This window comes from Antedon mediterranea, chromosome 9 (assembly GCF_964355755.1).
Source record: "Antedon mediterranea chromosome 9, ecAntMedi1.1, whole genome shotgun sequence".
Classification (NCBI taxonomy): domain Eukaryota; kingdom Metazoa; phylum Echinodermata; class Crinoidea; order Comatulida; family Antedonidae; genus Antedon; species Antedon mediterranea.
Window position 1 is genome coordinate 8,745,452 of NC_092678.1, and position 65,570 is coordinate 8,811,021.

General features: G+C 33.2%; 1 protein-coding gene across 4 annotated transcripts; it reads left to right on the forward strand.

Moving 5' to 3' along the window:
• Nucleotides 1-4,608: 4,608 nt before the first annotated feature.
• On the forward strand, nt 4,609-45,332 carry LOC140059096 (uncharacterized). Of its 4 annotated transcripts, none has more exons than XM_072104937.1 (12): nt 4,609-4,736; nt 13,077-13,310; nt 13,991-14,116; nt 23,485-23,571; nt 25,445-25,648; nt 26,239-26,352; nt 30,628-30,741; nt 31,353-31,466; nt 31,794-31,907; nt 32,173-32,409; nt 34,152-34,242; nt 45,032-45,332. In XM_072104937.1, exons 2-12 carry the CDS (start codon nt 13,109-13,111, stop codon nt 45,273-45,275), a joined length of 1,647 nt encoding a protein of 548 aa, XP_071961038.1. In that variant the 5' UTR covers nt 4,609-4,736; nt 13,077-13,108; the 3' UTR covers nt 45,276-45,332. The 4 variants fall into 4 exon arrangements, with proteins under 4 accessions (XP_071961038.1, XP_071961036.1, XP_071961039.1 ...); XM_072104935.1 differs by lacking the exon at nt 4,609-4,736 and adding an exon at nt 6,437-6,684; XM_072104938.1 differs by lacking the exons at nt 4,609-4,736; nt 34,152-34,242 and adding an exon at nt 6,437-6,684 and having other exon boundaries at nt 45,032-45,197.
• The last annotated feature ends 20,238 nt before the right edge of the window (nt 45,333-65,570 follow it).

Below are 65,570 nucleotides of genomic sequence, written 5' to 3' on the forward strand. Positions count from 1 at the left end.
GAAAATCTCAGGTTTGGCCTACTGGTGGCTGCAACTTACGTGGTTATTGATTGTTAATAATCACGTCTTTCCAAGATTCGTTTTGATAATGATTCTTTTTCCTCTTATAATTTTATTTGTTAATATTATTATATGTATTTATTGTTAGATATAACGAGATGTCGTAGTGACCCATGCCAAAATGGAGGAACATGTATTGATTTTGTGAATCGATTTGAATGTAACTGTACATCAGGATGGGATGGAGAAACATGTGGCATTGGTTAGTGAGCATGTCTCTCAATTTCCATCAGTCATTTTCACCTTAATACTTAACCCTCCTTTCTTGTATTGCATTTCTGTTCATGTTATGGCAGATAGATCAGAATGGGATGGAGACGTACGTACAAATATGGCATTATTCTAAATTTCACTCTTTTATGCCAATAAATAACAATTGCACTTCTCCAATATCTTTTTAGTGAAACATTATACTATGGCTGTGTGACGTGTACATTGTTTATATAAACATTAGACTATAAGAGAATTCCATGTATAGTAGCTTACAGTAAATAGAGGTATATTTTGGTTATAAATTACACTGAACATTATACTAACACTTTGTTAAACCATGCGTTCCGTTCGACATTTATACTCTACCATTAGGGATTTAGAAAAAAACAGGTATGGAATAAAAACAGGTATCTAGTCATTTATAATTCTCCATTCACTGTTATAAATATTAGACGCTGCAATATGTGGTAGTAACCCGTGCATGAATGCAGGTTCTTGTAGCAGTCAGCAGGATGAGTTCAATTGTACTTGCCTCTCTGGATTCTCTGGATCCTTTTGTGAAATAAGTAAGTACATTTTAAAGTAACACTAGTATTATCATCTTATATCCGATAAATGAATGAATGATGCTTGATGAACAATTGACGAGAACCAACGAAAGAAAGAAGGAAAATAGACAAAACAAACAGTACATCTTTCATTTACACAGTAACATATAACTTGCTTATTACCTCTTTTTTATTTAAATACATTTAGATATTGATGAATGTGCAAGTAATCCATGTTATAATAATGGTACCTGCATTGATGATGTCTATGATTATATATGTCAATGTTCAGGTGGCTGGACAGGTGTTAACTGTGACCAAGGTACCATACCATTATCATGTACTTATGTCTACAAGCTTAGATTAGATTCAATTTTGCCTAAAGTTTCTATCCTTTTAAAAGAACCGTTATACGTGGACTGTGTAGGTGATTCAAACAGAAACTAGATGCTAAAAAAACATGTTAATAACATAACTTGATAATATTCAAAAACCCAATAGAGCGTAGATTTTATGAGATGACCCTCTAGCTAGTAGAATACTGTAATACCAATCTAATACTTTTCTGAAGATTCTGAGAATCCAAATGTGATATGTCCTAGTGATATTGAACAAAGTTCAGATGTAGACCTGACAACAGTGACCTGGAGTGAACCCTCTGTCACTGACAATGTTGATACCGACCTGTCAGCCACTTGTAATCCACCTTCTGGTTCTCTGTTTGATATTGGTTCAACTGATGTATTTTGTTCTTCTATGGATACAGATGGTAATACCGGGATCTGTGCATTTACACTTACAATCAGTGGTAATGTTCTTTTTATTTAAATGGACTTGAACAAAAGATAATACAGATTTGGTTCTTGTCAATAAATGTGTTGTTTAACGGTAGATGAGTTTTGGATGCATCCTAAGATGAGAAGGTTGTCAGCTTGTTACTGTTATTGTTTTACTAATCTGTGTGGTAGACGGTAGACCTACATTTAAACGAATTTCATAATTCCACGCCTTCCAATGGTATAATAAGATAATGTACGATTTAGTAAAAAAAAAACACCTTATATTAATGTCTTTCCATTAAAACCCGTCATTTAATTTTTAAGGTTCATCTGTACCCGGTTACAAGATTGTCGTAATAATGGTTATTGTCATCATTTTGGTGATGTTTGCTGCTTTTGTTATTTATCGGTATTGATTTTGTAATTTTTCTATACTAATATTACTAATAACCATTGTATGGCACTATTTGCAAAGAGCAAAGTGCTTAAATTTGCTGTTGTCATTTTAAATTAGACAATAGCTCATTAAACAACGATTTAAACACAACGCAAACTTTCCTCTACAAATGAGAAGTTGTCAACGATTAAGAAATACAGGCCTACACTTTACTGTTGTTGTTTTCTTACACTTTATTAAATTGTTATGCAAACTAAATGCTGCAAAATATAGTCTGATTAAAATATTTTTCTTTCTGAATAAATAAATAAATGTTGGCCTAGTACATTTCAGAACATACTACTTTATTTTACAGGCTACGTTCTCCTCCAAAGAGCAAAATGAAGGATAGTACCAAAGTGGTAAATGCCGTTGATAGAGACTATGAAATTCGCCTGCCAACCTCTGACTTTGCTGATGTTGCAGGGCACGCCGTGTCTGTTGCGGGGTCTATAGTACCTACAAGACCTACTGTGACAAAGCAAACATATTCTACAATTGAGCCTGAGTACATTGAGTTGATCATGTAATTATTTATGCCATTCTGTATGATTAAATATCTTGTCAGGGGTTTTTTTTTCAAATGTATAATGTTCATGATGAGTAATATTGAAACACACTGGAAGAGCGCTGTGCTAATTTTTCATACAATGTAGACCGTAGAATTGTGGCTTTTTTAATTTGATTCATTTTGTAGTTCCCGCTTGTAACTATCATAGTGAGTCAAATGGCCGAACGGTTAATGCAGGGGCGCCGTTACCGTACCTAAAGAGCAAACAATACTCGACTCGCTCCTAGTTCTGATCTACAGTAAGGTGGAAAAAGTCTCCATGGATAAAAACAATAAACCGTGGGTCAAGTGTACACAGTTATAACCCGTGTGCACTTCAAAGAACACCGTTTATCATTCGAGACAAGTAGAGGGTTCACAAAATATCCTCTATCTGATAGGACTCCGCTGTGCACTTGTATTTTTCAAATGAGAAGATTAGTATTAGTGTAGTTTCAAAGATTACACTGTGTACTAATTGATTTATATACTGTACATTTAATAAATATGCAAAATTATGGTTTTACTGACATTGCTAAAAACAAGATTCGCTGCGTAGTTTAAAAATTGATGTAATTACAGAATTTAATAATTCGATCATCTTTCAGGGCAAATTCCTCTCCAAAGAGCACAAAGAAAGATGGTACAAATGTGGTGAATACGGTTGATAGAGAATATGAAATCCATCTGCCAACCTCTGGTTATGTTACAGAACCCACTATGCTAGAAGGGCCCATTGTGCCAGCAGGGCCAAGTGTTGCAGCAGAGCATATTGTACCGACAAGGCAAAGTATGGCAGCAGATTATATTGTGTATGCAAGATCAGGTGTGGCAGGAGGGCCTAATGTGCTTGCAAGGCCCAATGTAAGCGACCACATCTATTCAACAATTGAGCAGCCAGAGTACATTGACGTTATCATGTAGATATTTCTGGCTCTCGACAACATTAGAGTGTACTGTCTATTGTCGTTATATATATTATCTGCATGTATGTTTTTTATATCTGGCATGTTGATGGTTGATAATACGCGGAAACAAGAACGCTATGCTTAGTTCCTCCTTTTGTAGTTGTATATTGTTGTTGTTCATCCACAATTTTGTTCATCCACAATTTAATTTATGATTCCTTTGCAGATTACTTTCCTCAGCAACACTCTACTAACTAAGAAAAATGAGCTTTATATAACTCAATTAAGTCTATCAAGCGTTAATCTGCATTTTGTTCATTGACTTTACTTTATCGTTTTGATTTAGCTTTTCGTAATCAGATTTGAACATACCAAAACGTCATCGGCAAAATATAGGCCTATGCATATACATATACACGGTTATTATAGGCTTACATCTGATAGTAAACTAAACCAATAACCAAGTCTGTATGTGAACATTTAAATTCAAGCAGACAGTGCTTAACACACTCTTTCTTGTAGTTAATTGTTAATTTAAATATCAATGTCATCATTTACGTTAAACATTTTCATAACGTAATTATTTCTTTATAAAGGGTTCGGTTTTTTTCCAAGTGTATTGAAACGATAAAGGTATAATAATCATGTTTCAACAAACTGGTATAGTTGCATTACCATAGATAGTCTATATCATTTTATTTTGGCAATTGACTACTGAGGTATCTATATATAAATTTACGTAAGGGCAAAATTCGGTAAATTGCGCGTTATTTCTAGAATGTTTATTCGATGGTAAAAAAAGTTGGTTCTTACTTTCGCTACTGATTTTAACCACCTGATGTAACCCTGTTTACTAGTTAAATAGTTAGAGTTAGATAATTAGTTATTGACAATTAACACAAATTTAGCTTCAACGATTTGCCCCAAATAGGAGTGTTTTCCGATCGTGGTGTCGCGGTTCGATTTTGTCCGCTATATTAGAATCGGTTGGTGGCGTGCGATGGAATGTAAACTTAATTTGCATACCATGAGTCTCTTCCGTTATAAGGCCTTTTGCGTTGTCGTGAGAAGACATTTTATTTTCAAAAAGTTATTATGTATTAAGTATAAGAAGTATTAAGTTATATATATCGATGTTACGATGATTCTTTGAACGTGTTATGCCATTATAATCGTCGATTATAATGGTTGGAAGGTGCTTAATGATGTACATGTACAAGTTAACATAGTTATTCGATTCAGGTATATTTAACGTTGATTTTAGTGTTAACTGTTAATAATATTGTGTAATGAGATTGTGGTTTACCATAGTGTTGGTTAGTGTTAAGGTTCATCACAAGTATCAAATAACTATACGTTATAGCAATGTTCTAATATTTATTAATTATACTTCCAGGGTTTTTTGTTCTTGTAAAAATAACGTGTATATATGCACATACGGAAGGAGATCAATACAGTTTTCTGTATTGTATTGTATTGTATTGATCAACACAGTGTTTCTGAATAGTTTCTGCGCCAGTTATCCCTTCATAAAGGCGGGCCTCACACGATCAAATCTGCTTGGTTGAAGCTAGCCTCAATAGCGGATCATCCTCAAATCGAATCACGACGGTGGTATACCGTACACTGTCTAATGTCTGTCTAATGTATGTCTATCTTGAAAAATACCCGCACACAATAATACGAGGGTGCTTCGCATTTACGTATTTCCTTCTACGATAATGGTGTTTGATAGCTGAAAACCGATTAAACAGCTCAAGTACTGAAGAAGACAGACCAATTTTCTTTTAAAAACAAACTATATTGATACGGTAGATTTAATATACGTTTATAAAAATAAATTGATTTGCGGTGAAGGGAACTTTCCAATCCTCGGTCTCAGTATAATTATTTGGTTTAACACAAGTAGGTAAATCTATGGGTCCTTAGAGATAAACTTAAAACTTTTAGACATTATACTGACAGTTGCTTCTCAACGTTTGTATAATTAATAATTACAAAAAATATAAATGTCATAGTGGTTCGACTATGACCGTGACAGTTTTAACAAAGTATTAAATCGCAAATGTTTTACTGTATTTAGTGGTATATTAGGCCTATTTATAGGCCTATAAAACACATTTCGTTACGGAGTGGATAAATAATATATTTTAAAATTGTTCCTCTTTGTACCCACCCTCTTCCCCATCCTCAATCATAATGTTTATACAAACACAAATTGGGACTCATTTTGTCACATGTTAATCCTTCGTAATGCTTGGTTCCCACAATAACGTAACGCAAGGACGTAAACGCAACGCAAGCGTTTTAACCAACGACAAGCGAAGTTATAGACAGTTAGCAATCACAAACGCATAAGCCATCGCTTGTGATTGATCAATTCACTTGCGTTGCGTTATGTCCTTGCGTTGCGTCGCTAGTGAGAACCACGCTTTAGTCATTCCCAGGGTGCTGAATCTAAATCTATTTATTTGTTTCTGTAAACGACAATGTATTATATAGTCCTGCGGTACCATACGTACATTAAAAAAAAAAGTTTTTTACGCTGACATTTTTGTATAGTCCAGAACCATTATGTAGGCACGACCTAGATGGTACCATCTAGTGGTTTATGAATACACTAAGAATACATTCTTGCAGAACGTCATTAGTTAGTACCGATTTTCTTTTTTACAGCAAAATATACATAATAATAATAATATCTTACTATTTTATTTATGTATTAAATAAAATCATTAAGCTCAAAAAGAAGTTTTAAAATTTAATTCTATCTTTTGCATGGTATTTGTCAGATTCACCCGATTATTATTACTGCATCTAGAATTCTCTGGTATTTTAGGGAATTTCCATAATACATCATCATATTATCGCCTATTGTCACCATCGTCATTACAGGAACCAGTGTGCTTCAATTGAGATGCTGTATTACCAAATATTCCTACATTGAATGCTAAACCGATAAACAAACAAATGCCTCTTCCGTCTATTATGAGTTACGAATATACTTTTCCAGTTCATTTTGTGTGCCAAAGTTCACGAGACCGTTGTGTTTGTTACCTATTCTCTTCCACGTCAAACGTCATACACAACTAATTAATTAACATTTATCCTGAAATGTTTACTAAAGGAGTTTCGCTGAGTTTATTACTTCTATTTCTACTTCTGTGCCACATTTGTTCATCTCAAAACGGTAGGTTTGATTCCGAGTTTTGGTGGAAAGAGCGCGCTTTGTGATTTTTGGCGCTAGTTGTTACAACGTAGAAATATTCGTATTATGTGTATATAGTACTACCATCTAAATTTGATAGATGATTGAACCCTAAATGTTGCTCAATAAAAGAGCTGTTTAAGTGGTCGTTTTTTACAAAAGCGAGCAAAATATGACATCGTTTACATGGTTTTTATCTGAAGGTCTAAACAGTGGCGTATATTTTCACACTCAAAAATCACATTCATTTAGACTAGACAAAAAGTAGTGAGCCCTCTAGCGGTCATTTGTGATTTCTGAGATTCATCGAAGCGCGACAACATCACCCGGAAATGAGAGCGGGGTTGGTGAAATCTGTCCATAATAGGTTACTTTTCTGTCCATAATAGGTTACTTTCTGTCCATAATAGGGACTAGAGGGCGCTGTTGTTTGTCCATAATAGGTGACTTTCATAATTGGCTGTCCAAAATAGGTGACTTTTTGTCCACAATAGGCGAGTTTATTGGAGTAGTGCGCCATCCATTGTGTTGTCCATAATAGGTGATTTTTTTGGCGTACTCGTACGTACGTAGTTTATTTCGCGAGTAGAAGTAATACTAATTTGCTTTCTGTTCAGACTTCGAGGCTACCTAGGCCTAATTAGTATAAATATTTAAGTCTTTCTAGCCTAGGCTAGTCCTGTTAGTTAGGCTACCTCTATATAGGCCTACTAGCCTAGGCCTAGTCCATTTGTTATTGTCCACTAATAATAATGAAATGTGAAATTTATTCAGCAACAAATAATTTAATTTGAACTTCATTTTAGGTTTGATAGTATGGACAGACATTACGCAACTTACCATACTATTGCAAGTTTAAATAAATCACCAAACGAACCCACACGTTCTTTTACAAAAAATAAAAAATACCCCATAATACTCTAATATTAATAATAATATTGATAAAGTTTTATTTTTTTAAGATAATGAAATGTAAACTGTTATTTTTATAAATGCATTGGTGTTTCAATGTATTGTTTCTTTGGACTTATTTTGTTTTGTTAACAGTAATAATAAAAATCAATTTAATATTGAAAAAGACATCACAGTTCAGCACTTCATTTCGTCATTTTAGGTCCTCCCCTATTTCAAAATTCTGGATCCACATAGCTCAATGACAAACCATCCCAGTCTAAAGTGGATCAACAGCAGCACATCTCATCCATTTATTATATTGTTTAATTAAATGAATCAATTTTAATGTTTAATACTAATAAGAAATACGACAAATCAAGTTTACATACACGCTGTGTACAATCAACACCTTTGTTCTGTATTCAGAACAGTTTATTCAAAATCTAAATCACATTTAAAAAATACTGAATTATATTATTTTTAAAAGTGTAAAAACATGGTTAAACTACAATTTAAAAAATAGCAAGGATAAATAAAATGCACCATAATGATTATGTTTATTACTATAATTATTGATCGATGATTATGATCAAAAATAATATGTTGAAGTGATGTACTTTTTCATTTCAGCAGCATACTGTATATGAGCAGAATATCAAACATCTGTATGCCTATAATAAAAAAAAGGTATTGTATAATGCAAGAAACTTCAATCTTAGTAATGCTGAGACAAATTTTCATGTTGTATGGTGGGAAACAGTTATGTTTAAATATTTTATTGCATTTAAAAAAAAGATATGTAGGATTGTTTTACTAAATTTAAGTTTATACCAGTTGTTAGAGTCAATTATTACCATACTCACTATATGAAAACTGATATTAAATGTTTTAAAGACAAATGCTTTATTGAATGAATGCTTTAATAATATAACATTCAATTAAATTTTGAAATATTGTCTGCATGAATTTGTTAGTGGATTTATCTATTCTTTGTACTGTGATTGTAATGTTTATAATGAATGGAAATAAAAAAAAAATATCTACTTTTAATTTCTTAGCAATTCAAATGAATAGAATATTTCAAATCAGAATGTTAAAAATTAATTTTCATGTATTGTCAGTTTTTCTACTACGGTACTGATAAAATTCAGTTTGTCTCTCTGAAAATGTTTGACTAAATTGTATCCTTCTTTTCCGAAGATTACTTTTGCAAACAAATACTTTTTCTAAATAGGCTTCTTCTTGGGATTTTACAGTATCTTGGTCATATTGAAAAATGTCCTAAAAGATGTAGGCCTAGTGGGTTGTATGTAAAGTATTTTTCTTCAATTGTAGGTTGGGCCTATCTGTTACTTACCCTAGTTAATAGAAATGTCCATGCTACTGTACTATAACATTGATCAGAAGATACACTGTACACAATCTTTGATACATGCAAAAAATATGGGAAAAATTGAGATTTAAATAGATGACATAATTAATAACATACAGTAACAATAGCTCTGGCTCTACTATACTGCCAACCTACTAACTGTCCGAACTGTCTGGATAAGACTCATTCATTCAAAAAATAATTTAAAAAAACAAAAAGGTCAATCTAGCAATCTAGATGTCTGTGATTTGAAGACAAACTACCAATAGGTCTAGTAGACTAGGCTAGTAGTAGCTGATTTCAGTCTTTAAAGTATAGTAGTGGGCGGTGGTGGCAGTGGTATTAGTAAAAGACTGTATAGTGACTAGTCCGCCAGACCTGACCTGCAGTTAGGCAGTATAGTTACGAGATGAGTCTGTATATTCATATTAAAATAATAAAAAAACAGATAATGAGGATAGGCCTAGTTGTTTGTAGTAGGAAACCTATCTACCTAATATGAGCCCATGTCATTTTTATTCCTACTGTAGCAGGGAGGTACCCCCTGCTGTAAGGTAGGCCTAGAAAAAAAAAGCTCACATTTCATTAGTAATAGTGGACAATAACAAATGGACTCCAGCTAGGCCTATAAGCTAGTAGTAGTACTATCTATGCCTGACTGAGGTAGCCTAACTCTAAAACAGGACTAGCCTAGGCCCTAGCGGCTAGAGAGACTTAAATAATTATACTAATTAGGCCTCCTACTAGCTAGGCCTACAGTAGGTAGCCTCGAAGTTTGAAGAGAAAGCAAATTAGTATTAACTAATAATACTACTTCTACTCGCGAAATAAACTACGTACGTACGATCGAGTACGCCAACAAAATCACCTATTATGGACAACACAATGAATGGCGCACTACTCCAATAAACTCGCCTATTGTGGACAAAAAGTCGCCTATTTTGGACAGCCAATTATGAAAGTTACCTATTATGGACAAACAACAGCGCCCTCTAGTCCCTATTATGGACAGAAAGTCCCCTATTATGGACAGAAAAGTAACCTATTATGGACAGATTTCACCAACCCTATTGGAGAATGATGTGAATTTAAAATTTTAATAGGGTTAAACTCTTTTAACCAATTGAAAGCCTTAAATTATAGTTCCTTATGAATAATTCATGAGAATAATTAAAGCAAGGGTTGAAGAAGCACGTGACTTGGTTTTTGGAACAGGATAGCAGTTATGATCGTGTCAGGTAATCATTGAATTTGCCCTTCTTTTTGTTAGATTTTATACGGTTTTTATCAATAATAATATTGTACATTTTTTCGAGACCATAAAAAAATTCCTCAATTTTTGAGTAAACGAGTGACTAAATAAAAAGTTACTATGTAATGTAAATATTCGTTTGACAAAAAATGGGCATGTTGATATTTTCAGGTATTTTTTAAATGGCGATTGAAATAGGTAAACAAATCACATGTATAACGGTGGTTTGTGGGAAGCTGGGCCTAGCCTTGATGGTCCAACGCGTACTGCGTGTTAATCAATGCGTATAAGATACACACGTAGTCATTTAGGCCAATTTTTTTACATGTTTATTTATTAATATTAGGCCCCATTCTCATTTATTTTAATTAATGTACTGAATGTACCACACTTTACAACTCTATATAAATTAGATTTTGTACTTGTATTAAATTCAAACGTTTTATGGGATTTAAAACATTAAGCTAGGCCTTGTAGTAGGCCTAGGACCACATGCTAGGTTTTTCAGCCTAATTTATCATGCAGTATACCTCTAGCCCATCTTTCAAATACATATTTAAATTAACATACTTTTTATATTTCTATATTTTTTATAGGATCTGACTCCAGAAAACATTTGCATCACTTGAAAGCGGCTATTTATGGACAGCATGTTGACATTCAAAAAAATTTGACCAGCTCTTATTAATTAAATGTCTTTTAAATTAAAGGTTTTCATTATAATGAAATGTACGGTGACAGAAATTTAAATGATTCTCATAATTGAGGTTTCTCATAGATTTAATATTGAAGGTAAATAAATAAAGCTGTTTGTTATTCTTGCCTTTAGAAATAAACTTGTTGTTAGTACTATATTATTAGGCCTAGGCCATTATACAAATTAAAACTAAAAAATACAGTAATCATATTTAAGGCCTACACAGCAGTACCTTGCTTGATTTGATTTTTTTCAAATATTTAATTGATGAAATAAATGAGTTTGACTTTTCAATTAGTTGCCATTTTATTAGTTTCTGTGTGTTTTTATTTATATTCTTAAAATAATTGTATTGTATACAACAACTTTAAAGTATTGCGCAGAAGTGATCAAATTATAGTAGGCCTATTTTTATGTTATTTTCGCTTAAAATTATGCAGTTAAAGTATTGATTTTAGGGTGACAGAAACGGTTAGGCAAGAAAAGAAATAAATTTGGGAATTTTGTTATGCGGTAAAAACAATTAAACATAATTTACCCCTAATGCATGTAAATGTAGAAAACATTGCTTATGTTAGCGCGACCGAAACTCGCTACTGGGAATAGAGCCTGCAAAAGCGACGCGTACACACCTACTCGGGCACCGGCGGAGCGCGATCGATAGTAAATATACCCGATTTCAAATGATCATAAAATTCTTTTAAAAAATATCAACATTTTGATTTTTTGAGGATTAAAAGTAAAGATATTGAAATTTAACATAATATTTACAAATATGTATTTAAAAATTCGGAAACAATTTTAGCGTGATATTAAAACAAACTTTTTAGAGTTCCGCGATTTTCTACGCAGGATTTGTTTGTTTTCATTGTTAATGGGCGAATGTTACCTAAACTAGAATCGTTATAAATCTTTTAAATTTGTATTATAAGTAATTTCTTTAGTATTCTTAGTAACATCGAATGTCTCTAATTAACTAGCAGTTATTTATACTAACTATTGTTCAATAATAAGCGTGTATGAAGTGAAAATCTATAGTAATAATGTTCTTAGTCAGTTCGTCTCGCTCGCGTGAAGTCTTCGGGTTTCTCAATACAATTCTCAGCGGTAAAGATAGGCTCGCGCTAATGTTTAAATCAAAAGCGCTCTCAAAACACTTTTTGTCCAAAATTCGCAATATGACGTGAGTGTGAAATGCACGTGCGTACATTTCGGAATGGATATTGTAGAATACTGTATGCGACGTGACCGTTTTAAAAGGATAGTTAAGTTATTCTATAAAAGTTGCACTGCCGCGGCAGTGAATGAATGTTTTGAATATATCAACTTTGTCAGAATGTAATTGTTTATCCTATTTTACCTATAATGGGTATACATATATTATGGTATATTTTCTTCACTTGTTACATAGCAGTTAGTTAACTAGATCTCTTTCCTTTTTTAATGACTTCCCTTTTACCATGTATTGTTTCCGTCCATGAAGAAACCAACGTTGTTATCGTACTTTGATCTAAAGTTATACTTAAGTTAAAAAGCTTTATTTGTTTTTCATTGAAATCATTTAACTGTATGCCGTTGGTTTAGCTACTAAAAAAACAAATACAGTACATAAAAGTAAAACTTGTAACAATACATTTAACAGACAATTTTGGTTTATTGGTCCACTCTAATAATAGAATAACAATGTTGACTTATATACATTTGAGTCTCAATGCGCTTAAAATGGAAATGCCAGAAATACAAAATGCTAATAATATAGCAATAATGGTGGATTACACCTGAATTGAACCAATTTGGTAATGTATCTAAATTTTAAACGGAAGCTACAGGCATGTTACAGCGGCCAGTACAAATTTCTAAGGCCAACACCTATTTGTAGCCTATACCTTGCCATTTATTTGGTTGAATTGTTTCTTCTAGTTTATGGCACGGGGGTCAATTTGAGAATTTGTGTAGGCTAATGAATATTAATGATGCGCGATTGAACTGTTATCGTTATAATAATAATAATAAATGTTTTGAATACTGTTTTGAATGGGAAGAATAATTATTTCATTCGTTGAAATCCAGTCAATCTTTTAACTCGTGAAAAATATTATCCTCATTCAACTCATATAACTTGACTATTAATTTGTATAAAATTTGTGTTTCCTCTACAGTTTCTCCAAATGTAACATGTCCGAATAATATTATGGCATATTCTCGTTACACAAAACCTGTAACATGGGATCCACCAACAGTAACTGATGATGTTGATACTGATCTGGTTGCAACTTGTACGCCACCTTCTGGTTCATCGTTTAATTCTGGTTCTAGTCGTACTATAACATGTACTGCAACTGACAGTATGGGTAATACTGATGAATGCAACTTTAATGTAAGAATCTTAAGAGGTAGGCCTAAATGTTCTTTGTAGTCACAGCCCTATGTTTGTGTGTCCAATACTTTAAATATTCGGAAGTTTAATTGGTTTGAAGCAAAATTTAGATCATTGCTTCTAACGCTGTCTTCAAATCTGCGTAGCATTTTCTTTGCGATATCTACGCCTGTATTTGGGTTTCCTGTTTTTTACCAGTAAAATGTTAGCTCTCTAAAATAGAGAGCCAATATCCAAATTAATAGCAAAAAATAGCTTCAAATGTACAAACTGTACAGCGTATAAATAACGAAATATTCTTTGACTTGAATGGTGTACTCCTTTAGTACAATATTATTTACAACTTCTTTTTGTACTTTATCGAACTCAAACGTTGTTCGAAATTGGAAAACATATAAAGTTGAAAGTCCGATGAACAGAGGCAAAGAAAAATAATCTAAGAACATGCCCTAATGTTATCCAAATTATCAAACCAAGGTTTACCCCTATTGGTCAATTGTTGTTACTAGGCAAAACGCAATAAAGGGGATACATTGACCGCTTGGTCAATTTCCAAATTTAAGACCTCCCAATTTATTAGATAAACAGAACAAAGAAAATTCTTAAAAGGATTAATTAACAAAATATTATTAAAGCATATGCAGTTCTAAGCAAAATGAATATACTGCAAACACCTTGAATTCTATTATTTTACAGCGGGAGTTACTAGAGCGTCTTTAAACAAGCCTGCTTTCCAGTCTACAACCTATAGTTTTGATGGTGTAGAATATGAGGCTAGTTTAGCTGTTAATTATGCAACTAGTACGTGCTCCCGTACCATTGGTAAGAGAATCTAAAAAGGTTACAACTGGTAATTCTAGTTTCTAAAAAATGGCGACAGTTTTTGGATTGGTTTATGTTTTGAGCTCCTTTGGCGTTGTTTTTTTTTCTAATAAATGTTTATTGTGGCTAGTTACATTTTTAAAGGTTCAGAGGTTAAAGAGCGGCATATTAGTCTAGGACCTGAATAAGATTTATATGCATTTAAAGATGTATTGTCCCCCTGAAAAAAGTCCGATTGAAAAAAAGAATGTATTTACATGAATTTAAAGCAAACAAAAGGGTCAAATTGGCTGCCAGTGTTTTTAGTTAAATTTAACCATTTATTTTGTCATTTTATAAGTGAAAACATTATTTTTTCAATTTTTTTTTTACAGAAGTGGTTAACTTTCTCTAAACTACAAAATAACATATTCATAGTCTGATTTAATTAATCTTAATTTTTCATGTTTTTGAGGGACAATACATCTTTAATTTAGGAGAGAATATATATAATAATAGGATAATTTGACCGCAAGGAACAACATAGGATGTGTGCCAAAATCTCTATCCGGAAGGGAAATTGTTCAAAATATTATACATATTTATATTTGGTCTAACACAACTTTTAGCGAATCATTATCGGAAATGCTTTTTTGGCCTTTGATCAAAACACAAATGTTAATAGTTTCTTAGTTAAATTAATTATATTTTTATCAATTTTTTTTAGTAGGGTCTGCAAAATCTTGTGGTCACTGTTTTCGAGATTCGCGAAAATATAGATCACCCCACCCTATACTGGCAGAACAAGAAGAAGTAAAAAGTGATTTCGATAAATATCTGTTTTTAATAAGATTTCTAAAAAAAAATAGAGACCTTCCAAAAGAACACAATAATGCCATGTTTCGTGGGGATTTCCGAGAAATCTCGATTATACAGAGACAACCACTACTGCAGATCACAATACTAGAAGGGTTACCGAGAGTTGACTTAATTGTATTGCTACAATTCAACTCCGCGTACGTTACGTTATTTAAGCGATTATTTGTCCATTGATAAACACATTTTTATGTATCATTATTCAGAAAATATTTGAACTGTGAAAATAATTATTTTGTATGTTTGTTTATTTAAAAAATCATTGCATCAGATCAATTATTTTTTATTTCCATTACAACCAACCAAACATGTAAATAATGTGGTTAAAATATCCTATCATCTAGCGTGTGAAGGCTAGATTGCTTACTTCTAACGGTCCGGTGACCTTACCCTATTAAACGTAGTTTTTGTAGTTGAGCCTCTAATGACCAAGATAATATTGTTATAGTTGTGCTTTTTTTGTCTGAGAAATATTATTTTAAGTGCCTCGTTATGAGGCCTTTATTATTAAAATCTTTTAGAGAAAAACCACACATACTATAAAGAATTCATTTATATTTATTTCATTTTTGAAACAAAATTGTAAATACTAGATGGTACGCTCGCTTCGCTCGCGTACCATCTAGGTCGTGCCCACAGATGGTTCTCAAATACATAATAATTTCACACAGCTGTTCCAGAAATATGAATTAAGTGCAGCGCCCCCAACGTTTCATAGCGTTTTATGGAGTAGCGATTCCGAAAACATATTGTATACAAACCACATGAGGAAACCCGGAAGCAATCAAGCATAGAACGACTGTTTTTTAATAGCCAATAAAAACAAATAAAGACCGCGAAAGTCAGAAAAATAATGAATATTTATTAGAACAACCCTGGATGAAGGTGAAAAACATGTTGTCGTCGTTTTATCACGTGTATTTTAAGAGGTAATGTAATTGAAAATTGTACACCCAACGCCAGTTTTTTTCTCAAGCGATACATTTAAAAAAGTAGGTATAAATGTTGTTTTCCATATCAGTTTAAAAATAATTTTTTCTGTTGAATTCTTTGATTTAGTTGGATACTTTAGTTATCCTTGAATGTTTTAACAAGGATCGTATTCATATTGCCTGGCTGGATTTTTTCCTATGCTAGCTTATGATAGGCTATGCCCAGGCTCCCTTGCGTGGTTAAAACCAGCTGTGTAAGACTAATGGCTGTTTATTTTTAACACGTAAACATGTATATTCGGAGGGCCTGAGTGACAGTTGACCTGTTATAAAGCTGATTAATTACTTGTTCCTGGTTCTAATTAAAAATTAGGCCTAGTCTAGGCCTAAGCTTTTTTAATAATCATTCATATTGGGAGAGGAGTACAGAGTTGGCCAGGCTACAGGCCTAGCCTAGCTAGGCCTATATTATATAATAGGCTAGGCTACATCATCAGCAGGTTAAAGGCTAGCAGCCTACCTAGCATGTCTTAGTCAAAGATCTGTAATATATTAATAGAAAGAAGCTATAGAGTACTGTGACATTAGATATTTAATCATAAATGCATATTTCTTTCATATTTGTATTGTATATTTATTATTTTGATATGCAATCACAATCTAAATCAGTAAATAACATCAATTTCTGTTATCAATAAATAATTATTAATATATAAACCAAATTAAAATAAAATAACTGTTTATTTTTAACATGTAAACATGTCTATTCGGGGGCCTGAGTGACAGTTGACCTGTTATAAAGCTGATTAATTACTTGTTCCTGGTCCTAATTAAAAATTAGGCCTAGCCTAGGCCTAAGCTTTTTTAATAATCATTCATATTGGGAGAGAGGAGTACAGAGTAGGCCAGGTTACAGGCCTAGCTAGGCCTATACTATATATAAGCTAGGCTACATCATCAGCAGGTTAAAGACTAGCAGCCTACCTAGCATGTTAGTCAAAGATCTGTAATATATTAATAGAAAGAAGCTAATAGAGTACTGTGACATTAGATATTTAATTATACGGTAAATGCATATTTCTTTCATATTTGTATTGTATTATATATGCAATCACAATCTAAATCACTAAATAACATCAATTTCCGTTATCAATCAATAATATATATAAACCAAATTAAAATTAAATAGCTTCCAAAAAATTAAATTCAATTACAATTCATATACCATTTGTTAAATATTTTCAAAATCATTGTTCTAGCAATAACACAAAAAAATACTACCATTCATACAGTATACTGTACATAATAATATGCAATACTGTAACAATTAACTGAGAAATAGCAAACTATTCCTCAACTTTTCTCCACTTAGTTACCGGCCTAGTTACTTCATGCTGGATCTCAGGTGAAATAAACGTCAGATGTGACTTCATGATTTCCCGCAAAACTTTTTCCATGGTACTGCTGTCGAGGAATTTATTTTTTCTAAATACCTCGTCCATTTTTGTACATAGAGGTCCAGTTTCAAATCTCTTGGTTCATAGTAGTTCGCTATATAAAATATATAAAAGAAATATGGCATTAATTTTTTATAGTATTTGCATGTTTTAGACATAATTTTAAAGGTGTATAATGTAGGACTGACCAAGTCTTTGACCTCTTGTTCTTTTAGATTTATTCTGTGGCCAGTCTCTGCAATCTTACTATGCTGTTTTGTCAAAAGTGACACTGAGAGTTCATTTCTTAAATGCTCAAGATTCTCTTCTAAAGACTGGATTTTAATCATTGTACTTTGTAGCATGTCAATGTGCTGCAGCTTCTGATTTTCTCTTTCTGCTATAGATGATCACCTGAGATTAAACAATATTGGTCAACCAAATAAATGTCAATCTGCATAAAAAATGAGCATCAAAATTATTATATTTTAAAAATGTTAACAACTATTTCTTGTAGCAGATAATGATAATACAGTATATGGATAATTCATAGGAAAATAAGTTCCAGCCAAAGGTTTGCTTTATTCTGCATAAAAATAGGATCAACGATTTTGAAATTCTATGCTCAAAGGGACAATGTATATTTAAAGATCAACTTGACCAATTGAGTTATTATGTAATGTCAATGTAAAGTTGAAACAACATTTGAATTTACCAGTCAAGATGTCAGCATCCTGTCGCATGTTGAATATTATAACATATTGACACTTGGAAAAATAGTTGATTGAGGAAATATTTAATAAAGAAAAGAGGTATATTTATAAATTACTGTAACAATTGTTTGTTTCAACAGTTATTTTATACTAACATTGTTCTTTAATAAATAATATGAAGTACAAACACACATTTCATTGTTTGGAGTGTGTATTAAATTTTCTAAAGAGGTGGTTATGATTATTTACCTACCCTGTTTAATTCAATGTCTACCAGGTATGGTCTAACAACGCTGTGCGATATTGTTTTGCTTCTTTGTGTTCACTGCCATGGTCTACAAAAGACTTGTAGGCCTTGAGATATCTACAGGCTTGAGGAACATTGTTGGTTCTGATGTCATTTTGATTACAAAAACAATAGATGCAACTGTACTTTCCTTTAAAAATAAATCAATTTTTAAATCTACAGTACTTCAGTTTTGTGTCCAAACAAATCCAAACAAGAGAGCTAATAGCCAAAATATTAAACCATTATTATGCTGTAAAAATGTATTAATATTAAGGCCTAGCCTAGGCTGTGACTGTCACTCAGTCCCACCAGCTAGCCTAAAAATGCACCAGGAAAGCAATAATTATTATTATAAACACATGCCATTAATTATTTGGTAACAGTTATAATTATTACATTTAGGATTAGGGTAATTAAAGGTTTAACTATTACGAATTTTCTATGTTTCGGCCTAGCTTCATTCTAGGCCCACATTACTGTCACGGTCATCGCGCGCGTCAACGCACTTTCTAAGCCTATCGCCAAACCGTTTTCTCGCCGATAACAATAACAATGTATAAAAGGGTTGCAAAATATGCGAGTTTTACTAAAAACTGAACCAGGCTATATTAACAAAACTAGTATTATTTTGTTTATATAATAATGATGGACTATATTCTAGTTCGTTCTTTTTCTAAAAAATTGAATTATATCCAAAAAAAAAGTAAAGAATACAATGATATTTTCTACTTACGATTGTTTACTATTTCATTACACAGTTTATCTCAACTTCCTGGTTTATGTGCGGGAGAGTATTTCAGTAAAATGGACAATATCGTCGTTTATTTATTAATTTATAGTACAGAAACAATAAAATATTTATTTTTTAATTGAACATACACTTTTTTTAATCGTTTAGTTTTGTATAAAATGTTTTTACTACATAAAAACTCACGATAGCGAAATTTAATTTGGCGTTCGCGAAATAATGGTTTGTAAACAAAAATTATATGTCCGCGCGACTCGGGGGAGCCTCGTCTGCTAACACTGAGGGCGCTTGACTTTTTCTGATATCTTAACACTAGTTGAAACAGCTGTGTTCAGCGTTAAAAAACTGGCGATTTCAAATGTACGTACCGCAGGACAATAATACATGTCGTTTACAGGAACGAATAAATAGACACTGTGATTTATGTACTCAACTAAAATTAGCACCCTGGGAATTACTTCCGAAAGAGAAACTTGTCACAAAATGAGACCAATTGTTTAAGTTAAATTTAAACAAACTTAATTTGTGTTTTGTATGTAACATTAGGGTTGAGGGATGGGGAAGAGGATGGGTGCAAAAACAAAATTTTTTTAAATATATTCTTTTTCCATTTAGTAACGAAATAATTGAACTTATTCAACCTTATGTTCCTAAGCGGTCTCTGAGATCTAGATCTGAGTCTCTTCTTGCCCATATATTTCATCCTTCCACGTTTTATGGAAATCGTTCATTTTCTTCGGCATCCGTTTCTCTATGGAATGCGTTGCCTATTGAAATCCGTCAGGCTATTTCCACCAGTGTCTTCAAATCTCTCCTCAAAACCCACCTTTTTAATTTGTAATTTTCTAAATTGTTCTGTCTTTGTAAAGCGCATTGAGGCTTTCAGCATAATGCGCTATATCAAGTACCAGTTATTATTATTATTATTGTTTTCATGTTTTACAAATAATATACCACTAAACACAGTAAAACATTGCGATGTAATACTTTGTTGAAACTATCACCGTCCTAGTCGATTGAAATAGTACAGTACATGTAACGATACATCACTACCACGTGTATATGTTTGTATAATGTAAAACAATTTGTGAAAACCACCTCTATTCGGGGAAAATCATAAATTCGATTTAATCGTCAATAAATATTAAATTATCTTTATTATAACTCAACTTAATTAGTAGGCCTATATGGTTTTCAATTTAGAGCCAATTCATACTTAAGTTGGTTCCTACCCTACCCACCAAAGTTGTTCTACGTTTAAGGCATGTGATGTACCGTAGGCCTATCCTCTACTGGTTTTACAACGCTACTATTACTAATGCCAGTGAGGGAAGGGTGATGATGTGGGTGGTTTAACTGCAATAATAAAGATTTGTACATAATATACGGCGAGTGAAAACGCTAGCTCATTATCCGTTTAAAAAAAAATTATATCCAACCTCTGCAGCACAGATTGAAAAAAAAAATGGATCAAATTCCTGTTATGACTATACAGTACTTGCCTTTACGACGCCTGAGGGAATAGACACTTGTAGAACAGAGATTGGAATGTTCCATTCATCGCAAATCAATACATTTGTATAAACATATATTAAATCTATAAAAATAGTATTTTTTAAAGAAAATCGGCCTGTCTTCAACATTATGATGCTGTACTCTAGCTGTTCAACCGGTTTTCAGCTATTAAAAACAATTATTGTAGGAGGAGATAGGAAAATGCGAAGCCTCCTCTCATTTTTATGGCGGGTATTTTTCAAGATGGACATCCATTAGACAGTGTATACCACGATCGGAAAACACCCCTATTTGGGGCAAATCGTTGAACCTAAATTCGTTTTAATCGTCGATAACTAATTATCTAACTTAATTTAATTAGTAAACAGGGTTACATCAGGTGGTTAAAATCAGTACCGAAAGTACGAACCAACTTTATATACCATCGAGAAAAAATTCTAGATGTAAGGCGCGATTTACCGCATTTTGCCCTTACGTAAATTTATATATACTGTAGATTCCTTGAGGCTCAACTATATAACCACCATTTTTTGATATGATAGACACGGTTGAATGCTTTTGGATTCTGGCTATTTGATTGGTGGACGTGAATCACCCACAGCGAAATCTTCCTACAGGGTTTGGTAGGTTTGGCCAGTATGCGTCCCGGATATTGTGTGAAAATACGTACAATGTGATAGTGGGCAATGCCACGTAGCGGGCTGCGGGCTCTAGACTCACGTGTGGTGGATAGCTATGGGATCATCGGCCGGCGGAGAGAGTCGGTTTTCATTTTTAAGAGTTTTTATTTTTGGCCTAGGCCCACTGTAAACACTTTTGCCTATACAAAGGAGCATACACTAGGCTATGTAAATTATTATTATTATTATTATTTATCAGGAAAAAAAATTTCATTTAAAATGTTTTTGATTGACATTATTTTATAATAGTTTAACTAAGCTTAAGCATGGCAGTTGAGAATTATTGTTATTAATTAGGCCCTAAAATACAGTAGTATGATTTATTAAATCAGTTTAACTTAGGCTAGCCTGCTCTGAACAAATAGGTAGCTTTTAGAGGCCCCAGTTCAGGCTTGCCATACACTCAAATGCTGTATATATAAAATTAATTATGTATATAGCGCCCTCTGTCGCATTTTACGTATTTCACACGCAACACGCACGGAGCGGACGCTGCCATTGAAAAAATATTGCGCATTAATTATATTATTGCGCAATATCGGGGACGCCTGCTGGCCATAAAAAGGTACTCATACTGGCCACACCTACCCAACCCGTATCGAATCTTCTCTCTGTGTAACTACCGTAAAGTCACATGGTCTCTCTGTACTGATCGTTACTACACGAATTTTGAGCAATGCATTTGTCCGAATTACTATTAAATAAACAACTTTATATATTTTATAAACATTTAATAGCATATTTTATTGATATTTGCAACGTTAATATATAAAATAAATTACTAAAGACTAATGGCTGTTCATACAGTTTTTTTGACTGAGGGTGCGATTATTTTCGGCGATGTTCAGACCTTATATTTTCGTAATTATTTTTCTATTGTAATATTGATACAAAATACACTAACAGATTGTTGAATTTACTTGAAAAATAACAAATTTTAATTTTTTATGGTTATTCTTAATAAGAGAAATAATTTCGATAAATCTCTCTTTTTTCTTAGATTTCTCAAAAACACAGACTTCCATAGATTTTAATAGTGTTAAGTGTTATTTTGAAAATATCTAAACATTAATGGACGTGTATTTTATATCATTGGGTAGATAATTAAAGTAGCTATAATATGGTATCAAACACAATATCAGTCTTTAATTGTTACCGTTAAATGATTATTACCAATTTAACAATTTTGAATTACCAACATAATTGACCTCAAGTGACCACTAAACTGATCTTGGTAGATTAAAAAAACTAAATACTCTAGTAACTACAGAATCAGAAAGAAAACAATAAAAAATCTATTGCAATTTGTTTTTAGTCTATCCACAGAAAAGTTTATATAGTTATACAAATATGAACATTTTCCGAAAAATTAACGTCAAAATTAACAATTTATTTTCAATACAAGTTGGGAGCAATGGATAGAATATTTTATGGGCTTTCATTTAATTTATTCTTCGAAACATTTAAATTATTTAACATTATATGAATAAACACAAAAATTACACTACAAATATTCATTTTTTTATAAAAATAATCAAATCATGCACATTTTCAAAAAACAATTAGCTTGAAAATAAAACATTTTAATACAGGTTTGGTATCAGTATATTGCGTAAGTTTTATTTGATACCATACATGCTATGTATTGAAATCTTAAAGATGAATTTAACCAGAAAATGTATTTTTTGACATTTAGATTCAAAGTTCAGTGACAAGTGGTGGCAAGATATAAGAACAACGCAATTTTAATCTTTGACCCCGATTTCGGGTCAAATTATCCTTCTCTATAACAGTGGTGATATTCTCTCCTAAATTAAATGCATATAAATATTACTCAGATCCTAGACTAATATGAGCACAGTCGGCTAAACTAGTGACAGTCACTTTGTTGTGCGTCGACTTATTTGGTTTCCTTTGGTTCCCATTGCTCCCGTGTGTTTCAACTGGTGGGTTTGGATATACGTTAAGCCAATTGTCTCATGGTTCAGGTGAACGTTAAAGAACGCAGTATTCGAAAGAGTACCGATAGTGGATTAATGATAATACTAATTAAAAGAAAAGAAAAGATAATAAATTTAAAAATAATTAAATAAAAAAAATAATAATTAATTATTTAAAGATAATTTTCTTTCTAAAAATATGTAGACTCCATTTTCTTCCAAGCTTAACTCTTTCTCATTTTACAAATTTGGTTTCTTAGTCCAAGAAAACCCATATTGGTACGTTGATTTAGGCCTTGTGTACAGTGTTTACTATGTTGTTATACATCAAGAAGCTGGATTTGAAGGTATTTTTGTGTTTTAATAGTGTAACAACTTAATGTAAATGTAAAATGGTGTATACGCCTACAATACAGGGAAGCTTTTATAGACCGGGCGCGATTTTTTTTTTCGTACATAAGTTGGGGACCCCCTCATGAAACGTCACAAAATAAACATGAATAATTCATCAGTTAAATTTTCTTGTTCCGTGTGCACCCAAGCGTATAGCAACAAGAAGTGATTACACAAGTGCGGTACGATTCTAGGCCTCCTATCTCCGCTGTTGTTGCGGCGTGCGATTTCATAGAAGAATAGCGGCGTTTTGTATGGATTGTCGAAATAATTAGCCTTTAGTTTATGGTGCTTTTAATACAATTTATTACTAAAGAATTACGTGTTAAAATTATAGTTTCTATTAATACTATTAGGCCTAATTATTAGTCTCTAAACCCATGTCTATTCTAGTAGTAGCTGTGTGGGTGTGTGACGTGTGTGTGTTAGGTATGACCCAAGATAGTTACACTATCTTTGGTATGACACAATCCGAGTAATAAGTCAGCAAAATTAAACAATAAACATTACACAAAAATACATTTTTTATTCTCGTGGGTCAAATCTTCCCGTCTCATGTGTACGCGCATTTTTAAAGTTCCTTTGAGTACATGCATATTGTTTGATAATAAAATAGCAGAATTAAAAAAATACAGTACTCAAATTATACACATTCTTTATTCTTGTGGGTCTAAGCTTTCTTTGGGCAATGTCCAATGAATTACTACTTAGTTTAATGTCTTGCCTAGCTGTCGATTAGCCTCGACTCGACACATTTTGTGTGAAGAAGAGTGCGCGAAGGCAATCACGTGAATTGACTTACAATCCTAGGCCTAAGTATCGTATCGCAGTTGTGTAATCACTTCTTGTTGCTATACGCTTGGGTGCACACGGAACAACAAATTTAACTGATGAATTATTCATGTTTATTTTGTGACGTTTCATGAGGGGTCCCCAACTTATGTACGAAAAAAAAAATCGCAGACCGGGCACCCAGAGAATTTATTCATGTGAAAAGCCATAAAAGGTTTGATGGACTGATTACGGTATGTAGATATATGGCTAAGATTCAATAATCAATATTGCTGCCGGGTCCTATCCTGTAAATTTTCTCTGGGGACACCAAATAGGAGGGGTAAAAAATGGATTTAATCATGTCAAAAGCCACACGGATAAAAGTTGTATATGTAATAGTCCCTCAGCTGTACGCACGCGCACCAGAAATCAAGTCGATACACCCTCATCTTTCAGTATTTTATTCACGAAGCTGGATCGTTTGGGACAACTTTTATCACAGATTACGTCCTCTGAAGTTGTCATTTTTTGTGTTGAGTCATAAACAGAATTGAATGAGTTGAATAAAAATACCATACCAAAAACAACAAAGATTTTCAAGAGAAATAATAGAAATATTATAATTAGGACAAGTGTGAGTAAGGAATCTAATAAATTTGTTCTAAACATTAGAAGTACGCCAAAAAATTGAATTATAAATGACTGAACAGTTTGTTCAAATCTTTACAATGATCTTTACTATGATATAAGTTGACAGGCAGAAATTATTTAAACTTATCTATCAGTGTTACATTGTCATTGGCTTAGATGGACGTACAATTTTTTTTTAAATAAGCCGAATATATTATATATGTCGACTTGTAGGATACATGTGTTTGTAAACATGATACTCACATAATTATCACATAACATACAATATCTATTTAGCAAAATGATTTTGAAAATTTATATTCGTTTTGGGACTTATTTTGTTATTATTTATTTATTATTTATTACTCTGATTATATTCTGGTCATTTCTATTAATATTCCTCAATAATTTTATTTATTTTAGAATCTCTTCTTGGTGCTACGATCCATGCTTCTACATCAACCAGTTCCCTCTTTGATGATGATAACATATGTGAATCTATTACTTCTTTAACCCAACTCTCGACTATTATACACTGCATTACTACACTGATTAGTGGTCAATATGTATCTATATCTAAAATGGGAAATGCCGATTTAATTGTGTGTAACGTGCAAGTATACGTAGGTAAATCTTATTCAGATACATATGCCCTACTTTAAATTATTGGATAGATCCTATATTTCGAATTGTGGGACCTTTTTTTTTCTTTGAAAATATTGCATTAAAAAAATAAAACATTGAATTCATTTTAATAATTTGGTTTGGTTATCTTCTAGAGACTAATACATTTAGATTTGAATCAATTCATTAAATGCTGAACGTGGTTATCATGTCTGAAACATTATTCTACTACATCAACTGATTATATTTTACATAACAGAATAGCTGTAAAAGGGCGATCGAGACTAGAATCAGTTAAGCTTTCTAATAACCTACAGTACATTAACTACTTTGTGGTTTGTTATTAGGACCTATTGCGAATAACAAATACTGATCTAGAAAAAGAAAATCTCTATTAGGATTCACAATTGAATTAATAAAGCAGAATTCTTGCATAAAAAGCACTATATAACTGGTCTGGACACCCATTGGAATCCACAATTGGTTTATTGCTTACATTAAATACTACACACAGTAAGTTTGTTAAATAGAGTATATGACTAGTTTTACATGATTAATTTTGTAATTTCAGTTCAGTTTCATTGTATTACTAGATATAACCAGATGTCTTAGTGACCCTTGCCAAAATGGAGGAACATGTATGGATTTTGTGAATCGATTTGAATGTAACTGTACATCAGGATGGATTGGAGAAACATGTGGCATTGGTTAGTGACTTCCTAACTTAGTTTAACCTATATATTTCGTCACGCATTTCCCTTTATTATAGACCATAAGCAGTAAATTCTAACGTTTCATCTCGTTCCGATGTCATGGATCTACAATTTCTTTACATATTTAGAATAATAATTTTATGAATAACAACATATCAAAAGTTCTCCATAATCGTGTTAGACAATTTTGAGAAATTACTGTTATATTGTGGTACTTTATTTTAATATACACCACGTGAGTGATTTGGTCGGGCCGAACGTTACACGTTCAAATTATCCGCAACGTCTTAAAAACTGTACCACGTGATCGTATTTCACCAATCATGCTCTGGTTACAGATGAGAGAATCCCCAAAACTCACACACGGCAACGTCACACGTGGACAAAAAAAAATATTTCAATCAATGGATGGAGTAACTAGACTTGGAGGAAAATTTGTTTGATTTCCCCACCGAACAAATGCAACTGACTGTAAACGATTATTGATGCAACTTATGATCATCATATTGTATTGAAATACAAAAAAACAAACAAACAAACGTTTTACCGTAAGAGCTTATGTCATGTTGTTTAATGACATTATACGTTTTACTACTACAAGTCCAGTAATAATGGAATATTGGTTTGGCTGTTACTACTTCATAGAAGAACTTTAATTGATTTGTTTTTTACATTTTCTCCCCACTCCTGAGAAAATAGGACAATACACGTTTTTAGAACCTAAAGAATAATTATATCCACTAGATGGCACGCTCGCTTCGCTCGCGTACCATCTAGGGGTGCTCACAGATGGTTCTCGAATACAGTAGAATCCACGGACGGGGACTTTTTTGGGACACTAAACAAAAACGGAAGTGTCCCCCTAATTGGGGTATTCAGAAATAGAGACAACAAAACCAATACTGGATTCCATAAAGGACAAATAATTTATGTGGATTAAAGAAATTAGGGAGAAATGGAAATGTATGTACGGGAATTGGGCGGCACGTGGTGGTGGTGATGGAACTGCAGTAATAAAGTTGATTGTATTTATATATTATAAGAACCAAACTAAATAAATAGACCTAGACATTCTGCGAAATGGAAATCGGAAATTCAAGCTCCTATTCAGTGAAAAATTAAACTGTAGTCTACCTAAATATTTAGGGCAAATCATCGGTTGTGGTGTTGAACTTCCTGTAAACATTTGTGTGAACCAAACTGGGTCGAATTTCTGTCATGAGTACTGATTTGTTGGCCTGTGATTTATGACGCCTAAGGGATCTATCTAGACTTATTTTTTAGAATAATGTACGTACCTGTCAGATACAATTGTCTTGTGTCGTATAATAAATAAGTACTGTAATAGTTACTGAAGTTACTATTACAATCTCGTCAATGAAAACACGAAAATGTATATGCACTTACTTATGAAAACGTATACAGTATTATACTCAGTTATTGAAACAGTAGGTTTAAAAAAGTTTCATTTGTCTGTAAAATGATGTAATCAAGCTGTTTACATGAGTCTTAATTTATAAGCACATCAATAATAAAATAGTTTATCTATCCTGTAATTGGCGAGATTATGGTCGCTGTTGAATGAAATAAAGCCAATCGGTATCATATTTGTACAGAAACGTTTTCGCGGCCGAAGGGTGTAACCTAAATTCGTTGTATTATCGTCAAGAACTAACTGTAACTAAACTTACATAGAAAGTAGGGTATCATAAATTTGGCCTTAGCACTCGGGGGAGTGGCTAAGATGAAGTCCGTGGGACTACTAAATATAAATTGTAATGAACCTCGAGGGACATAAATAGGAATATTTCATGTTTCATTATCAATGTATAATAAATGGAAACTGTTTACCGATTCAAATAATAGAAATTGGTTTTTAACATTTTCCGAACCTATTGCAAGTTTATTCTCAAAGGGCCCATATATTTACCTACCGTATGTGTTAAACCAAGGGCTCATAAATTTACCTACAGTACTTGTGTTAAACCAAACTCTGGCAGACTGAGAGATTGGGATGTTCCATTCATCGCAAATCAATACATTTGTATAATCGTATATTAAATCTATCAAAATAGTATTTTTTAAAGAAAATCGGCCTGCCTTCAACATTATGATGGTGTACTCTAGCAATCTATCAAAATAGTATTTTTTAAAGAAAATCGGCCTGTCTTCAACATTATGATGGTGTACTCTAGCTGTGCAACCGGTTTTCAGCTATTAAAAACAATTATCGTAGGAGGAGATAGGAAAATGCGAAGCCTCCTCTCTATGTAACATTAGGGTTGAGGGATGGGAAAGCGGATAGGTACAAAGAGGAACAATTTTTAAATATATTCTTTATCCACTGAGTAACAAAATATTTTGTTCATGTTTTATAGGCCTATAAATAATATACCTCTAAATACAGTAGGCCTAAAACATTTGCGATTTAATACTTTGTTAAAACTGTCACTGTCATAATCGATTGAAATATTAAAGTACATGTCACGATACACCACTACGACGTTTATATTTTTGGTAATTATTAATTAATACAAACGTTGAGAAGGAACTGTCAGTATAAAGTTTATTTGTATATCTAACAGTAGAGCCTATCCACAGTCTCAGTAATAAAGTTTATTTGTATATATTTTTATATTACATCTAACAGTACGAACATTCACAGTAAGAAATGTTCGATTCAAATGAAAAATAGTTAATAGGTATTTACAGTATTTTCAAAGTATTGCAAGTTTTTTTTCAAAGGGCCCATATATTTACCTACCGTATGTGTTAAACCAAGGGCTCATAAATTTACCTACAGTACTTGTGTTAAACCAAACTCTGGCAGACTGAGAGATTGGGATGTTCCATTCATCGCAAATCAATACATTTGTATAATCGTATATTAAATCTATCAAAATAGTATTTTTTAAAGAAAATCGGCCTGTCTTCAACATTATGATGGTGTACTCTAGCTGTTCAACCGGTTTTCAGCTATTAAAAACAATTATCGTAGAAGGAGATAGAAAAATGCGAAGCCTCCTCGCATTTTTTTGGCGGGTATTTTTCAAGATGGACATCCATTAGACAGTGTATTCCACGATCGGAAAACACCCCTATTTGGGGCAAATCGTTGAACCTAAATTCGTTTTAATCGTCAATAACTAATTATCTAACTCAATTTAATTAGTAAACAGGGTTACATCAGGCGGTTAAAATCAGTACCGAAAGTACGAACCAACTTTACATACCATCGAGTGAAAATTCTAGAAGTAAGGCGCGATTTACCGAATTTTGCCCTTACGTAAATTTATATATAGATGATGTTTTTATGACTTAAACATTTCTACTTATTTCATTTTATTCCAATTCGTATTCTACAGCAAAGAACCTCCTAATTTTACTTTAGATTAAAAAAAAACTACACTGTTAATCAAATGATTACATTAGACGATTTGAAATCAATCTCTCTCTCCCCCGTTTGACAGGTTCATACATTTCAAAACATAGCTAACTGCGCCAATTGAGGACATCATTTTTCATAGTTTGTCCTAGAAGTTTTTTAAACTTAAAATAAATATCGCTACGCTTATTACAAAATAGACAACAAATATTAGGTACATACGTCGATATTTTAATAATTTCACGTTGAATATTGTTAAAGTTGTAATGTGGTACAACGCCCTCGTAGTCCCCTCTTCACACATAATTTGATTTTACAATACAATTGGCACCAATAGAAGCAGCTTGTTAATGTGGTTACAAATCGTAGTTGTTCAAAGCTGTAGTTGTCCTATGGGCCAGTTGTAATTTTCCTAGTGGGTACCTAGGGTAGTTTTCGTAGGGGGTAATTGTCCTAGGGAGAAATTGTCCTAGAGGGTAATTGTCCTAGAGGGTAGTTGTCCTAGGGGTAGTTGTCCTAGGGGTAGTTGTCCTAGGGGGTAGTTGTCCTATAGGATAGTTGTCCTAGGGGGTAGTTGTCCTAGGGATAATTGTCCTAGGGGGTAGTTGTCCTAAGAGGGTAGTTGTCCGAAGGGTAGTTGTCCTAGGAGGGTGATTGTCCAGGGGGTTATTTTCCGGGTGCTAGTTGTCCGGGTGCTAGTTGTCCAGGGGGTAGTTGTCCTAGACCCGTCAAACAGGTATGTTACCATCTCTTAAGTAAACCACAGTACAATGAACAGTGGTGATGTTCCACGAAGTAGTAGCACTGAATCTTTGGGAGAAATACACACGTAATATTATATCCCTAAGTATCTTTACTATGTTTAGTTGTATTTGTATATTTAGATTTTGATGAATGTAGCAGTAATCCATGTTTAAACCTTGGCACGTGTATTGATAACGTGGATAGCTATACCTGTCAATGTCTCTCTGGGTGGACTGGTGGAAACTGTCAAACAGGTATGTTACCATCTCTTAAGTAAACAATAGTACAATGAACAGTAATATCAGTGGTGATGTTCCACGAAGTAGTAGCACAGAAACTTTCAAGTTCATTCACACTAATTAACAAATGTATTAGCTATAATGCTTACGTTTAAGTAATTGTTCTCTAAGCAGCAGCAAGTTTGTCTTGGCAGGCATCTGTTTAAAATGTTGAATAACAAACAAAAATTAAACCAATCATTACCATTATTAGAAGAATGTAGAACTTCAAATCCACATCTTGTTTAATCATTCTAGCTTTACCCTACCAAACCTACATAAAACATATTTTGTTCATACATTTCTGATTATTAACTTTTGTCTACCTTAATAGTTTACCGTATGTACATGTTCATAATTATGGCAATTAGGAATGACCCGAAATAGTACCTGTCCCCATTAAATATTATCCCGTTTATCCGATTCCGAGAATTTCCCATACAGAAAAGATTACAGAAGCTTCCTCTCTGGGTTGATTACAATTGATATCAGATAATCGTTAATGTTACACTTAAACAATCAGTCTCTTTCTTAATAGAAATCCATAATCATTGATTAATATTATTTTTTTTCTTTAAAACGATTAGACACAAACGTATGTGGTAGTAACCCGTGCATGAATGCAGGTTCTTGTAGCAGCCAGCAGGATGAGTTCAATTGTACTTGCCTCTCTGGATTTTCTGGCTCAATTTGTGAAATAAGTAAGAAGGCATCATGCGTTTATCAGAGACACGAATTCGTGAAGATGAACAAATAAAGTTCGAAATATAGAGCACAATGGTTTGCCTCATCTTTTTCGAAGTTTATGTTTATTATTATTTTATTATTTATTATAGTAATAAACGTATTAGGGGACCCTCTGACCACTCATCACAATTTGATTTAAATTTATCTATGATAAACAAATTGAAACAAAATTCTTTTTTTCTAATATTCAGTATATATTTCATTTGTGTGGACTCAGTAACATTGCTAGCTTAGTTTTTTTTGTAAAGGATTTGCTACCGCTTTAATTTAAATATAATTAGATACTGACGAATGTGAAAGCAATCCATGTTATTATAATGGAACCTGTATTGATGGTGTTAACGATTACATATGTCAATGTACAAGTGGCTGGACAGGTGTTAATTGCGATCAAGGTATGTATGTTCAATATTCAAATTTCAATTTACATATGACTCCAATACAAGGTCCAAGATTTGCATTTTTGCCCGAGGTAGGGGCATGTATGCTGGACGATAAACAGTAAAAACAAAAGTTGAGAGATAGGCCTATCATTGAGGCTTGGGCACCATTATACTGGTGTATATACCAGAAATGGTTTATGCTAGATGATAATTAATTTGATAGATTACTCGTTAAACTATGCACATCATTTTACATATTTATTAATATTTCTTTAAGATTCTGAGAATCCAACTGTGATATGTCCTAGTGATATTGAACAAAGTTCAGATATAGACCAGACTACAGTGACCTGGAGTGACCCCCCAGTCAGTGACAATGTTGATACTGGCCTGTCAGCTATTTGTACTCCACCTTCTGGTTCTCTGTTTGATATTGGCTCAACTGATGTTATTTGTTCTTCTACTGATACTGCAGGCAATACTGGAAGTTGTGCATTTACACTTACTATAAGTGGTAATGTTTACTTTAAACATTGTTTCTGAATGAATATGCAGTTTAGAATGAAAGATCTAGCATAAACTTAGGCCGTGTTTCCACTGCCATTAAAAAAATCATCGGTTAAATCTTTTAACCAATCATTTCATTAATATACAAATTATAATTGCCCATGATAAATTAGGCCTAATATTACCAAACGCTAAAATTCACAACGCAATTATTTGTGCTTTTGTTTAACAGGTTTAACAGGTATTGAATGAGATTATTTAACAAATACCTGGAGCGCGGTTAAAACATTTTTCCACAGAATGTTTATCGAATAATTAATAGTAATAATAATCGGATCCGTTATTTTTGGCTGCGGAAACAATCTCACCCGAACAACGTGTTTCATTATTCTATAAACATACATTCCACACTATCTAATGGAATATCTATAATATAATAGCACTAAGCCCAAATGTGTTTCTCTATACTAAACATGAGGACGGAAACTGACATTATCTAAATATATTTGGGCCTACACAAACAAAACAAGAACAAAGATACAGATATATAATATTAAACATTTTGCGTTTTTCAAACATTCATTTTACACTGAGCACTATTTGCATAGACTCTGCAAATTTGTATTTGAAATTGCTTGCTTTTAAAATTAAAACAAAATAGACACTGAAATATTAAAGAAGAATACAGTATGTCTATTAACTTTATCGTCCTTTTAATATAAATGCTGTATAATGTACCTCTTGGCACAATACATCCATGTATAGATTTGTGTACTATATTGCTGTACTATTTCTTTGATTCCCGAACCTTAAAATCATTATAAAATGGTTTCCGTCCATTGGACGGGTACCTGCTAGTAAAAATATGTTAGTATTACTTATACTAGTAAATAAGTATATATTCGACCTGCGACCTGTGCTTTGTTTTTATCTGACGGAGTAATTGAAAAATGAAACGTAGGTTGTTGCGTGAACCTAAAATCCACCAAAACTATGTTGAGAAATACATTGAGGAAGCGCTTCAAAATTTTGTTTTTAATTGAAATGATTTAACTTGTTCCTGCAGTAGATCGTCGTAAAATTGAAAGCTCCCCATAATTATCTAAGGTTTTGCTATATTCAATTTAAAGGCCAGGTGCGGGCAAAAAATTTCTATTGATCATACATTCCAAAAATTATCGATCTATAGTTTCCCCTATGTTTCTAAATTGTTTGGGATTTTATTTGTGTTACACGAGCTTGTTCAAAATAAGCACTTTCTTATATATATAATATATTGTAGGCCTATGTTTCTGATAGTTCAAATTACACAGTAAAATCTCTATTCTTTATATACAAATTTTGTAAATAGAGAGGCATTTTAAAAAGCTATGAAAAATAAACGGTTTGGTAAAAAAAGTTATCAGATGACTGAATATAGGTAATATAACTTGAATATTACATTTCTGATATTTTTATTCAACTTCAGATTTTAATTTTCATGCTATAGCAAAAATTATCCACCGTATATCCACCACCTTTTTTCAATGTCTAGGGAGTCACCAGACATGTTATTACATTAGGTTAACTACCTAACTACTGAAAAAAAGTCTTCCTGGTTTTTATGGAAGAATTTTGCCAAATTTTGTATTTGACCATATTAAGGGAAATTCATGTTTTGTCATCTTGATTTCTGTTACAATTATTAGATTTATGTACAATTAACCAAATATTATATTTAAAATTCATGCCTGTATCTGAACTTTAAAGGTAGTTCATCTGTACCAGTTTACCTGATTGCTGTAATAATAGTACTTGCTGTCATCATATTGGTGATGTTTGCTGCTTTTATTATTTATCGGTATGGATGTTATACTTATTACACTTTTTATAATAGCTGCTGCTACTAATACTACTACTACTGCTACTAATGCTACTACTACTGCTACTAATACTACTTGTAACGACCTCTGGTCGCGGAGTTAGATTCAGGTAGACAACAACAAGACTACACACAATATACTGCTTATTCCTTATTTTTATTTTCTCCTTTAAGCTGTCAAACCTGTGATGCATGTAGCTTGTGGCGTTTCTAATAAGAAACAGACAAATATAAATGCCCATGTTATAACGAATCATGCAAATAACAACAATTTAAAGACGATCTCTGTCGTCTTAGTAACGTCAAAACTCTCAATGTACAGCCCTCTATCGGGTTACACAGAACAACGTATATGTGCAATAAATCACAATACTGTATTAAAACACTTAAATAATTCTCTTTAAATTACACTTGAGATGCTGATTACATAATATAAGTGCCTTCCTTACTATACAGGACATGTATGGCCTACAATTGTTATATCAACATTAACACATTGAAATTAATGAACGTCTTGATCAGCCTCGTGGCAACAATGATGTAGGCTATCTGGCCTAACCTAGCCGTGCATATCATCATAAGACATAGGCAACGAGTAGGAGAAGGCTTAGGCCTTCCAACTACTATAAATCAAACAATAACTCAATAATATCAATCTAAAGTTAATAATAAACCGGATGCTCACCAAAACCTATGGTCTTTCTCCGCGTAACAATTTTATAATAGTATATTATCAGACGCCTATGACAGATGGTCTCATTTTATGTCTCCTCCTACAACAACCTTAGGCGCGCACATGTGTTATTCCCAAAAACAGGGATCATCTAAAAAACTTGCACATGAACGAAAAACAATGTTGAAATGAAATGCGCCCTCTATATAAATATACATATAGGACCTTACACCGGCCCTCCTAATGCAAACTCAAAGTGAGCATTAGCAAACACCTTAAACATTAAACAAACATACAATTTCCGATCTTGATCAATTATAAATTCTATAATAACCTGATAAAGTTTAGTAACATACAATCAATATCTTAAACAAACAATAATTAAAAGCAATATAATTGGATTATCTTCTAAGCAATTGATACATCTTGTAACACATGCTTTCGCAACCAATGGAAGCGTGACAATCCAAAATTTCTTTCGCACCTCGTTGATTAAAATGGACCTGAAATGGAATTTCGATTTTCAAGAAATTCACACATGTTATTTAAATGTATCAAATTAACACAAAACCACACAAATAAAAACAAAATGTAAAGTATTTTGAGTAAAAACAAAATTTTAAGATACCATGGTAAATTAGCAAAAATTACTCACGCCATTGCAATATTCTATTTCAACGGCCGTCGGAAGCCTCTATATTCACGACGTCACATATACATACGATGATATAGAGAGCGTGTATGCCGCCCGATAGTCAGTGAATGATCGACGGCCTGGAAAGATACGCGAAGCGTTGACACTAATACTAATTTATTCAATATCTAATGTTGTTGAAATATAGGTCCCTAAAATGTACTTCGTTTGTTCTAAAACCCGAATTTAGAAGGCCTACCTCCCAAACCTTTACTAGGCCTAGGCCCCCAATCCAGAGCGCGGAGTCGATCCACCACCCACATCATGCGGCGAGGCTCCGTTTCATGTGCATCCAAGGACCAAAGCGATATCAACAACTTGCTGCGCTCATTGTCAAGCCAAAGTAAAATACTGTATGAATAAAATTCGTTTTCGAACTGCCTGATTCGTGACAAATAAATTATCATCTCATATTACTAATTTAATTCTGCTAAACTAAAAACTAAAGAAACTAACAAATTTTAGCAGTATAAATTACGAACGATATACAAAATACACGAACGGAAAATATGGATACGCATCATTGCGCACGGAGCTGTATCCCGGACAACGTTGCCAGGCCAACTTCGGTATTGCCAGAAAAAAACCGTTGATTTTAAGATTTTAAATCGTCATTTACTCGATGAGTAACCGTTTATACGGTAATAATTTTATCTAAAAAAATTCTAAATACGTTTCTGCAAATGCACAAGCATTTTTTAGAAAATACTCTATAGATTTCAAGAGTTATAGCCAAAAAACTGCAAATTTTCCATTGGAGGGATAGGAATATATTCGCAAAGTGACGTCACCCGCGAATTTTTTTGATTTTCTAATGGGGCTTTCCCCAAAAGGGCCAATTTATATTTTGTAACAATATACATTCTAGCAACACCTAATAGCCCCCAAAACATCATTCTAAAATGAAAAAAATCGAAAATCCATTTCAGGTCCATTTTAACTGATTCTTGCCACAATGACCTGTGCGCTTGTGAACCTCATTAATTATCACCTCTGAAAGACGATGCTTCGGCAATACAATTGGATGCTTGGCATTTTCGTCCAACTCCGAATTCTTCAATCTCCCTCCAACCTTCAGCACACATTTATCCAAGGTCGGGTTTAATTTTGCAAGGCAACTAGTTTTCTTCACATCCCTTTGGCCCTTCAACGCATCAATCTCTTCGTTGAAAAACTCTTCCTGTACATATCTGATCAAGTCTATCTCGGCCTGTTCCATTTCAGTTGCTGTTATCATTGGTGTTACGGATTTGTGGGACAAGTAACCTTTAAATTTAGTTCACCATACGACTGCCTTCTTTAGTTTGTGATAGGAAGAGTACCGCTTAATCAGATCATTCATCCAACGGTGTTGTTCTACTACTGTAAAGACTTCCTTTACGTCAGGATCATCAATTTTCAATTGACTACCTTGAAATAGCTGTGGCCATTCCGACGGATCTCTTGTGAGGAACGCCGGCCCTCGTAACCACATAGCAACCTCATCCTCGTTTTTTAGATTTATTCCTCGAGATGCAAGGTCAGCTGGATTGGTTTTACTCCTAACATGACGCCATTGATTAAGTTCCGAGCCCTCATGAATCACGCGTAGCCTGTTGGCCACGAACACACTGAATCTCGTATTTCTATTATGAATGTAATTCAAAACTATCATACTGTCTGTCCAGAAAAAGACCATGTCAAATTCGACGTCCATTTCTTGTCTTATAACTGCTGCACTGTTTACACCAACTGTCGCAGCGGTCAATTCTAACCTCGGAATAGTTTGTTTTTTCTTCGGCGAAACTCTGGATCGACTGTATAGCAAAGTACATCTATTAGATCCGTCATCCAATCTTACGTAAAGTACCACACCATATCCCTTACTGGATGCGTCAGCAAATACGTGTAGTTGACATTTGCAATGTGCATATGTTCCTAACCATCTAGGAATCACAACCTCCTTGAGAAGTTGTAGCTCACTCCACCACTTTGTGCACTCCCCTTGTAATTCCTTGGAGAATGGGTCATCCCAACCGCTGTCCTTCAAACTAAGTGATCGCTGAAAAATGTCCTTTGCTGGCAGTACCACTGGTGACATCAACCCCATCGGGTCAAATACTGAACTCATTACTGACAATAAGTGCCTTCTAGTCCATGTGTTTTGTTGCCTTGTCACACTGGGTGTACTCAGTTGAAACACATCATTCTCCAAGTCACAATTTATACCTAGCGTTCGCTCAGTAGGTATCAGTTCCTGGTTCAAATTAAGTCCCTTTAATTCTGTTGAACGTTGATCCTCAGGCACAGATTGTATAACGCCTTTGTTGCTACTTGACCACTTTGTCAGATTGAACCCACCTCGTCGACAAAGTCTTCTCAAATGTTCAACCATCTCAATAGCCATCTCTGGATTGTCGAGGCTCTTAAGGAGATCATCCACATAAAAATTATTTTTTACAGTTTCAATTACGTCCTTAGGGAAATCGTCCTTGTTATTATCAGCAGTTTTCTTTAATGCAAAGTTGGCACAAGATGGGCTACATGTTGCACCAAAGGTGTGTACCTTCATTCTATAGACTTCTGGAGTACTATCCGGATGCCAAATATATCTTAAGAAATCCCTATCCTTCACCGGAACTATCACTTGCGAGAACATGGCCTCAATATCAGCTACGAGCGCTATTTTACCTTGCCGAAATCGCAACAGCACTCCTAGCAAACTGCTAGTAAGATTTGGTCCAGGGAGAAGACAGTCGTTCAACGACACACCTTCTGCTTTGGCCGCACAGTCGAAAACTACTCGCAGTTTTTGCTTCTGAGGGTGATAAACACCATGATGCGGCACGTACCAACACTGTCTATTCTTTGTCACTTCACCTACTGGCACCTTCTCAGCAAATCCTTTCTCAACCAAACCTTCCATGTATGAGCAATATTCTTGCTTGTATTTGTCATCGTTCGTTAGTCGTTTCTGCAAAGATTTCAACCTTTTCTCTGCCAAATACCAGTTGTTTGGTAGTTTTACTTGACCTTCCTTTAACGGCAAGGCGACACAATAATGACCATCAACCATAGTGCTGCCTTTCTCAACTTTAGATATAAATTCCTTATCTTCAATGGAAAGTTGCTGTTCCTGATTAAGTCCCTTTTCTGGAAAGTCCATTTCTAAGGATCCTTGATATAACTTCTCTAATCTTGTTTCCTCATGTGTAGAGTTATTATAGGCCACAAGTTGAGTTCTGTAAGAAGCATGTTGACTGGCTCTCTTTCCCTTTATCAATCCTCACACAATCCACCCAAGCTTGGTTCTTGTTACATGCGGTGCGTCTTCAGGACCAGTCTTGATCTCGAGGGGTGTGTAAGCTCCTGGAACCTTCATACTAATCAGCAGCCCAACGTCGGCCTCAATATAGTTGATTTTCACTCCACTCAGATGGGGCCACTTATCTATTTCTTCTTGCGTGGGTATTAAATTCCGCTCAATAGGTAAGTTTTCTTTCGAGAAGGCCAAAGGAATCGTCACATCATTTTCTTTCCCAGCCAAAGCCTGTATTCTTATATTCTTCACTAACTTCGCGGGGGCCGTATGTGGCACGCCCATCGTTTTGAATGAAATTGAACCTTTGGTTCCACCTACTCCTAATTGTTGCATTAACTTATCTGAAATAAAAGAGATGTTACTGCCTGGGTCTAAAAATGCATAAGTTGTTACTTGGCGCCCGTTAAGCTTTACCAAAACTGGTACGACGGCCAGCGCGCAATCTGCATCGTCATCAACACAAGCTGATGCTAGGTCGCTACTAGCTGGTACAAATTCTTTCGACGTAGCAGCGAGCTGACTTGCTGACTGCACAGTATTACCATTACTTGTCTGTGTAGCGTTAAGCTGACCTGCTGGAGCACCACTAATTTGTTCCTTGGGTGGTGTATCATCTCTGTGAAGAATGGTGGGATGTTTCTGGTTGCATTTTTTACATGTACTTTGTCTACTGCACTTCTTGGATACGTGTCCCTTTCCTAAGCAACCATAACATCTCCTTTCCTTTGCCAAGAAGTTAAGTTTATCTTCTCTGTTTAGTTTTGCAAACAGTGAACATTTTCCTAACCAACACCCTGACAGTTTGCAATACGGGCATACATTCTTTATGGGAGAGTCCTTGTAAGATGTTTCTTCTACGCTTGCGAATGAACCGCTCATAGTATCCTTCTTCGTATATTTTGATGGGGTCTTTCCCATTACCTTATCATCTTTTATCCTACCAAATGTTGGGTTGTCCAGTATCCTTGCCTGTGTAGACACAAATTCCACTAAATCTCGAAATACAACTCGACGATTCTGCTGGATAGCATCAGTTTTGGTGCGCCATTTTTCACGCATCTTGTATGGAAGCTTCTTGACAATTATTTGAAGTTTAGTGGTAGCATTAAGTTCATCCATATAGCCCAAATCTAACATTACGTTTTGACACTCTAAAAGAAGTAATGAAAACGTTGAGATTCTACCTCCGTCTTCTGCCTTTATCTCTGGGAAACCGTTAGCTCTTTGCAGATATGATTCCGCCAATTTAAACTTATTACCATATCTTTTCACGATGGCTTGCTTAGCTTCCTTATAGCCCTTTACTGGTTCCATATGCATAAAACTCTTAACAAGCTGGTTCACCTCTCCTGCAGTAAACTGCTCCAGGTAGTAAAGTCTGTCTTGATTATCAGGCACTTTTTTCTCCACTTCATGCTCGAATGCTCGAATAAACCTATTATAATCTGTTGGCTGCCCACTAAATGGAGTCAACTCCCTCTTTGGTAAACTGGTGGTTTTTATAAACTGCATGAATGCATCATGAATCGGATCTTTTAAGTTAATAGCCGCCTTGGTCTTGGGTTGCACAGTTGCACCACGCTGACTAGATAGCTGTTCTTCCCTTACAGCATAATCTTCTTCATTGTCATCTTGTAATGGTGGCATAGAACTATGAGTGATGCTAGATTGAATATAATCTGCTACTCTTTCTTGACTATTTCCTTCAGGAAAATCCAATCTCTCGATTGCCTATAATTCTCCTCTTCCTCCTCTATTTTCTTTATTTCCTGTTCATAAACCTGTAATTTTACCTCGTTCATAGTTACTTCAGATTCAAGTTCTAATCTTTGAATATCTGCAGCCAATTCTTGTTTCTTTAATTCAACATCCCTTTTTGCCTTAGCTACTGCCAGGTCAGCTCGTGTTTGTGCGGCTGACAACCTAATGGATGCAGCAGAGCTAGAGCATACAGAAGAACCTTTGGAGAGAGGCATTGTTAAGAACAAATACAATATCAATTAAATGAGTAGCACAACAGTAATTGAAATATTTAGATGTGTACAATATTAACACTAAATTCCTAAATGCAATAAAATCCTTGTGGAAAGTAATTAAATTACAATGCATATATATAATCAATGATAAAGTCCTTGATAACAATATTTAGATACGGGTTTTTCCTTGATATCTTGGTTCCCTTGATGGTACAGTATCTTCACAGCAAGTATGCAAATTCCTCTTGGTTCCTCCAAAGCGAGCCTATTCACGCATCAAGAACCTCCATTAATAGCACAAATCTTACTTGACCTTTGGATATCCAACGTACATAAGCCTCCTGTTGCACAACAATGCACCTCCGATTTGTTTGTCTAGATTGACTCGTAGACACAGGTTTTGAAATGCCAAGGTTTTGAAATGTAACGACCTCTGGTTGCGGAGTTAGATTCAGGTAGACAACAACAAGACTACACACAATATACTGCTTATTCCTTATTTTTATTTTCTCCTTTAAGCTGTCAAACCTGTGATGCATGTAGCTTGTGGCGTTTCTAATAAGAAACAGACAAATATAAATGCCTATGTTAACATACAGCAGTACCATGTTATAACGAATCATGCAAATAACAACAATTTAAAGATGATCCCTGTCGTCTTAGTAACGTCAAAACTCTCAATGTACAGCCCTCTATCGGGTTACACAGAACAACGTATATGTGCAATAAATCACAATACTGTATTAAAACACTTAAATAATTCTCTTTAAATTACACTTGAGATGCTGATTACATAATATAAGTGCCTTCCTTACTATACAGGACAGATATGGCCTACAATTGTTATATCAACATTAACACATTGAAATTAATGAACGTCTTGATCAGCCTCGTAGCAACAATGATGTAGGCTATCTGGCCTAACCTAGCCGTTCATATCATCATAAGACATAGGCAACGAGTAGGAGAAGGCTTAGGACCTTTCCAACTACTATAAATCAAACAATAACTCAATAATATCAATCTAAAGTTAATAATAAACCGGATGCTCACCAAAACCTATGGTCTTTCTCCGCGTAACAATTTTATAATAGTATATTATCAGACGCCTATGACAGAATATGGTCTCATCCTTGCGACCATTTTATGTCTCCTCCTACAACAACCTTAGGCGCGCACATGTCTAATTCCCAAAAACAGGGATCATCTAAAAAACTTGCACATGAACGAAAAAAAATGTTGAAATGAAATGCGCCCTCTATATAAATATACATAGAGGACCTTACACTACTACTACTGCTACTAATACTACTACTGCTGCTACCACTACTACTACTGCTGCTACTACTACTACTACTACTACTACTGCTGCTGCTACTATTACTACTGCTACTGCTACTGCTACTGTTACTGCTGCTGCTGCCGCTGCCGCCGCTGCTGCCGCCGCCGCCGCTGCTGCCGCCGCCGCCGCCGCCGCCGCCACCGCTGCTACTGCTACGAAACTTCGACAGGCAACTTGAACTATATATAGGCTAATTAATTAATCATAATCCTAAAAACGATCTAAAGCTAATTTAAATGCCTTTTTGAATAAAATTAGTACAGTGGGACAGCCAGTCAACAAATCGTGTCAAATTTTGACTCGGAGAGGGCGCCCTACTTTTCTAATTTAGTTCAAAATTGCTAAATTTTAGGGTGTTGGAAAAACACAATATTTGTAAATTTAGCTGATTATCGGAAAAATATTGTTGGTAAAATAAATTCATAAATGGTTTTAATATATTGTCATGTAAAATTAAATGTATTTGAACAAAACGATAATCTGTAATTTAACGGTAAAATCAACCAATGTCTTTTTTTCGAAATTGTACCCTAGAAAATCATTAAAATAAAATATTTAGAAAAATTGAACAGTCCTGAATTTAAAATCCCTGTTAGAAAAATTAATAATCTACAGAATACAATATTAAGATACAAAATTCGGTGGTTGGGATGCAGCTCCGACTATTCAAACTAAAGGTACCACTATTTGTTCCATCGAAAACTAGCGAAACCGCCATTTTGTAAACACATCGTCATCGTGTTTATGAATTTATTTATATCGAACGATATACGCGATGTTTATTGTCCGCGTATAAGAATTCATATAAATAAATACATTCCAATACAACGTATATTATTACTTGTTTATTTATCACAGTATACATTTTAGTTGAGGAATATTTGTCATAACTATTATAATAGCTTTTATACGAGTCCGTGGCCTAGCCCTATTAGCGACCGATTGTTCCAGGGGCGGAAAGTCACTTAGCGACGTTGTGATCGGGCGCGTCGGGCCTAGCTAATATTAATAATATGACCTGAAATAAGCGGCTAACAAGAACTGTTATATACTTGCTTACAATTGTTTTGTTTTTGATGAACAAACAAGCAATTAGGTTGAATAACAAATTATTTATTCATTTTTTTTGGGTAAAAACATGTACAAACTAGTAGTACTGTATAATATAAATTATAATAATAGTAATATTAAACTAATACAGTACGTATTAATAAAATATAAAATAGGCCTAACATACAATAAATATTCAATTTTTAAGGTCTACCACATGACAATAACATAATTTACAGAGTATGGTGTAGTAGGTTTGCATTCAAAATAAATATTTGTATTGTAATTCATCTAAATCCTCTGCAACATACATATATATTTGTAATTCAACATTTTGTTTTAAATAATTAAATTATAGTTTGGGTATGACAATGTCGGTAGGTACCGGTGTCATCTTTTTATCCACTTCACTCTCAGTTTGAAGTCACAAAGACAAAGAACTCTGCATCATCAACGATTCCTGAAAGTGTCAGAAAAAATAATAAATATTATTTAAAATAAATGTTAATGTCTGGTTGTATATATAATTATAATATTATATGATGACATAAAAGTAAGGCAAATGGAAGCTGTATTTTATTAATTAAATTACAGTATTTACTATTATTATTTATATAATCTAGGAGGCCTACTAGTACTAGTAGCCTGCTAGGCATCTATTGAGCCTAATAAATCAAATTAATAATAAATGAAAAATAAAATAATAATATTAATACTGATTGAAAACAACTATTTTTTTTTGCGGGGATAAGATCACCAAGCTAGGCCGGCCAGGACCAATGATACTCGTAATCTGTACAACTTAACGACTAACGGATCAGCATCAACACAGTACAACACACGTCTCGCTATCACCTATACCATGGAGGTACCTCCATGCCTATACTGACACACGTGTCTCGCGTTGCCGAAACCACAGCTAGAAAATGTACCTACCTTTCGAGGCCTGAGAATACACCAACAAATTTTGAACAGGATAGAAATATATCATACTCGACAATTGACAATTGATTATAATTTTTTTAATTTGTTGGGATGCACCTCCGACTATTCAGAAAATGGACAACAAAACAGTAGTCAAATCGTACCACATTTATAAATTTCACGAGTCCCGACTTCAGTCGCCGAATGTATTGTATTAGCTTCGGTTTCTTTGAAGGAAACCGATTGGTTATTCAATAATACTTATTAGGAAATGCTTTTACCATAATAGGTAATGTTGGGCGGGTCTTAAATATTCATGAGAGCTTAAAATAAAACAGCACTTATTTGCTAGGCGACGAAAAATCGTGGTTTCAGTTTTCAACGATAGGTGGCGCTTCAAAATCGTCAATGCGGAAGTAAGTCGATTTTACACGATTTAACGGTCAAAACGCGAAGTGGCTTTCCCACTGAGTACATATATATCTCCAAATCGTACATAAAAATCTGCTGCTGCATATAGTGGTGTTTACATGCAAAAAACAGAAGCAAGACAACATGTGGCGCTATTGTATTTCACAGTAATTTGTACACTAGATTTTTTTTTCATCAGCGAAAGATTTTTTTTTTCGTACACAAAAATGTTTGAAAAATACTATTAAACGATCGTTTAATTGTGCGTGCACCCATGTGACCCACAATCGTCCAATCAAATGACAGCAATTATTATATATATTAACCATACAAACAAAATTATATATATACTTCAGTATGTATAATGAAAGAATATACCGTAATGTTTTTCTTGTAGGGTGCAATCTCAAACCAGCAAAACGATGATGAATGATACCACCATGGTGAAGGTGGTTAATAGTGAATATGAAACCCATCTGCCAATGTCTGGCATTGCAAATGTTACAGTGGCCACTGTGCCTGACAGATCCATGCCTGCAAGGCCCACTGTTCATCCCGTGCCTATTGTGCCTGTAAGGCCTACTGTAAATGAGCATACATATTCAACAATTGAGCCAGAATACATTGAAATTATTAAGTAATAATGTTGGCCATTATCTATGAATACATCCGGCTACTTATATACTGTATTAATATTCAGTTAAATTTGGTTTGTTTGTTTGTTTAAAACATTAAGACCGGTATTCATGAAAGGGGACTATCTTTAGTCCTGGACTATCCTACTTTCTTAAACCTACCCCTTGGGTGGACTATCCGGTTTTAGTCCAGGTTTAGTCCAGGTTTATTCCAGGACTAAAGTTAGTCTCCTTTCATGAATACCATTTCAAAATAGTCCAGGACTAAATCCAGAGATAATCCAGGACTAAAGTTAGTCCCCTTTCATGAATACGGGCCTAAAACTTTGAATGGTTTAAAAAAAACACAAATTAAGTGAGTAGGAATTGTTTCATTAACGGATGCCTAAAACGTGCCATTAGTTACTGTATATAGGAACTTCAGGTTTATAGACTTCCAGATTATAGACCTTGGTTTGAATTAAATTAGATCACTAGCCAACCTCCATAATAAAATCACATATCATATGGGAGATTCATGAGAAACTGCAACATAGCCAATAAAATAATTGTTTTTAATATTATTAAAAGCAATAATTCTGTATTGGGACCAAAACTACCTAAATATTTCTATGGTCATTTTCTTGATCAGTGGTCATGATATGTCTTTTGGCACTTCATTAGAGTGATATCAATATGAGTGTATTTTGATATTAAGCAAAAACAACATTCGCTAGTTATTAAAAATATAAGTGTGCTCCACGCAAAAATGTTTGTACCAGCTATAGGGTGTTATAAGGTGTTTTTTAACATTTTGTGTATTTCTGTTGTATTAGAGCAAATATAAAGATATGTTTTGCGAGTAATTTGAGACTAAAATTATAACTTTCTGACTAGTGGTTGCTGAGATATTGATGTGGTTTTTTTTTTACCAATGGTAAAAAATTAAGTTTCATGGTCATTTTTAGCAAAAGTTGTCCATTAAAGCGAATAGAAATAATTCTGAGTATTTTGACACAAACTATGACCATATCCGCCCAACAATTTCTGAGAAATGAAAAGTGTGCTCCAAGCCAAAAATATTTGTGCCGGCTATATGTCAAAGGTCAAAATTAAGGGTTTATTGACAGTTTTATGATTTTTATTACATTAGAACAAATATAAACATATACTTTGCGAGTAATTTGAGACCACAATTATCACTTTCTGACCACTGGTTGCTGAGATATTCATATTGTTAAGTTTAGGGGTAGCGTATCTAATCAGTTAACTTGTAATACAGGTGCACCACAGGGATGCGTTCTCTCACCCTTTCTTTTTTTATTATATTCGGATTTTTATATTGATATTGATCCAAGTAAATCATTTAATGTTAAGTTTGCAGATGAAACTTGCCTAGTTGGTTTAATTTCAAATAATAATACATCCCTGTTTAATGAATATGTTGAACATTTTGTAGTCTGGTGTAAACAAAATTTTCTTGAACTAAATGCCAAAAAAACTAAAGAGGTTATTGTCGATTTTAGAAGTAAAAATAAAACTAATCATGTAAATATTGAAATCGATAATGAAATTGTTGAAATAGTAGAAAGTCATAAGTACTTGGGATTAATAATTGATAATAAACTAAATTGGGAGAGCAACACTAAAGAACTCCGTACCAAGGCTAATAAGAGAATGTACTTTATATTCAAAATGAAACGGTTTAATGTTAGTTCTCATCTCATTCATATGTTTTATTCCTCTGTTGTTCAATCAATCATTTCTTATTGTATTATTGTTTGGTTTTCTCATATCAATGTAAACAGTAAAAGTCAAATTCAGAGATTAGTAAACAAGGCCAGCAGAGTTATCGGTGTAGAAGTGAAACCGTTAGATGAAATGCTTAATACATTCATACTTCAGAAATTTGACACAATTATGCAAGACCCATCACATCCATTACATTCAGACATCATTATAAGTAGATCAGGAAGGGTTAGACTGACACAGAAAAAATATCCACAAACCGTTTCAGATTTTCACCAATGTACATAGCATGCAATTTATTTAACAAAAACTTTTCAAGATAGTCACTTGTATCATTTTTATTTATTTATATAGTTATCACATCGTATTATTTATTCTACTCAGGTACAAAAAATATCTCGAAATTGTTAACAATTTTGACAATAAAGTTATCTTGTATCTTGGCCAATTATTGACCAGTGGTCAAAAAGGGGTTTCTGTCCACTTTTGGCAAAAGTTGCCCATTAGAGTGAACAGAAATATGAGTCTTCTGAGTAGTTTGGTACAAAAAATATTCCAATACACCCAGTAGTTACCAAGTTACGCAAAGTCTTAACTTTGACCATATTGACCTTTTGGCCCCTGTACTGACCAAGCATCCCAATTTGTTTTCGCCCAACAGCCAAAAAATGATTTGTATTTCATTTTTTTTTTTCATGTATTCCACATTTATTTAGTCATCAATTACAGTACATCATAATTACAGTACAACTGAAAACAGGGATCCTGCATAAAAAAGCTGTAGGAAGTATAGAACAAAGGTATTGTTAATCAGCATATAGTGATAAAAAGTATTTGTTGACCTTTTTTTTATACATTTATTTTGTTTCTTTAAAATAACCGGTTTATTACCACCATTACAAGTGAATTCTTTCAACAATTTTGGTTCATATAATGTGTATAAACTGTTGACTGCAAGTTAGTCTTGTGAAGGGAATTTCGAATTCAGTTTCTGTTCTGAGGTTATGAGTAGGCCTAATACTGTCACAGTAATTAAAATATTTAAAATGTGATGTGGTAACGTTTGCCATAAATCCTTTGACGTTTATTTTTAGTCTCTTAAACAGTGTCTCAGGCTTGTCTGGATTTAGAGAAGGTAATGTATTTTACAGCTCTCTTTTGGAGTTAGTTAGTATTACTTTTAACGTGCTCTTGTATGTATTTCCCCATAATTATTAAGTTACCATACTGAAGGTGAGGTAATACTAAGGTGTTATAAAGACTAATACGGACTTTGTGAGGAAAGAATTCTCTTACTTTTAAAAGTATACCAGTTGCCCTAGACATTTTTTTTCCTAATAAGCTGTATGTTATGTTTCCAGTTAAGATTTTCGTTTAAAATTACATTTTCTTTTCTGTAATAACACATCATTCATTTTTATTTTAAACTCGTTTTTATCAAAGTACTTTTGGTTAGTTCTAAACACAACGTAATTAGTTTTGCTGACATTCAGTAACAGCTTATTTGCTTTAAGCCATACGTTTATTTTTTCTAGTTCAATATTCATAGTATGGTTTAACACTGTAGGGTCATCTCCCCTTGTTATACAAGTTGTGTCGTCAGCAAAACTAATTATATGTCTATTTTACTACTTGCTCGACTTATATCATTGATGTAAATCAAAAACAAAACGTGGTCCTAAAACAGAACCCTGTGGCACCCCTATATTGGTGTCTTTTAAACATGATGATCTACCATTGGCAGGAACATATTGTTTGCGGCCACTTAAGTAGTTTCTAAACCACATTAAAACGATGCCTCTTATACCATAATGAGCCAATTTGCTCAACAGAATACTGTGATCGATAATGTCAAACGCTTTTGACAAATTCATAAAGGTAGTAAGTGCATATACCCTTTTTTCAAATGCATTTAATATTCTATGGACCAAGTCGATCATAGCATGAGAAGTTGAGTGTTTGTTTCTAAATCCATATTGATTGTTGCTTAACACTTTAAATTTTGTAAGATAATTGTATAATTGATTATTGATTATCTTTCAAAAACTTTCGAAAAAATTGGCAACAGCGATATGGGACGATAGTTTGAGGCCAAATGGCGGTCCCCTTTTTTATGTATAGGAACTACTTTGGAAATTTTCAACTTCCCTGGTGTCAGTCCAGTACGCTCACGTACCATCTAGGTCGTATCCACAGATGGTTCTCGAATACACAGTAATTTCAGCGTAAAAAACTGGCGATTTCAAATGTACGTACCGCGGACTATAAAAACATTGTCGTTTTCAGAAACGAATAAATAGACACGATGATTAATGTAGTCAACTAAAATTTGCACACTGGGAATTAGGCCTACTTCCGAAGGAGAAGCTTGTCTTAAAATGAGTCCAAAAAAATAAAACTGTCCCTGTTATAGTCGATTGAAATAGTAAAGTACATGTAACGATACACCACTACGACGTTTATATTTTTTACAATTACTAATTAATACAATAAACAGTAAGAACATTTCGATTGAAATGGTGACCAAAAATGGTTATCACGTACAGTATTTACAATATTGTCAAAGTATTGCAATATCTCAGTTTTAGGTTTATTCTCAAAGGGCCCATAAATTTACCTACTTGTGTTAAACCAATTTACCTACAAACTGAGAGTCTGAGAGATTGGAATGTTCCTTTCATCGCAAATCAATACATTTGTAAAAACGTACATTAAATCTATCAAAATAGTATTTTTTTTTTAAAAATCGGCATGTCTTCAACATTATGATACTGTACTCGAGCTGTTCAACCGGTTTTCAGCTATTAAAAACAATTATCGTAGGAGGAGATAGGAAAATTCGAAGCATCCTCGGATTATTGTGTGCAGGTATTTTTTAAGAGGACATCCATTAGACAGTGTATACTACGGTCGGAAAACACCCCTATTTGGGGCAAATCGTTCAACCTAAATTCATTTTAATTGTCAATAACTAATTATCTAACTCAATTTAATTAGTAAACAGGGTTACATCTGGTGGTTTAAATCAGTACTGAGATTCTAACCAACTTAATATACCATCCAGTAAACATTCTAGAAATAACGCGCGATTTACCGAATTTTGCCAATACGTAAATTTATATTATAGATATATCAGCGGCTTTAAAATATTGTATTTTACTTCCTTTACAACTTTTGCTGAAATGTCATCAAATCCGGGGACTTTGTTTGAATCGAGAGATTCAATAACTTTTAGTACTGATATAAGGTAGCAAAAAAAGCATTGTTAACATAGTTTGCTAGAGGGTGCAGGTAAACCCTTTCTGGCTCCCCAACTATTTAGTTTAAATGGCTATGAATCATATTTTACATCGAGGGAAGACAAATCTGGGGGTGGGGTTGAATTGTTTAACAAGCTCAATTAAACACAATAATACAAAATTTATCATTTAGAAAGAAAATTTGCTGCGAATGTGTTTCTGTTGAAATTTTTAAGGATACAACTAAAAGAAAAATAATCTTCAGTTTTATTTACTTAACGATTTATTTAACGATACAATTTCGAACATTTTTCATGAAAAGAGAGATAAACAATTATTCATATGTGGTGATTATAATATTGATCTTTTGAAAAATTAAAGTAACAAGTACACAAGTCTTTTTGTAGATAATAATAATTATATTATTTAGTAATAGCACCTTCCCTCTTATAACAAAACCAACAAGGGTAACTGAGACTAGTGCTTCGCTTATTGATAACATATTTACGTCAGAGATTGAAATCTCCATGAAAAGTGGTATTTTGATAAATTATATAAGTGATCATCTACCTGTTTTTTCTCTTGTTTACTATAATGTGGAAACTATACAAGAACCCGATTTTATTTTCAAAAGAGTATAATTAATGATGAGAATATAAATAATTTTAGATCTGACCTAAGAAATACAAATTGGGAGATATTGGAAAATGTAAATGACCCGGATTTGGCATATAATCAATTCATAAATGTTTTTACTAATTTGTAAAATAAAAATTTGCCATTGAAAAAATGAATATATCTAAAAAAGCGAAAATAAACCATGGTTTCTACGGGACTTAAAAATGCGTGTAAAAAAAGAACAAATTTTATAAACGGTTTTTCAGATACCAAAGTTTAGCTTCAGCAAATAAATACAAAACATATAAAAACAAACTAACTAGCATTCTTACAATTGCAGAAAAAAACATACTACAGTAACATTTTGAAAGAGAAAGAAAAGAACATCAAGGGCACTAGGGAGATATTAAATGATTTAGCAAAATAAAAATTTGCCATTGAAAAAATGAATATATCTAAAAAAGCGAAAATAAACCATGGTTTCTACGGGACTTAAAAATGCGTGTAAAAAAAAAAACAAATTTTATAAACGGTTTCTCAGATACCAAAGTTTAGCTTCAGCAAATAAATACAAAACATATAAAAACAAACTAACTAGCATTCTTACAATTGCAGAAAAAAACATACTACAGTAACATTTTGAAAGAGAAAGAAAAGAACATCAAGGGCACTAGGGAGATATTAAATGATTTAGCAAAATAAAAATTTGCCATTGAAAAAATGAATATATCTAAAAAAGCGAAAATAAACCATGGTTTCTACGGGACTTAAAAATGCGTGTAAAAAAAAAACAAATTTTATAAACGGTTTCTCAGATACCAAAGTTTAGCTTCAGCAAATAAATACAAAACATATAAAAACAAACTAACTAGCATTCTTACAATTGCAGAAACAAACATACTACAGTAACATTTTGAAAGAGAAAGAAAAGAACATCAAGGGCACTAGGGAGATATTAAATGATTTAGCAAATCGAAAGAACACCACAAATAATTTACCAAGAGAATTTAAACAGGGAAATGAAATTCTGTCTCATCCCAATATTATTGCAAATGGTTTTGATAATTTTTCTTTCATATGTTGGACCTAATTAATTTTGCTAAGTAAATTCCACATATTGATGATACAAGCTTTGGATCATAATATGAATGAAAGTATACAACAATCATTATTTTTAGACAATGTTTCATGTGAGGAAGTTTTAAGAGAAATTCTAAATTTTAAAAGTAAATATTCTTATGGACTTGGTAATATCGATATGAATATGGTAAAAAGAGTAATATTTGAAATTGTAACGCGTATATGTAACCTGTCATTAGAATGTATAACATTTCCAAATATTATGCACAAAAGTGCAAAAGTAATACCTGTTTATAAATCTGGTAATAAACAAGATTTTAACAATTATAGGCCAATCTCTTTACTTTCCCAATTTTCAAAAATATTAGAAAAGATGTTTAACAATAGATTAATGACATTTATAAACACAATTAACACAATTTATTATATAATGGACAATTTGGTTTTCGCCCAAATTATTCTACGACCCATACCTTATTTAAACTTAATGAAGACATTACATCTGCAATAGACAATGCTAATTACTCGGTTGGCTTTTGACACCATTGACCATGACATCTTACTAAAAAAATAGAATATTACGGAATTCGAGGTGTGGCATCAAAGTGGTTAAAAAATTATTTATCAAATCGGATCCAAATAGTATCAGTTCATAATGAAATGTCTGATCCTTTACAAATCATATTATGGTGTTGTTGAACCCACAAATGTGAAAACGCTCACAAATGTGAAAACGTATTACCCACAAATTTGAAAACGACCACAAATGTGAAAACGCATCACTCACAAATGTGAAAACGCATCACCTACAAATGTAATAAACAGCGCCCACAAATGTGAAAACAAACATCGCCTACAAATGTAATAACGCCCACAAATGTTTAAAAAAAGAGAGACTTTTTCGCCCACAAATTTAAAAAAAAAAACAAATTTAGTGCTAGACTCCAACAATTTTGATCGACTTAATACATTAATTGTTGCTTGTAGGTCCTGTCCAGTATACATTGTAGCCCTCATGTGAGATTGCACCGGTACCAATCCGTCTCACTTCCTGCATACACGTCACACGATGTCAAGGTTTGCTGCTTTAATTTGAATGAGGATTTTATGTAGTAAGAAGTCATATGAGCAGGTATTAACTTTAATCTGGCCTGCTCGCAGCTTCTTGTACTTTCTTGTTTATGTTAGAAAGGTCTATATCCTTATTACTCTTTGTGTGAAATTTTGACTTGCGTCCACCACGGATACCTCTATAATGGAAAATGTCCAAGTCTTTCAAAACACTTCCAACAGCAGTAGTAATTTTTCCAGCATATTGTCTCAGGTTAAGTAGCTGTGATTAGCTATAGTTACAGGTCATACATAGTTTACTCGCAGTAATGGTAGATTATAATATCACATATACACCGACTCTAGGCCCTGTAAACAAATCTTCTATACTATGCTGTATTAAAGTTCTAAGGGAACAATAGGCTTTACTTCACTGAACACTGCTAAGAATAACTAGATTAAACCTTCTTTATCCAGGTGCAAGTACAATTATGTTATTGAAAAGGTATCGGAGACAACTATATAGACCAATTCATTCTCATCATTCTGTATGACACTGTTGTCATCGACAAATTATACATATACACGTCTGTTCCCAGTGTACATAATAAAAAAATATATATTTCTGAAAATTTATTATCAATACCACTAGAAACTTAGATTTTTTTTACTTTATAAGTACAAAGTGCATTGACAATAAAAGCATCAGAAGCGTATTTTAAAATGCACCAGCTAAGATCGTACTCGGAGTGGCTCAGAGAAAGACCAAAATACCATAATCTACAATTTACCAAGCATTTTGATATTAATTGTGCTGTATTTTTATCTGCTGTATACATGTTACCATATTAAACCAACAAAACCAAAAAATAAATGTTCCCCTAAAAACCCTCCTGAACAATAAATTCCTGAGTGACTCCAAGATCACCAATGGTTTGGAACTTAGGCTTATTGAAGTAGTAATTTTAAAACTTAATACTTTTCAATAAAAACAAACTAAAATTTCAAAAGATCACTAAATATTTGTTTTTAATAATCTATTTATTCTTCAATTACAGTTTAAGTTAAAAAAATCAAGCTAAGATACATAATTCGATAGAAATACAGATCTTTACTGTTTATCAACATAGTTGCACCAAAGATAGTGTAGTAGGAAGATGTTACACTTCCTATTCGTTCAATGCAAATAAAAGCGAGACAACATGGAGCTAAATTTAAAGGGCGCCTCGCACGTCGAGTAGGGATACGGAAGGTTATTGTATAGGAAATAGGCTATATAACAGAAGAATAATATGACTGTAAAATTAAGATTTAATACGAATTAACATATAAAATGTACTGTTATCTTTATAGAAAGTGCAAATGAATCATATTTTTATGTTTTGGAATACAAATTTGTCTTTCAATTACCTGGAATTGTTCAGGTACCTGGAATATCTACCATATTTTATTTCTTTTATTTTAATGTTTTTATTTGCAAATCAACTTAACTTTAAAAAAATTATTATTTACATTTAATTGTTTATCATTGGACAGAGATAGAGAATTTAATACCTAGCTTTAGAAACACTTTTTAATCAGAGTGAATAAATATATTAGGAGCCCTAGTGGTAATAATAATAGGCCTACAATGTGTATGCCTATAATTATAATAATCGATACGTATGGTTAAATTTCTAAATGGGTAATAAAAGAGAATAGGTAGTATGGCATGTGTAGGCCTAATCAATCAATCAATCTTTATTGTAATCAATAATATTATACAAATAGTCGTCTATAAGGGGAAACATATACAATGAATACGGTACCAGTAGGCCACAACATTTTAGGACTACGGGTATGTTTTTTTACTTTAAAAAAAACAATTATTGTTAATTATCTATTAATTTAAATAATTTAATAATAACTAATAATTATTATATTATGCCTGTAACACTCCGAACTTTCGTGCATTCATCGTAATTTGCCATGATTATGTAATGCCTAACATTATCGATAATATTAATTATAAGCCGATGAGTTCATTAATATTGGTAAGGTATATCAAAGAAAAAAATATCCGTGGGGAGGCCTACTTTACCCCCTTCTTTTATTATACTACCCTTACAAAAAATGTTCTATCGAATCTATATATAGAAGTTTTAGAATTCTATATTAATTAATCTATAGAAACAGATAATTTCTACCTACCCCTAGAGTTTTTAGAAATTGCTGTATAGAAAATATTGAAATTGCAGAAGAATTGCTCTCATTTATTCATAAATCATAAATTATTTGCCAACAAAAATACTGTATACTGTAAAATTTGCATTATGACTTCAGACTTGACTGGGGTTTACCAAGATGAGTAAGAGTTTTTATGGGTACGGGTTGGTTTGGGTACGGGTTGGTTTTTGGGTACGAGATGACCAGCATCCATTCATGATTGCGTCTACACAGGCGCGCGTGAGCCTCCTCCTGATCCTAGCTCAGTGTTTACAATCATGTCATTCCAAAACTCACTCCAAATAAATGTATTAACAATTCAAAAGATCCAAAAATAGTATGAAAACATCATATTAATTTTTAACTTTTTATAATAAAGAAAAAAAAAAGAAGTTTGATGTTTTTTGTGGCTTATTTTTACAATTTATTGCCGAAAACACCATTTTCGTTGGGATTTGCCATTGCGCTCCTCATCTTTCAGATTCGTCTATCCCTACTCGTCGTGAGAGGCGCCCTATCTCGAGCGGTTCTCTAATTTTTGAGCGAAGTGTAACATCTTCCTACTACACTATCTTTGGTTGCACTGAACGCATTTTTGGTTGGCTAGCAACCATGCAGCGCCCTCTATCGTTGTGACGTCACACCGTGATACTCTATTTGTTCATATAACCCTTGACCCTGACGCTTTGACATTTTTTTAAATTTTTATCAAAATGTGTAACAAATAATTCAAGTGTCTACGGAGATACATACAAGCCCTGGGTTGTGGGGCAAAGGTCAAAAATGGTATTTCCGGTCATTTTTTACTAAAATGTCCCATTAAACTGAATATAAATGTATACCTTCTGATCCATTTGAGACCACAATTACCTTTCTGTGACCAGTGGTTGTCGAGATTTAATGACATGTTGGTGTTTCACCCTGACATTTTGACCTTTCACCACATTTCCAAACTGTATAACCAAGCCAAAATGGATTGTTTGACCATCCTAAACCAATTTCTGAAGTCAAATTCTCTGGACCTCAAGGTGCATACGAAAGTTGATCTAGCTACTAGAGTAAAGTTTATTCATAAAAACCATATATGAAGTTTATTTAACTCATTACTGACAATACTGCAAAGTTGTTTCCAATTTTTGCCTGAGCAAATAAAATTTGTATCATCAGCAAATAAGATAAAATAAAGCAATGACGACACACGATAAATATCATTTATGTACAGCAAAAATAAGGAAGGCCTGTTGAACCTACAAATGTGAAAACGCCTACAAATGTGAAAACAACCACAAATGTAAAACGCATCACCCACAAATGTGAAAACAACCACAAATGTGAAAACGCATCACCCACAAATGTGAAAACCCATCACCCACAAATTTGAAAACAACCACAAATGTGAAAACGACCATTGCCCACAAATGTAAACAAAATCAAATCAAATTTAGTGCTAGACTCAAACATTATATCATGTGTATTGAGTTGTTTCAATAATTGTGTGTATTCACGATACGTCTGTTAAGGTCGTCGTTAACGCGTTGGATTATTACCATTTGCTGCTCGTGCGCGCGATATTTGCATGTTAACTCGTTGGTTAATGTACGTAATAGTTCAAGAGGATATTTGTTATTTGCTGCAGCTGCGCGCGTGCACTTGTACTTGAAGATCAAGGCCATGTTATATCACTGTAGTGTGTGGTTGTTGGCTTACTATTATGTACGTATTGTTCCAACTATAACGACGACGACGACCCTAACGGACGTATCGTGAATACACAATTATTGAAACAACTCAATAAAATGTATATAAATACATTAACATTAACTTGATAAAAATTGGTTGGGCCTAGCACTAACTTTGATTTGGATTTTTTTTTACATTGTGGGCGAAAAGGTCTCTCTTTTTTTACACATTTGTGGTCGCTGTTTTCACATTTGTGGGTGATGCGAGTTTACATTTGTGGTTGTTTTCACATTTGTGGGTGTTGCGTTTTCATATATTTATATAGGCTTACATTGTATTGAGTTGCTTCAATACTTGTGTATTCACGATACGTCTGTTAGGGTCGTCGTTAACGCGTTGGATTATTACCTTTTGCTGCTCGTGCGCTCTATATTTGCATGTTAACTCGTTGGTTTAATGTACGTAATAGTTCAAGACGATATTGTTATTTGTGCTGCGCGCGTGCACGATACTTGAAGGTCAAGGCCACATTATATCATTGTTGCTTGTACTTGCGTGTGGTTGTTAACTCGTTGGCTTACTATTATGTATGTATAGTTCCAAGTAGATTTTCGATGTTTTTGCGCGTGCACACGATACTAGGTCATGTATACCATTGCTACTTGTGGTTGGTTGCTTACTGTGCAACTTCATTGGAGCCTGCTTCAACAGAAATTCCCAGCAATGTTTTAACTGTATATATGAACTGTTTTATAAGTTGTTTTGTCTGGAACGCCTCCTCTGCCTTCAGTTCACATTTATCATGCAGTACACACCAATCGTCATGCAGTACACACCAATGACCATGCAGTACACACCAATCGTCATGCAGTATACACCAAACATCATGCAGTGCACACCAATCGTCATGCAGCACATACCAAACATCATGCAGTACACACCAATCGTCATGCAGTACACACAAATCGTCATGCAGTACACACCAATCGTCATGCAGTACACACCAATGGTGATGCAGTACACACCAATCGTCATTCAGTACACACCAATCGTCATGCAGTCAAATATTGCGTAATTTATACCGCCACCTATCGACAAAATAGAATATCACGTGATGTTTATTAGACGGCTGTGACCAGTTGTTGTCGAGATTTAAGGACACACTGGTGTTTGATATTATAACCTAATCTTTTGACCTTTCGCCACATTTTCAAAATGTGTAACCAAGCCAACAATGATTGTTTGACCATCCTAAACCAATTTCTGAAGTCAAATTCTCTGGACCTCAAAGTGCATACGAAAGTTGATCTAGCTACTAGAGTATTTTTTTAAACGTTAAAAAAACAAATTATATAATCTTCCATTCCAAAAACGTTACATGTGAAACCAAAGTAACAATAGACGAAGTTTAAATTGACCGGGTTTATAGCACTACATTTCTTGGAATAGAAATTGATTGTAAGTTTAATTGGAAAAAACAATATGTTAAACGCATACAAACAAAAATTGCTAAAAACATTAGTATAATTTATAGATTAAGAAAACAACTTGAAAGTAGTGTATTATTTATTCTGTATAACTCATTAGTATTACCATACATTAATTATTGTTGTGAAATATGGGGTAACACTTATAAAAGTACATTACAGCATTTGTTTTTGTTACAAAAAAATGGTTATTAGAATTGTCTATAAAGCTGACTATTTTGCTCACACTAAACCTATTTTGTATACATTTAAAACATTAGATATATTTGATGAGATTGAATTAAATACTGCAATAATAATGTACAAAGCCCATAGACAACAACTTCCTCCTATAATCCAACGGTATTTTAAACAAAATAAAGATATCCATAACTATAATACCAGACAGCATGAACATTTTAATATCAATTTAAGGAAAACTACGTTAAAACAAATGTGTTTTATCAAATAAAAGAATTTTAATATGGAATAAACTCTCCGTTGAAATAAAGTACTCCACAAATGTTCATGTGTTCAGAAAAATGTACAAAAAACGTCTATTAGAAAATTATATAATATGATAAAGTAATTATTAAACCCATTCTTATGCATTTGATTTCAGAAAGTAATTCGTAAACCCATTCTTCTTTTATAAATCAAAAATTAAATTGTTTGCTTAGTATTAATGTAGTATTTTGATGGAAAACTTCTTTGGGCTGATTTACATTTATTAATGAATCTGATATTTAAATGGAGTTTTTTATTTTATAATTTTCCCCTTTTCTTTGTTCAAACAATGTTGTCGTTTATTTATCTACTTTATTTACAAAGAAAATAAAAGAAGTTGTCATTGTCATTGTTAAAACCACAACATAATTTCAACTGTTTTTCAAGGTTGAAAACATGTTGCCATTTTGACCAAAATTGTCAATTGGATTTCAAAGTTAAATTAACGTTAAAATAAGATTGATAAACAAACGTAATGATTGGATAAAAACACTACATAATTTCAACCTTTTTCGAACTTTGAAAAAATATTGTAATTTTAACCAAACTTGTCAACAAGGTTTCAACGTAAAATTAACGTTGAAATAACATTGATAAACAAACGTAATAGTTGGTTAAAATACTACATAACTTAAACCTTTTTTCAACGTTAAAAACGTGTTGTTATCTTAAACAAAAATTTTAACATTATTTCACCGTTAAATTAACATTGGTAAATTAACGTAAAGGGTTAGTTAGAAAGACAATGTTATTTCAACGTTGAATCAACGTTTATAATACGCTGTTAACATCATTTCAACACATCAACTAAATGTTAACGTTGATTCGACGTTAAAATTATGTCCTGTGCCCACTGGATGAGTTTAGACCAATTGCTGGGTGGGTTATTTTTCTCATGTATGTGGACAATTCCCCTCGAATCAACATAGCCTATTATTTTTTTCGGGTCATCTTTTATTCCAGCTGAAATATGAAATGACGAATCACCTTGGCCATAAAGAGAAAGCTTGACGTTGGTAAAACTGATTACTTTATCGGCCTCTAACTTGGTCATGAACGCTTGTAGTAGTCTTCGCAGTCCAGCTTGTTCTTTTGTTTGTTCGGCGCCCTCATTTCCACAAAGTCTCAGTATGATATTCGCCAGTGTACGTTTGTTTATCTCATCAACTCGAAACTAACAGATTAAAAACAATTATCAATTGATATGAATCAAGTTAACTTTTACAGCTACATAAAAAAGAAAACCGCAAACTCACGATTGTTTATAATACCCTCTGCTGCATACAGATATGTGCTGACATCTTGTTACACTGATTATAATTACGCTACTTTTAATATAGGCCTACACCTTGCATTGGCAGTGATTTAATATATAATAGCTTTTGCTGCCGTCAAGTTCCACAACTATATTTAAGCAAAATTGTATAGCGCCGCGCAAGATGAGTAATTGTTGCTAAGCTTCTATCATACACTACGCTCCAAGTAATACCATCTACGCCATTATTAGGGCAGAAAAAACACGGATGAAAATAGGTTATAGCACTTCTTATTTCGTTAAAAATAAATTCTTGTGGTTAACCATTTGCGGTCCGACTTTAGAGTTGGTTAATAAAAAAAGGTAGGGAATTATGTAAACAAAGTAAACTAAAAGTTTCTTTCAGATTTGGGCACTTTGTGATTAATTACGTGTGTTTACATTGAGTTGCTTGAATAGACAACTCCGTCTTTGACAACAACATAGATATTTCCCTGACAACGACATATTCCGGTGTAAATTTGTCCGTATGGCTAGGACATCTGGACGATTTTTTCTTATTCTTACATATTTATTTAACTACAATAATACATTTCTATAGGAAACCCAAAACAAAATGCAAGAAATTAGATTGGAAGATTATCGTAACTCGAAGAAACACTCTTTTTCAGTTGATAGTGGTCTCCGGTAATAAGTACTCCAATTGAAAATTAATAAAATATTTGTCATCAAAAACCTACCATGACCACCGGTACTTGTTTTTCATTCTGGTACACCATTATAGTAGACTTGGCACGGTTGCTTTCGAATATAACTTGTTCCTCGTTCAACCCACAAAATACTAGCTTTATGTTAGAAAAACCTTTTTCTTGAAATGAACTTGTGAACTTTTTCCAATATGTTAACAGATTTTTCCAATCTTTGGCGGACGATAAGTCATCAAAAACACGGTACATCAATTTGTGACTGTCTTCGTCGGCAAGACACGAACAATTTGAAAGATCTACCTTCAACTACAAAAAGACACAATTAATGTATTTGTAAATATTTTGGAGGAAATCTTAGAAATTATAAACTTAGCTTATTAACATTCGTGTTATTTCTACCACTGACAATGACAATTATTATTAATGATTATTATTATTACTAGATAATCTAGGTCGTGCCCACAGATGGTTCTCGAATACATAATAATTTCAGCGTTAAAAAACTGGCGATTTCAAATGTACGTACCGCAGGACAATAATACATGTCGTTTACAGCCTACAGGAACGAATAAATAGACACTGTAATTTATGTACTCAACTAAAATTAGCACCATGGGAATTACTTCCGAAAGAGAAACTTGTCACAAAATGAGACCAATTGTTTAAGTCAAATTTAAACAAACTTGATTTGTGTTTTGTATGTAACATTAGGGTTGAGGGATGGGGAAGAGGATAGGTGCAAAGAGGAACAATTTTTAAATATTATTCTTTATCCATTTAGTAACGAAATATTAATTGAACTTATTCAACCTTATGTTCCTAAGCGGTCTCTGAGATCTAGATCTGAGTCTCTTCTTGCCCATTTATTTCATCCTTCCACTAAGTTTTATGGAAATCGTTCATTTTCTTCGGCATCCGTTTTTCTATGGAATGCGTTGCCTATTGAAATCCGTCAGGCTACTTCCACCAGTGTCTTCAAATCTCTCCTCAAAACCCACTTTTTAATTTGTAAATTTCTAAATTGTTCTGTCTTTGTAAAGCGCATTGAGGCTTTCAGCATAATGCGCTATATCAAGTACCAGTTATTATTATTATTATTATTATTATTGTTTTCATGTTTTACAAATAATATACCACTAAACACAGTAAAACATTGCGATGTAATACTTTGTTGAAACTATCACCGTCCTAGTCGATTGAAATAGTAGAGTAGCCCCTACATGTAACGATACATCACTACGACGTGTATATGTTTATATAATGTAAAACAATTTGTGAAAACCACCTCTATTCGGGGAAAATCATAAATTCGATTTAATCGTCAATAAATATTAAATTATCTAACTCAACTTAATTAGTAGGCCTAATGGTTTTCAATTGTTTCCTAGAGCCAATTCATACTTAAGTTGGTTCCTACCCTACCCACCAAAGTTGTTCTGCGTTTAGGGCATGTGATGTACCGTAGGCCTATCCTCTACTGGTTTTACAACGCTACTCATGCCAGTGAGGGAAGGGTGGTTTAACTGCAATAATAAAGATGTGTACATAATATACGGCGAGTGAAAACGCTAGCTCTTTATCCGTTTAAAAAAAATTTATATCCAACCTCTGCAGCACAGATTGAAAAAAAAATGGATCGAATTTCTGTTATGAGTATACAGTACTTGCCTTTACGACGCCTGAGGGAATAGACACTTGTGGAACAGAGATTGGAATGTTCCATTCATCGCAAATCAATACATTTGTATAAACGTATATTAAATCTATCAAAATAGTATTTTTTAAAGAAAATCGGCCTGTCTTCAACATTATGATGCTGTACTTGAGCTGTTCAACCGGTTTTCAGCCATTAAAAACAATTATCGTAGGAGGAGATAGGAAAATGCGAAGCATCCTCGTATTATCGTCTGCGGGTATTTTTCAAGACGGACATCCATTAGACAGTGTATACCACGATCGAAAAACACCCCTATTTGGGGCAAATCGTTGAACCTAAATTCGTTTTAATCGTCAATAACTAATTATCGAACTCAATTTAATTAGTAAACAGGGTTACATCAGGCGGTTAAAATCAGTACCGAAAGTACGAACCAACTTTATATACCATCGAGTAAACGTTCTAGAAATAACGCGCGATTTACCGAATTTTGCCCTTACGTAAATTTATATATAGATTACATTTCATAGTATATGTTTGCCATTGTAAACATCATTAAGTAACTTGCTACTAAATGGAATAACAACAGTAATTATTCAACTGTAAATATAATATTTGAATAAAGTAGTCTAAAATTAAAACAATATTTTTTGGGAAGCGTTTAATTAAGAAAACGCATTGTATATTGAAAGATTCAAGCCATCCCATGCATAATGTATTTGAGATGTTACGTAGCGGTAGACGATACCGGTCCATCACTTCTAGTACCAATAGGTTTCGCAACAGCTTCTATCCAGCTGCCATTCGGGCACTGAATGCTAGTTAAGATTCCATACGAGAGTGATTGTAAATTGTGTTTTTTTTTGTTTTTTATATCTGTATTTTGTGTCTCAGAGCAAACACAGTTTCTATGTATATATTTTGTTTTACTGTATATGCAAATGACAATAAAAAGAAATGAAAAATGAAATACCAATTAAATTAAAATACCAAAGCAAACATAATAAATAATAAACAAAAACTAATAAAATATCGTATTTAATTACCTTAATATTTATTCCTCTGCTTGATATTTTTAACTTTGACGTGTAGTTAGCAACAGTCGCTTCACAAAACGTATTATTCCATCGTATTTTTCCACCACAAGCCTCTTCATTTTTCGTTCGAAGGAAATGTGCACACTTGTCTGCAAACTGACGTTGTGCTTCAATTGTCGTTCGATCCTGAATTTGTTGAAATAGATTATCTTCAACAGACTGAAGTTGCCTGATACAGAAATCAAGCTCTTTGGATTTCTATTTAAAAAAAGAGAATGATTTCATAATTTGTATTCATATTATAATCAAAAAAAGTTAAATATAAACACAATTATTAATCATTCAAGAAGCCTTTTATAGGCCGTACTACGATTACGAATAATCAGTTTTATTTTAAATAATAATAGATAAGTAGGCCTATATTATTAGGCCTATACTGTACTTCAATTTTTAGCCTATTTAGCCTAGGTATTACATGGTATATATAGGCCTACACGTAAACCTTTAGGTATACTAATAATTCAATATAATGAAAATGTAATAATTTGTAAATTGTACCCTATAGATGTAGACGTAAACTATAATTTTCTCCAGTAAAAATGTCATTAAGAAAAAAAAAATGTAAAAAGCGTTATTATTTACCATATTTTCAGCAATTCTTTCTGTATTGCGCCAACCACAAAATCTCATGAATGAATTAAATGACATTGCCATGATTATAGAGAAATATACGAACCTTTCGTAAATCCTACTGATGCACTAATGAATCTGCAATTGATTATTTGGTGACGATTTGCTTTTCCAGAAACTGGAGGCAATCTCTAAATATTTTGCGCATGTTCAGTAGCATTATATTTGTTCTCGCTTACCACTCGTGTTCTCAAGCAAAACCACCAGTTAGACTAGACCGATGACACTACCCGCATCAGGCAAAAAATATTCAGCTTATGCCCTTATAAATTCAAGGTAAGTAATGTTTATCTTTTGACATTTAATTACACACGTAATGGTTGATTCCATTATATACAAGACATTAACAGTTTTACCAACGTAAAGATAGAAAGAAGAAGAAAAAATAACAATCAACAAAATACTTAAATCTAAAATAACATCTTGTTGATTGATTTTCTAATGATTATTGATTCTATTCCACTAATTTCATAAATAATATTTCATATTTATTCAATAATTTGTTCAATCATTTGTAAATAAATGGTCGCATTGATTACTGAAAATAATGACAATGCTGCGGCTGGATTTCAATGGATATACAAAATAAAATAAGAAAATAAATAAATCAAAATGATAAAGTAAAACAGCCAGAAAAAATGGCAGAGGTTCCGAACACCAGTGAAAGTGAGAATACTTGGACAAAGTAGATAGTATTAAAAGTACTTGTCACCAAAAATCAGACATATTCGTAATTCAGTGGCAAGGGTCAAAATTTGGAATTGGCTCATATTTTGCACATTGGTAGGCCTTGATGTAAGTAAACCTCACGTTTAGTTTGTTTGGTAAAATATCGCTTAGTTTTCCGAGAAAATCGAAAAATGAAGATTTCCGGCAAATTGTGTTACTTTTTGGAGTATAATAAGTTTAACAGCCTCTGGAAGCCAAACGTAATAACATAGTGTTTTAATATTTTACTCTTACGTTAACTAGTATCTGTACAATTATTTAGTAAAGTTTCAAAAAAGATTTTTTACTAATTAATTAGTAATTAGCATATAAAAACCTTTTAAAACGTAGTAGTTTTTTTTAATGTGCAATAACATTTTTTGAAATAAAAAAATCCTCAATCTAAAGTATAGATACTAATATTTATGAATCAAGTGAAAACAAATTGGGAAAACTCTTTTACGCTCCACGCCATCGCCACAAAGTTTTAAGAAATTCAAAGATTTTAGCTGTCGGCAAGATCAATGAGGTCTATAATGTTCTCTATTTAGCGCTTTAAGCCAAACTTTTGGAACGAGAAACAAAATGTAAAGGTAAACTAAAAGGTCCTGAATAATTCTGATTTACTTTTCAATATGAACACAAACTAAAAATAAATTGCTGGTTAAATTTCA

Bases quoted from the DNA above. Each gene is read 5' to 3' on its own strand.
- LOC140059096 (XM_072104935.1), top strand. From the start codon at position 6,609: ATGTTTACTAAAGGAGTTTCGCTGAGTTTATTACTTCTATTTCTACTT. The intron at 14,117-23,484 runs GTAAGAGAATCT...TTGGTTTCTTAG, and splicing joins TACGTGCTCCCGTACCATTG to TCCAAGAAAACCCATATTGG. The intron at 34,243-45,031 runs GTATGGATGTTA...TTTTTCTTGTAG, and splicing joins GCTGCTTTTATTATTTATCG to GGTGCAATCTCAAACCAGCA.